General features: G+C 48.7%; 1 protein-coding gene across 2 annotated transcripts; it reads left to right on the top strand.

The window, feature by feature from the left end:
* Positions 1–24,077: 24,077 nt before the first annotated feature.
* On the top strand, positions 24,078–64,142 carry LOC111151570 (insulin like growth factor 2 mRNA binding protein 1). 2 transcript variants are annotated; one of them, XM_022509641.1, is made up of 15 exons: positions 24,078–24,252; positions 25,469–25,529; positions 49,376–49,424; positions 49,916–49,967; positions 52,599–52,662; positions 54,504–54,785; positions 55,876–56,010; positions 56,875–56,997; positions 57,751–57,886; positions 59,392–59,514; positions 59,865–59,984; positions 60,743–60,817; positions 62,073–62,204; positions 62,459–62,572; positions 64,050–64,142. In XM_022509641.1, exons 1-15 carry the CDS (start codon positions 24,078–24,080, stop codon positions 64,140–64,142), a joined length of 1,734 nt encoding a protein of 577 aa, XP_022365349.1. The 2 variants fall into 2 exon arrangements, with proteins under 2 accessions (XP_022365349.1, XP_022365351.1); XM_022509643.1 differs by lacking the exons at positions 54,504–54,785; positions 55,876–56,010.
* The last annotated feature ends 6,063 nt before the right edge of the window (positions 64,143–70,205 follow it).

Below are 70,205 nucleotides of genomic sequence, written 5' to 3'. Positions count from 1 at the left end.
AGGTGGAGATAGCTGGGGTGCGCGAGGGGTGTCTAGGATACATGGAAGCCAGGCCATCAGTGCAGGATGGGACGATGGACGTATGCTTGCCAGACACCCCAGGGTCCTGCTTTCCAGACCCTCCCTGACTTCTGGACCCAGGCCCCAGGAAGAGAACTGGAACCGCAGAAAAGCCTGTGGGGCTTGCTGGCTCTACCCTCTCCCCGTGGTGACTCACCACCCCCTCCGCAGCCCCAGGGCCACTGCAGACATTCCTGACCCAGCTCTGCAGCCAGGCCAGGGTGACTCAGAGGGCTGACTGCAGCCTCCCTGCCGGGGACTCTGCTTCAGACTTCTCTTGGTCTTCAAGCTCCCCGGCTGACTCAGAAGGCAGACATCCCTCTCCCAGCTCTCCTACACCAGGTGGCAGATTTATACTTCTTCTCCTGCAGAGGAGACAAAGGGACAAACTTTGCTGAGTCATCGGGTCTGTCTTGATCCCTAGAAGGGTCACCTCCAGCTTTCCTCAGCAGTCGTACCGCAAACCCAGTCGTGGTCCCAAACATTTTTGCCCACATCCAGCCTCAGTACCTCTCAGGCCAAGATAAACACTTTTCAGGGGGATCTTCGAGAAAGAATATATTTAGTCAAGAGGATTGTGCTAACTTCTTAGGTGACGGATGGTAACTACATGTATGGTGGTCTGCATTTTGTAATGTATACAGTTGTCAAATCACAATGCTACATCCCCCCAGCAAATATAATACATCAACAACACTTCAATTAAAATAAAGAAATAGGGGCACCTGGGTGGCTCAGTGGGTTAAAGCCTCTGCCTTCAGCTCAGATCATGATCCCGGGGTCCAGGGATCGAGCCCCGCATCCATCGGGCTCTCTGCTCAGCAGGGAGCCTGCTTCCCTCTCTCTCTGCCTGCCTCTCTGCCTACTTGTGATCTCTGTCTGTCAAATAATAAATAAAATCTTAAAAAAATAAAATAAATAAAACTCCCCATTAAAAACACGGAAGATACTATTTACAACTTCTCTTGGCCATCTGCTATACGGAATCAGTTTGGAAGTCCCCTCTCAGCTCTAACCCCAATCCTTCTTGCTGTTTTCAAAGGCCATATTTTGTCTGCTTTGGTTCGTCAAGAAAAGAGCTCAGCCCTTAGGAATCATGACCTAATCCATAGGAAGAGAACTGTGGGGCAGTGTTAGAACGGGGAGCGGTGGCCGCAGGGGCTCTCACTTCCAGAGAGGCAAGAGCTAGTGGAGCATTTAGGGTGAAAGGCCAAAGGGCAGGGCCTCCCAGGGAAAACAGCCTTCCTGACCCCTTCTCTGTCCCGTAGGAGTGCCTCCTACGGGACAGAGGTGAGGAGTGACAAGGAAGGGCTTCCCCTTCATTTTCCCTGCAGGGGGACAGTTTCCAGGGTCCCCAGTGAGGCCCCCCACCACATACCCATGCCTGCGGTGGATAAGGGGAGGGTCTCCTGCAACCTCAGCAACCACACTTTTCTTTAAGGAGATTAGCCTCTGGGGCGGAAGAGGAGGATTCAAACCCCAGCTCCGCCCACCAACCGCTCCCGGGTGAGGTTTGGACTTGGGCAGACCCCTGATCCACTCTGAGCTTGTAGTTTGCCCATCTCTGAATTGGAGATAAGAAAACACAATCTGGGGGCAACCCTGCCATGCTTGATCTCAGGGTAGTGAGTTCAAGCCCCACATTGGTATGGAGCCCACTTAAAGAACAAAGAAAGAACCTCCTCGTCCCCCCCCACCCCCCACAAAAGAAAACCAGAATCAGTCCTCCTTGCCTCATAGGTAAGTGTGGCATTAATATCTTGTTAACGTGAAGGCATCCTGCCAGTGTTGGCGGGTGGTTTTCTCTAGAATGATCTCCTCCATCTCACTCTATGGTGAGCAGGCAGATGAAAAAACAAAGCCAGGCCAGGAGACCCGGTGGCTTTTAGTTAAGCCGCTAAGTGTCTGCCTTAGGTTCAGGTCCTGATCTTCGGATCCTGGGACAGAACCCCAAGGCCCAAGCTACCTGCTTAGCAGGGAGTCTGCTTCTCCCTTGCCTCTGCCCCTCCCCCTACTCCTGCTTGGCTCAGGCCCACGCACTCTTTCAAATTAAAACCAAACAAACAAACAAAACAACAACAACCCAGGCTGACTCTGCCCCTCACCTAGCAAGGGGAAGGCTTATGAAATTCCCTGTTGGGGTGAGGGCCCTGTAGACTGACCCGCTGGTGCTACTAGCCGGGTGGGTGATTTAGAGCAACCCGCCCTTCCCGTGCTATGGTTTCCATTTCTGTAAAATGGGAGTATAAAGTTCCTACCTCAAATAATTGACTTGGGGTGGGGGGTGCCTGTGTGGTTCAGTCGGTTAATCTGCTGCCTTTGGCTCAGGTCATGATCTCAGGGTCCTAAGATCGAGTCCTGAATCAGGGTCCCTGAATCAGGGTCCCTGGTGCGCGCGGACTCTGCTTCCCCCTCTCCTTATCCCTCTGCCCCTCCCCGTGTTCATGGTCATGCTTTCTCTCTCTCTCTCTCTCTCTCTCTCAGATAAAGACAGAATTGGTTTGGGAAACAAGTATACTGAGCAGATACATTGTGTTTCCTCATATCTTGATACATTACTGATCTATTGCTGGGTAAGAAATCACTCGGAACTTCAGCAATGCAAAGCAACAGAACATTCGCTATCTCACACCGTTTTCTAGGGCTGGGAATCTGGCAGGGGCTTAGTGGGGTGCTTCTAGCTCAGGGTCTTCATGAAGCTGAAGTCAGCTGTCAGCCGAGTTGCAATCTCAGAAGCCTGGGGCTGTACATCACCGTCGGAGCTCGTTCCCACCGACTGTAGGCTGAAGGCTTCATTCAGTTCCTCACCATGTGGACCTCTCCACGCTTCTTCCCTTGGAGCAAAGTCATGCACCTAAGACGAGAGTCTAAGTGAGGGGTGCGTGGGTGGTTCAGTCATTGGGCGTCTGCCTTCAGCTCCACTCATGATCTCAGAGTCCTAAGATGGAGCCCCTGCTCAGTGGGAAGTCTGTTTCTCTCTCTCCCGCTCCCTCCGCTTGTGTTCCCTCTGTCACTGTATCTCTTTCTCTCTCTCTCTCTCTCTGTCAAATAAATAAATAAATAAATAAAAAGAAAAAGAAAGAAGAAAGAAAAAAAAGAAAAAGGAAAAGAAAAGAAAGAAAAGAAAGTCTAAGTGAAATTCACAAATGACCTATAACCCTTCAGCTTTATGCTACTGGTCACATAGACCAGCCCTGGTATGATGTGGGCGGGACTGCATAAGGCTGTGAACACCAGGAGGCAGTGATCATGGGGTCCCCCTTAGAGGTTGGCTCGCATATACCTAATACACCCTAAAAAATATTAACTATTATTGTTATTATTACAGAAGGCCCTAGACTCATGAAACATTTCTGTTCATCGCCATGAAATCTGGCCATTTAATGCCTACTTATACTTATCTCAGTCCCCTTCTCTCTGCAAGAATGAGAACTGAGATGATTTTGTACACAGAAGACAGATAAACAAGATATTTCTCTAATATTCCACAAAGACCAGCAGAATACAGATATCAAAATGAGTTGTATTCCAAGACAGACCTTGCTAGTCAGGCAGAAAATACTGCATGGTATATATTTATACTACAAAATGTTTTTAGGGGCATCTGGGTGGCTCAGTCAGTTAAGCGTCTGACTCAAGTGATGATCTGGACCCAGTCACCCACTCCTGTTGTCAGACTCCAAGCTCAGCAAAGTCTGCTTGTCCCCCTCCCTTCCCCTGCCTTGCCCCTCCCTCTCTCATTCTCTTTCTCATAAATAAAATCTTTTTATTTATTTATTTATTTATTTATTTGTCAGAGAGATCGAGAGCACACAAGTAGGCAGAGTGGCAGGCAGAGGGAGAGAGAGAAGCAGGCTCCCCACTGAGCAGGGAGCCCGATGTGGGACTCGATCCCAGGATACTGGGATCATGACCCAAGCCGAAGGCAGCAGCTTAACCAACTAAGCCATCCAGGCGTCCCCATAAATAAAATCTTTAAAAAATATATTTTTAACCTGTTGTTTATCTGAAATTCAAATTTAACTGCACATATTGTACTGTTATTTGCCAAATCTGGCACCCTGGCCCGAAAAGCTTTGTAAAATCCCATGGCATGGGGAGCCTGGTGGCTCAGTGGGTTAAAGCCTCTGCCTTCGGCTCGGGTCATTCATGATCCCAGGGTTCTGGGATCGAGCCCCCCATTGGGCTCTCTGCTCAGCAGGGAGCCTGCTTCCCTCTCTCTCTGCCTGCCTCTCTGCCTACTTGTGATCTCTGTCTGTCAAACAAATAAATAAAATTAAAAAAAAAAATCCCATGGCTTGGGGGACGCCTGGGTGGCTTAGTTGGTTAAGTCTGCCTTTCACTCAGGTCGTGGTCCTAGGGTCCTGGGATTGATCCCTGCATTTGGCTCCTTGCTCAGTGGGGAGTCTGCTTCTCGCTCTGCTTCTCGCTCTGCTTGCCAGCTCCTGCCACTTGTGCTCTCTCTCTTAAAAAAAAAAAAAAAAATGGGGCGCCTGGGTGGCTCAGTGGGTTAAAGCCTCTGCCTTCAGCTCAGGTCATGATCCCAGGGTTCTGGGATCAAGCCCCGCATCTGGCTCTCTGCTCGGCAGGGAGCCTGCTTCCTCCTCTCTCTCTGCCTGCCTCTCTGCTGCTTGTGATCTCTGTCTGTCAAATAAATGAATAAAATCTTTAAAAAAATTAATTAATTTAAAAAATAAATAAATGAAATCCCATGGCTTGGGGCACCTGGCTGGCTCAGTCGGTAGGGCATGCGACTCTTGTTCTCAGGGCTGTGGGTTTGAGCCCCACGTTGGGTGTGGTACAAATAAAATCCCAGTGCCTCAGTGATATTCCCAGAGACTCTGATGTCATTAGCCTGGAGATTTTTTTAAAGCTTTCATTTAAAATAATTTAAACTTACAGAGAACTTACAAAAATAATACAAAGAACTCCAATATACCCATAGAGATGCCAACTTTTAGCATTTTGCCACTTTGTTCTATCATTCCATTATTTATCTTATAAACATATGAAAGTCAATTACATACATTATGTTCCTTTACCACTTCACATTTCCATGCATATTTCTGTGTGTGTGTGTGTGTGTGCGCGCACGTGCAGAAAGGTGGTTTTATTAAAGCACAGGGATAGGACCAATGGGCAGAAAGAGCTGCTGCCCCATGTATATTTCCTGAGAACAGGGATATTCACACACATAACCACTATTAGTACAATGATGAAATTCAAGAAGTTTAACATTGATATAAAGTATATAGTCCATATTCCAAGTTTTTCAATTGTCCCATTAATGTCTTTTGGGGTATTTCCCTTACTGTATCAGATTCAGTCCAGGATCATGTATTGTGTTTGTCATGTCTCCTATTTTCCTTTAACAGTTTCTCTCTTAGCTTTCCTTTGTCTTTCATCATACTGACATTTTTTTAAAAAAGAGATTTTGTGGGGTGCCTGGGTGGCTCAGTGGGTTAAAGCCTCTGCTTTCGGCTTGGGTCGTGATCCCAGAGCCCTGGGATCAAGCCCCATATCGGGTTCTCTGCTCAGCGGGGAGCCTGCTTCCTCCTCCTCTCTCTCTGCCCGCCTCTCTGCCTACTTGTGGTCTCTGTCTGTCAAATAAATAAATAAAATCTTTTTAAAAAAGAGAGAGAGATTTTGTTTATTTATTTGAGAGAGAGAGAGAGAGAGGGCATGGGGGAGGTGGGGGGAGAACAGAGGGAGAGAAAGATGCAGACTCCCTGCTTAACAAGGAGTCCACCTACCAGGCTCAATCCCAGGACCCTGAGATCATGACCTGAGCTGAAGGCAGATGCTAAGCCGACCGAGTCACCCAAGTGCCCCTACACTGACATTTCTGAGGGTCCAGGCCAGTTATGTTATGGAATGTTTCTTAATTTGGCTTTGTCTGCTTTTTCTTCCATCTTAAATCAGGTTATACATGGTGGCTAGAATACTATAAAAATTAGTCTGTCCTTTTCAAGGTATTGCATTTAGAGGAACAAGATGTCTACCTGTCCATGACTGATGATAATTTGACCACCCAAAATTTTGTTCAATTTTCCCACTGTATAGTTACTATTTTTCTCCTTATAATTAATAAGCAACTGACAGGGAGACACTTTAAGATAATGTAAATATGGGACGCCTGGGTGGCTCAGTGGGTTAAAGCCTCTGCCTTCAGGTCAGATTATGATCCCAGGGTACTGGGATGGAGCCCCGCATCCAGCTCCCTGCTGAGCAGGGAGCCCGATGCGGGACTTGATCCCAGGACCCTGAGATCATGACGCGAGCCCAAGGCAGCGGCTTAACCCACTGAGCCACCCAGGCACCCCGCGTCCTTTTTTTTTTTTTTTTAAGATTTTATTTATTTATTTATTTGAGAGAGAGAGGGGTGGGGGAAAGAGAGCATGAGCAGGAGAATAGGGGGAGAGGCAGAGGGAGAGGGAGAAGCAGACTCCCGGCAGATCAGGGACCCCAATGTGGGGCTCAATCCCAGGACCCCGAGATCACAACCTGAGCCACCCAGGCGCCTCACAACTGTTGATTCTTCCTTGAACCCATCTTTACTACAATGATGGAAAATGGTTATTTTCCAATTCACCACTCCCTCCACAGTATTGGGGTTTCTAAAACAGCATTATCAAGGTATAACTGACACATAATTAATGGCACATATTGAATGTAAAGTGTACAGTTTCATGTTTTAATATACGTCTTCTCCCATTAAACCATCAATACTGTCAAAGGAGTGAATATTGGGGCACTTGGCCAGCTCAGTTGATAAAGTATGCAACTCTTGATCTTGGGGCAGTGAGTTTGAGTCACATGTTGGGCATAGAGCTTACTTTAAAAATATTGGGGCACCTGGATGGCTCAGTAGATTGAAGAACTGACTTTTTTTTTAAATAAAGATTTTATTTATTTACTTGACAAACAGAGATCACAAACAGGCAGAGAGACAGGCAGAGAGAGGGGAGGGAAGCAGGCTCCCTGCTGAGCAGAGAGCCCGTTGTGGGACTCGATCCTAGGACTCTGGGACCACGACCTGAGCCAAAGGCAGAGGCTTTAACGCACCGAGCCACCCAGGCACCCCTGAATGACTGACTCTTGATCTCCACTCAGGTCTTGATCTCAGGGTCACCATTTCAAGCTCCATGCCTACTTAAAATTTTTTTTTAAAAATAAAGTAGTGAACATATCCACCATCCCCTGAAATTTTCTTGAGCCCTTTCTCTCCTAATCACCTCTTCCAACTGCTGACTTGCTTTCTGTTACTATAGATTAGTTTTTTAAACTATTTTCTAAACTTTTATATAAATAGAATCATATAGTATGTATTCTTTTTTGTCTGGTTTCTTTCATTCAGCATACTGATTTTGAGTTTCAGTTGTCACGTGATCAATAGTGTACTCTTTTTCATTGCTGAGTAATATTCTTCATCTTATGGATAGGTCGTTTCAGGTTTGGGGCTATTACAAATAAAGCTGCTGTGAACGTTTGTGGAGAAGTTGTTTTATGGACATATGCTTTCCTTTTTCTTGGGTAAATACCGGGGATTGGGATATGTTTAACTTTTTTTTTTTTTAAGATTTTATTTATTTATTTGACAGAGAGATCACAAGTAGGCAGAGAGGCAGGCAGAGAGAGGGGGGAAGCAGGCTTCCAGCTGAGCAGAGAGCCTGATGCAGCGCCACTCAGGCGCCCCTAAACAGACATTTCACAGGTCAAATGTTACAACCACTTCAGAAAACGGCTTGGCAGTGCTTGTGTCAGCTGCACGTGTATTAAAATTGGAATGATACAGAAGAGATTAGCAAGGTTCCCGAGTGAAGGTGAGACACAAATTCGTGAAACGTTCTGTATTTTTGATGTAATTGACATTTGATAAAGTGGACTTGTGAACATGAACAGCGGACGTTCACTCTTGCACTGAACAAAGTCTCTGACGTATAATTAAAAGTTTTTATTGAGCTCCAGGGGAAAAAAAGAAAACAGTTTGGCAGCTTCTTAAAAAGTTAAACATAGGGGCGCCTGGGTGGCTCAGTGGGTTAAAGCCTCTGCCTTTGGCTCAGGTCATCTGCCTATGGCTTAAGTCATGATCCTGGGATCCTTGGATGAGCTTGTTGAGCTCCCTGCTTGGTGGAGAGCCTGCCTCTCCCTCTTCCTCTGCTGTTCCCCCTGCTGTGTTCGCTCTCTCTGTCAAATAAATAAATAAAATCGTCTTAAAAAAAATAAAAATCCTAGTGTAATCCATACATATATCACATTTTTTTTTTTTTACTTTTTAAAACTTTTTAAAAAAAGATTTTATTTATTTATGATTTAACAGAGAGGGAGCACAAGCAGGGGGAGCGGCAGGCAGAGGGAGAGAAAGAAGGCTCCCCGGCTGAGCAAGTAGACAGATGTGGGGCTCGATCCCAGGACCCTTGGGATCATGACCCCAGCTGAAGGCAGATGCTTAACCAACTGAGCCACCCCACAATTTTTTCTTTAAGATTTATTTATTTACTTATTTACTTGAGTGAGAGATAGCAGGGGGACGGGCAGAGCGGGAGGGAGAGAGAGAATCTTCAATCAGACTCCTTGCTCAGTGCAGAGCCCAGCACAGGGCTCAATCCCAAGACCCTGAAATCATAATCTGAGCCAAAATCAAGAGTTAGATGCTCAGCGAACTGAGCCACCCAGGCACCACTATCACAATTTATTTTATGCAGAGATGTAAAGACAACTCAGCAGAGAAAGGATAATCTTTCCAACAAATAGTGCTGGAACAATTGGATATTCGTATGCAAAAATACATTTCCTTCCACATCCCGTCCTGTATATAAAAATGAACTCAATCATGTAATTTAACCATTTAGGTCATATAACTAACTGTAAAGACAAAAACTACAAGGCTCCTAGGAGAAAACCTTTGTGACCCTGAGTTATGCAAAGATATCTTAGATATGCCACCAAAAGCAAAATTCAAAAAGCCAAATTGATAAATTGGAATTTTTAAAAAACAATCAAAGAAACAAAAACTCCTCTTGCCTCTAGGAGGTAACCGTTAAGGGAATGAAAAGACGAGCCACAGACTGGGAGAAAAACATTTTGTATATCATGCATCTCATTAAGGACTTGCATCCAAAATATGTAAAGAACTCTTAAAACTCAGTATCAAGAGCACAAATAACCCTCTCCCCCCAAAATGGGTAAAAAAATGTAAACAGACATTTAAAGATTTTATTTATTTATTTGACAGAGATCACAAGACTGAGCCACCCTAGTGCCCCTAGGATTTGTATTTACTTTTTTAATTAAAAAAAATTTTTTTTTAAAGATTTTATTGTAGGGGTGCCTGGGTACCTCAGTTGTTAGGCATCTGCTTTTGGCTGGGCTCATGAACCCAATGGATTCCTGGGTTGGGCTCCCTGCTCAGTGGGGAGCCTACTTCTCCCTCTCCCTCTCCCTCTGCCTGCTGCTTCCCCTGCTTGTGCTCTCTCTCTCTGTGTCAAATAAATACAATAAAATCTCTTTTAAAAAGTACTTATTGGGGCGTCTGGGTGGCTCAGTGGATTAAGCCTCTGCCTTCGGCTCAGGTCATGATCACAGGGTCCTGGGATCAAGCCCCGCATGGGACTCTCTACTCAGTGGGAAGCCTACTTCCCCACCCCCTCTCTGCCTGCCTCTCTGCCTACTTGTGATCTCTGTCAAAAAAATAAATAAAATCTTTAAAAAAAAATGGCTCCCTTCAATTAAAAAAAAAAAAAGTACTTATTGGGTGCCTGGGTGGCTCAGATGGTTAAGCAACTGCCTTTGGCCCCGGTCATGATCCTGGAGTCCAGAGATCGAGCCCTGTGTCGGGCTCCTAGCTCAGCGGGAAGTCTGCTTCTCCCTCTGACCCTCTCCCCTCTAATGCTCTCTCTCTCTCAAATAAATAAATAAAATCTTAAAAAAAAAAAGTATTTTACTGTATTTATTTTTTTTAGAATTTTTGTTTTTAAGTAATCTCTACATCTAACATGGGACTTACAACCCTGAAATCAAGAGTCAACATGCTCCGACTGAGCTAGCTAAGTGTCCCCAAAATATTTCATTTTATTATTTTTTAAAATTTTTATCTATTTATTTGACAGAGAGAGAGACAGCGAGAGAGGGAACACAAGCAGGGGGAGTGCGGGAGGGAAGAATCAGGCTTCCCACTGAGCAGGGAGCCTGATACTGGGCTGGATCCCAGGAACCTGGGATCATGACCTGAGCTGAGGGCAGATGCTTAACAACTGAGCCACCCAAGCGCCCCAATATTTCCTTTTATTTTTTTTTTTTAAAGATCTTATTTATTTATTAGAGAGTGAGCGAGAGTGCATGTGTGAAGTGGGGAAGGGGATGGGGGAGGGGAGGAGAAGCAGAAGGAGAGGGACAAGCAGGACAAGCACACTTCCTGCTAAGCACGGAGCCTGACACGGGGCTCAATCCCACACCCCTGAGATCATCACCTGAACCAAAACCAAGAGTCTGATGCCCAACTGACTGAGCCACCCGGGTGCCCCTAAAATATTTTATTTTATTTTTAAAGATTTTATTTATTTTTTTGACAGACAGAGATCACAAGTAGGCAGAGAGAGAGAGGAGGAAGCAGGCTCCCTGCTGAGCAGAGAGCCCCACTCGGGTCTGGATCCCAGGATCCTGGGATCATGACCTGAGCTGAAGGCAGAGGCTTTAACCCACTGAGCCACCCAGGCGCCCCTAAAATATTTTTTTTTTAAAGATTTTATTTATTTATTTGACAGAGAGAAATCACAAGTAAGCAGAGAGGCAGGCAGAGAGAGAGGAGGAAGCAGACTCCCCGCTGAGCAGAAAGCCCGACGCGGGGCTCGAACCCAGGACCTGGGATCATGACCCGAGCCGAAGGCAGCGGCTTAACCCACTGAGCCACCCAGGCGCCCCTAAAATATTTTATTTTTAAGTTAAGTCCCTAACAAGGGACTTGAACTTACAACTCCAAGATAAAGAGCTGGACGTTCCTGGACCGAGCCAGGCGCTCCATGCACGAGGATTTTTAAATGCGCTCTTATAAGGGCAAGAGCAAGGACACAGGATCCAGGACAACTAGGTTGGAATCCTGGTTTTGCTGCCTATCTGTAGCAGAGTTGACCTACAAAGTAGAAACCATGAAGCCACCCTGTTGGGGGGTTTACCGCATTTTACAACATCCTCTCTCTCTTCTTTTCTCTTTAGCTCTTCTCCCGGGCACAGCACAGGAACTGGGAAAGCTGGTCCTAAGGAATGTTTCTCTAATCCTAGGCTCGCCAGATGCAGGATCTAAGAAGGAAGGAAAGAAGGTGTAAGGAGCACAGTGGTATCCTTAAACTGTTTTCAGTCAGTTAGGATATCTCATGCAAATCAGACATTTGCTTCAGGCAAAGCTGGATGGACAAATTCCAGTTCCAAGTCCCTTTACTTTCGGTGGAAATAGTTTAACTTCTTGCCACTTGTGTAGAAAAGCTCTGCTTAGCCACTCAATCTATAAACAATTTATTACCTGGTCGTTGGAATTTTTTGATAGACAACATTTTTCAAAACATTGGGCTCATGGAAAAATAATAAAGGAGATCTTAGTTGATGGACATAATGGAAACCGCTCACTTAGAGAAAGGAAACAACATGGGTCCTGCCCTGAGGTTTCTAGTGTGCTGAGAGGCGTGATCTCACAAGAAACTCCCAGACGGATGAGGCAGAAATGGGCTTCAGCCTCAGAGGTTTCCAGTGAATGAAACAAACATGCATTGTGCATTGGGAGTTGAAAGGAACAGTGTATCTGCAAAAGGTCCAGGACAGACTGGACAGGTGTGAATCTGGGTGCTTGGTTCCTGTTCACCATGCCGGTCCTGAGTTTCAGTACGCACCATCTCAGTTTATTATGAATACATATATAATTAATCAGACCTTTAGCTAAAGTCAAGCCACATCCGTGATTGATCAGGGTGAATTTCAGTTAACCCTCAACCTTGGCTGCTAATGGAAGGAGATTTCTGGCTGCATCAAGAAGAGTGGATGATACAAAATTATTCCCTATTTGGTTTGTGAAAGTATTCTGGGGTGATTCGCTTGAATATCCATTTGACTTTTTTTTTTAACTTTGTTATAAAAACGTAATAGTCTTAGAAATCCTGAAAAAATACAGCAGAGTCAAGAGAGAGAAACAGGGAGAGAGAAAAGAGAGGGAGAGAGAAACAGACAGGAATAGAGAGAAATCCACTAATCCTAAAACCAGAGTCACTATTAACAGTGTTTTCCAGACTTTTTAGTATTTCAATTAATTTTTATTATGAAATATTTATATTTAACAAAGTAATGTAAACTGTACATGTACAGTTTCAAAGAATGATAAAGCACTTGTGTAGCTACCACTCAGTTGGAGAACTAGAACATTCATCCCCAGTATCTTTGAAGTGCCCCGTGAGCTCCTCCTCGATCATCCATCCCTATGCTACTTCCCAGAATTAACACATTCTGTTTTGTTTTGTTTTTTAAGATCTTATTTATTTATTTGACAGACAGAGATCACAGGCAGGCAGAGAGGCAGGCAGAGAGAGAGGAAGGGAAGCAGGCTCCCTGTCGAGCAGAGAGCCCGATGTGGGGCTTGATCCCAGAACCCTGGGATCATGACCTGAGCCAAAGGCAGAGGCTTTAACCCACTGAGCCACCCAGGCGCCCCAAGAATTAACACATTCTGGAATTTGTTTATCATGTTTGTTCTTTTCTTTTCCCTTCCTTTTTCTTTTCTTTTCCTTCCTTTTCTTTTCTTTTCACTTTGCTTTTCTCTTTTCTCTGCTTTCTTTTTTTCTGAAAAAAAACTTTATTGTTTCCATTTAGTCCACAGCTTGGGAGACGGCTCCAAAGTGGTTAAAAAGCTGCCCAGCAGTTAGTCGCAGAGCTCTTCATTTTCTTTAAAGTTCAACCTTTTCTGGATGCATCCCTAAACAACAAAGTGTTAGTTTTGGATATTCTAGAACTTCTGTGAATGGAACCATTATGTGCATATTCTTTAGTCTCTGGGTCTTTGTTTTTGTTTATTGATCAGAGTTGTGAAATTCACTCACATTGATAAACATTGCAGAAGTTCCTTTATTATGATTGCCCCCAAATTCCACTGTATGACTATACTCAGCTTTTTATTTATTTTTTTTAGTAACGACTTTATTTATTTATTTGACAGACAGAGATTACAAGTAGGCAGAGAGGCAGGCAGAGAGAGAGAGGGAGAAGCAGGCTCCCCGCTGAGCAGAGAGCCCCATGCGGGGGCTCGATCCTAGGACTCTGAGATCATGACCCGAGCTAAAGGCAGAGGCTTAACCCACTGAGCCACCCAGGCGCCCGTATACTCAGCTTCGTTTATCCATTCTTCTTGGAGATGGACATTTGTAAGGTTTCTAGGTTTTGTTATTGTAAGCAATGCTGCTATGAAATGTTCTTGTACACATTCTAGGTATCCATATGCAAGAGTTTTTCTAAGGTAATTTCTAGTCTTTTTTTTTTTTAAGATTTTATTTATTTATTTGACAGACAGATCACAAGTAGGCAGAGAGGCAGGCAGAGAGAGAGGAAGGGAAGCAGGCTCCCCGCTGAGCAGAGAGCCCGATGCGGGACTCGATCCCAGGACCCTGAGATCATGACCCGAGCCCAAGGCAGCGGCTTAACCCACTGAGCCACCCAGGCGCCCTAAGGTAATTTCTAGTCTTTAATGTACACATAGCTTTTGTCATTGTTGCTAAGATGGTTCCAATCATATAGACTATATGAGCACAAATACTAAATTTTGTGTTGTGATATGCATTTTTTAAATAAACTTCCCCTAAGTTTTTCTAAACCCCTTTCAGACACAATTTTTGTAAAAAGATCTTTACCTGGGGGCGCCTGGGTGGCTCACTTGGTTAAGCAGCTGCCTTTGGCTCAGGTCATGATCCCAAGGTCCTGAGATCGAGTTCCATAACAGGCTTCCTGCTCAATGGACAGCCTGCTTCTCCCCTCTACCTCTGCCTGCTGCTCTGCCTACTTGTGCTCTCTATCTCTCTGTCAAATAAATAAATAAAATATTAAAAAAGAAAAAAAAGATCTTTACCTGGGGCACCTGAGTGACTCAGTGGGTTAAAGCCTTTGCCTTTGGCTCAGGTCATGATCCCAGGGTTCTGGGATCGAGCCCCGCGTCCGGCTCTCTGCTCAGTGGGGAGACTGCTTCCCTTCCTCTCTCTCTGCCTGCCCCTCTGCCTACTTGTGATCTCTGTCTGTCAAATAAATAAATAAAATCTTTACAAAAAAAAATCTTTACCTATTTACTTATTTTTGCGAGAGAGAGAGCGAGCACGTACATGCACACAAGCAGGGTGGGGATACAGGGAGAGGGAGAAGTGGGGAGCCTGATGTGGGGCTCTTTCCCAGGACCCCGGGATCATGACCTGAGCCAAATGCAGACACTTAACCAACTAAACCTTGGACATAATTTTTAATGGCTGCATAATATTTTACCAACTGGCTATGTTTGAAGTTATTTGAAGATTTCCCTATTGGTAAGCATTTCTATTGCTATCAGTTTTTTTCCTTAAAAGTGATAAATACTATCTTTGTTTGTTTTTTTGTTGTTCTTGATATTTTGAAAAGGCTAAAATTTTTGCCTTTAAAAATCATGGTATTAAGGGGCGCCTGACTGGCTCAGTGGGTTAAGCCTCTGCCTTTGGCTCAGGTCATGATCTCAGGGTCCTGGGATTGAGTCCCGCATTGGGCTCTCTGCTCAGCAGGGGGCCTGCTTCCCCCTCTCTCTCTGCCTGCCTCTCTGCCTACTTGTGATCTCCCTCTCTCTGTCAAATAAATAAAAAAATAAAATCTTAAAAAAAAAACAAACATGGTATTAAAAAAAAAAAAATCATGGTAAAGGTCAGGCTCCCTGCTCAGGGAGGAGTCCTGCTTCTCCCTCTGCACCCCCTCTCACTTGCCAGCGGGCTCACTCTTTCTTTCTTTCTTTCTTTCTTTCTTTCTCTTTTTTTTAAAGATTTTATTTATTTATTTGACAGAGATCACAAGTAGGCAGAGAGGCAGGCAGAGAGAGGAGGAAGCAGGGTCCCCACTGAGCAGAGAGCCCGATGCAGGGCTCGATCCCAGCATCCTGGGATTATGACCCCAGCCGAAGGCAGAGGCTTTAACCCACTGAGCCACCAAGGTGCCCCTCTCTCTTTCTTTCTAATAAATAAATAAGATCTTTCAAAAAAAATGGTAAAATATACATAACATTGGCGTACCTGGGTGGCTTGGTTGGTTGACCCACCAACTCTTTGATTTTGTTCTCTTTCTCCCTCTCCCTCTGCCCCTCCCGTTTATTCTCTCTCTTTCAGATAAATAAATGTTTAAAAATACATACATAAAATTGTTAATTTTAGCCATTTTTAAGTGTCTTAAGATTCAGTAGCATAACAGTGTAAATGTTGTGTAACCATCCCAGTACCATCTCCAGAACTTTCCTCAACTCAAGTTGAAACTCCATACACTAACTCCCCACCTCACACATTCCTCCCAAGCCCTGGTAACCATTATTCTACTTTCTGCCTTTATGAATCTGACTATTCTAAGTATCTCATACATATTTATCCTTTGTGCCTGGCTTATTTTACTTAGCCTCATGTTTTCAAGGTTCATCTATATTGTAGCAGGTATCAGAATTTCCTTCTTTTTTTAAGGCTGAATAAAATGTTCTATATACCCGATTTTAGTTAGAAAAATTACTCAAAAGTGCAACTTCTGAGTCAAACCATATGAATTTTTAAAGGGTTTTGTTGCCTTAAAATTGTTCTCCCACACAGGCATATGGAATGTTTTATTTCACTATATTCTTGCTAGTAATGAGTATTATAAAGGTTTTTTTTTAATAAAGATTTTATTTATTTGTCAGAGAGAGAGGGAGAGAGAGCGAGCACAGGCAGACAGAATGGCAGGCAGAGGCAGAGGGAGAAGCAGGCTCCTCGCCGAGCAAGGAGCCCGATGTGGGACTCGATCCCAGGACGCTGGGATCATGACCTGAGCCGAAGGCAGCTGCTTAACCAACTGAGCCACCCAGGCGTCCCTAGTAATTATAAATTAAATTTTATTATATTATAAATTATAAATTGTAAATATTATAAATTAAAAACAAAACAAAGCACTTTGCTATTTTCATGACCTGCTTAAATTTGGCTTTTAGACTGCTATAAAAATTGGTTTGCCTTCTCCTTAGTGTTCACAGCGGTATTGATAGGTAGGTGTCCAGTAAACATCTCATATGGGAAGTGGCGGTAGCAGACATCCTGGGAATCACTGAGATGGAGGGCTGTCTAGGGGTGACACTCGTGCTTTGGATGACATGCAAAATAATAAATCTTTACGTGGTTAATGAGGTGCTGGCTATATTCCCAGAAAGAAGACCCTAAGAGACCTGTTGGCAGGAAACGCTTGGGGACTGTCCCTTGAGATTGTCATCCTGGTTGGATGGCATCAAGGGAGATAAGGATGGCAAAGGGTTGTGCCAACTAACACTGATGGTTGACTGTCTGAAGCCTTGAGTTGAGAACTCCAAGGCTACTTAACCAGACGCAAGGTGAAGAGATTGCTCATCCACGGACATCTGGAATAGGACAGTCATGGGTACAAGACTAGGGAGAGACAAGCTGAAAGATATCTTTTGGTTGCTGTTCTTGATGCAGACCTATCAGCCTTCAGAATGATGGAATTTATGTGTATTTAATCTGATGATTGTAGAGTATTATATTTACAAAAATAGAAATGGGGAAAAAAGAAGAAAGAGAAAGAAAAAGAGAGAGGAAGGAAGGAAGGAAGGAAGGAAGGAAGGAAGGAGAAAGGAAAAAAGAAAAAGCACCGCAGGCTGAACACAGCATTTTATTTGATCACACTGACCATGTTTTTCCAGATAGTATCAAAAGATACTTACTATATATTTTTGGACACCTGTCAGCACTGTGTTGGGACTCCTTGGGTGATAGGCTGTGCCCTCAAGGATTTGATACACAAAATTCTAATAACACAATCTGTTATAAGCAATGTAAGACACAGAAAAATGATACAAAGAAGTAAAAGTGTCTAGTGAATATTCAGACAATAAATGCTGGGAGAACAGGGAGCTTTGTCCTCTGAATGACATGGATGTTCATCTAAAAAATGTAACAAGCTTTTTATTTTGGTGTACAAAATTACTCAAGTATCTTTGTAGCCTTCCACTTCACCAGAAATAACAGTCTGAATGATAGCAAGTTAGTGATAGAGGGACAGGAAAAAGGAAAAGGGAAGGAGTGAAGAAAAGTATAGAAATTTGGGATAGGTTTATTGATTAAAAAGAGGAAAGACATGGGTTGAGGGGCAGAGGAGCCAGGGAATAATAAAAAGGGGAAGAGAAGTAACAAAGAAAAAAGAAAAATTAAAAAGAGGGTAAAGGTAAAGGGGGAGGAGGAGAGGAATTGACAGTGTCGGGAGTAGGAAGAAAAATGGAGGAACAAAGGGGGGGAGAGAGGGGAGGGGCGGGGAGAGGGGCGGGGAGGAAGAGGAAGATAGGGAAGGACTTCATGACCCTCATTTCAAAGCAGTTTAGAGATAACTCTAATATTTGTTTTCTACACACTTTGTGTAGAAACACATTTTAGAAGTGAAAAGAATAACATAAAAATATATTCAACAATTTAGCATATAAATGCTTACCAAATATTTTCAGGTTATGTTTAAGAATGGAAGTTAAGTTGTGTTGATAATTCTTAAAAACTTGAGAGTGTTTCTGGGAGAGGTGTGTGGACCAAAACTCTTTCTAGATCCTTAACCCATGAAAATCAGAAATCATTTTAAAACTATATCTCAGTTTAGTCAAACAACCAAAATAACATACAATTAGGCTGGGTCCCTTTTCTTTGTAAAACTTGTTTGTTTCACAAAGACAGAGGAAGTGTTTTTAATGAGTATTTTGGTAATGAGATATTAGTGAAATAGTATGTGCATACAATTTTTAACCTACATATAAAAAATCATAGCAGCATTCCCTCTTAAGCACTTTGAAATATTTGAGAGAGCTCCTTGGGGGGGGTGGGCGGAATCCTAACTAGCAACAGGAGTAACAGCAATTAATCTTATCATCAGGAATAAAATTTTAAACAAGCAAACAAAAACAACTTGCTTTCTAGATAGAAACATTCTTTTAGTCTTAAAAAGCATAGATGTTTTGTAGCTAAAACTGAATGAACTCCCTGCAGTTTGCTACTGTAACTGATGCATTTTGAATTAAAATCATTTGCATACTTAGAAGCTATGTGGATGTCAAGTATCAAATTGTCTTATTACTATTTCCACTTTAAATAATATTAAGGTGTGGGTTCTCTCTCTTTTGTTGCTTTTTACAATTTGTTTTATTTTGAAAAATAACATTTCATTTTCTTGAATTCTACAGTCTTCCCCCATATTAACCTGGGACTTATTTTGCATTTTGTGCCAAGTAGGGACTACACAAAATTGTTCACTATCTTTTAACCAAATGATTTTAGAGTCAAAAAAATGCAAAAAGGCAGTAGTCGTGTAGTGTGAGGAATGTTACTGACCATTTCTTGTACATGTGTCCATAGGGCTACTATGGTGTAGTTTAATTTACTCAAACTGAATTTGGAAACATCCATTTTTTAAAAGTTAACAAAATAAACGATTCCCTTCCTTATCTAAAGGTTTCTACATTGCCAACCTGAGCCAAAACAAAACACTGAGCAGTTTTGTCACACAAGCTGTGTGACCCATAGAAAAACAGATGATTGTTCTTAAAGTTCTTTTTTTCTCTTTGAATCTTTTCTATCTCTGGAATAAACACATTTCTTTTTTAAGGTCTTAAACATGGAACACTTTTCCATAATAATCTGAACGAGGAAATTTTCCTTTTCTGCTTACACTTCCCTTACATTTTATGAGTTATCTTAAACACATAATTATCCTTATTTATTTGACAGGAGAAAATACTTCATGTGCTTTTAAATTGGGACTAATTTACACTTTTTCAAAGTTTATGGGCATTTAAAAGAACCACACCAAGACTTCAAGTTGCTAGAAGAAACAAAATATCCCAAAGGCAGTAACAAGGGAAAAACAAGCAAACAACAGCAAAATAAATAAAACCCAAGCAAACAAAATACAAATTCCTCCAAGAACTGGGAATTCTCAGTAGTCCTGTGTCAGTAAATGTGAATTCTTTCTTTTTCTATATTTCATAGAAACCGTAATTCTACTTCAAAACTGAATAGGATTCATTAGAAAATAAAACACAGAAATGTTCTATTTTAATATATTTCCCTCCTAAGTACTTTCCAATTTTTTTGTGTCCTCTCTTTTGTAAAATGTGCTGAACTTTTAAAATAGAAAGTCATGGATAAATGTAAGATTAAATAAGAAGTATATATTCTGGGGATTTATTCAAATGAGCCAATTTAAGAGAAGAAAAAGTTATATGCCCCCAAATATCTATTCAGCATTACTTACAAAAGTTTAAAAGAATTTTGATGTAACTTATATATCTAAAAATAACGATTAATGATTAACTCACATGTACTGGACTGAATGTTATATGTTGGTGAAAAATGATAGTTATGAAAATTTTGAGGCAGCAATGGGAACTACTTCTGGTAAACAACAAGTGAAAAATGGAGATATACAAATAAGATGACAAAATCTCGAACTATTATCAATGGACAAATATTGGGAAGAAATATTTAAAAATAAAATTAAAATTGTATGATAAGGGAATTGCTGATTTTCTCATGTCATATTTCCTTTTTGCTAAAAAAAAAAAGTTGTTTTCTTGCCTTTGGGGTTTTTTTCTCCTCTCTAAATTTGTATGTCCACACTGAAGGAAAATAGATCAGAATCCCATCTTTAAAATGGAGTCAAGTTTCAGTGTTCCTAGATTCAGAGAATTGAATCCTGTTAACTAGACCAAACACTTCTCCAGGAAAAATGAAGAGGAAGGAGGGAGAGGAAGAGGAGAACAAACAAAACAAAACAACAACAAAATCTCACTGATAATAAATAAGTGGAATAAAATAATAAAAATAATGTTGTTAGAGAAGATAATTTATCCTGCAGCTATGTTTTTAATTTTTACAAACTAAGTTTGATAACTACACTGATGATTAATCTTTCTCAAAGCAGCTGTGTAGGAAAAAAAAAAAAAGGAAAACAAATACAATGTTTATTAGTTGTCTTTAATAACAAAAGAAAGAAAGGACAGAAAGGGGGAAATGATAAAATTGTGGCATTCCAAGTTGGCCCATTCCTATCCCTACCCTAGGAATGTGAGTCTTGACAAGAAATAACCCTACTCTCAGGTTAATTTTAGTGCTGGGCTCACTCAGAGGGGAGATGAAGCACCAGTCAGCATCATTCAGTGCCCCCAACTCCAGCCTAAAATAGCCAGATCAGTGAGGCAAAACTGATTTGGGGGCTAAAAAGGTCTGCATCTCACCCCAGCTGTCTCCGCTCTCTTGTGTTTCTTGCAGCCTCTGACTATACACAGAAGCCCTGGGTGGGGGCAGGGGGGAGGATTAGAATTCACTGAAACATCTGATTTCTAAAAAAGCACTAATCAGTTTCAATTTAGCAATAGTTGGTAAATTTTTATTTTCACAAATGTGTATTTTCTCCCCTGCTGTCATTGTAAAACATGTAAAAGAAACTAATTTCAGCTAACATTTAGACTTCTATTGTATTTTTTAAATGGAAAACAAATCTAAAAGTGAACTGAATTCAGTGATTACTTTTACAATTTTTGTTTCCCTTTGAATCTAGGATAGGAAAAGGTGGGCTGCATCTTACAGGAGTTTAGAGGTCTGCATGGAAATTTTTGTGGGGTGTAACTTGCTTTTGTTTTAGGAATAAAGAGATAGAGTAGTGGGCATGCTCCCCAGGGAGAAACCCTGAGAGGTGCTTCTATTAATTCTTAGAGATTTAAATTAAATGAAGGAAACAGCACTTAAAGTTTCTGGGAACTGCAGTGCCCTGCCTAGGACCCTCTTTCTTGTTCCCCAATATAAGAGAAAAGATTTCAGGAGATTGGGGCTCCTTTTTTAGGAAGAGGCCAAGGAATACAACAGCCTTTCTGAGACCATCTTTGAGCCCTTTCAAAAGTCCACACACATCACCAAGAAAAGTCCCCGGGCAACAGACACACATTCTAGCAAGATTTTTTTTTTTCCCCCCCCCCCCCCCCGGACTCTCAATTTTTCTCTGAATTCTCTTTGCCCTGCAGTTTGTTTTTCATTTTAAAAACGTTTATTGAATGCCTACTATGTGGCAGACACCGTTTCCAGCTCGTTGGTTTGTGTGAAAATTATGGCCAAAAAGCTGACTAAATATTGAGTCAGAAAGGGTGGGGGGGGGGAGGGCTGAAGGAGATGTGGGGAGGGGGTAGGGTACAGATGTCGCCTACTTCTTGCCTAGAAAACATTCTTTTTCTACTCAGCTACTAACAGCTCTTGGTATTTTCTGTCGCCCCATGCAAAGAAAAAAAAAAAATCACAAACCCCAAATCCGACAAACACGTGGCTGGCTAGAACAAAACGCGGATTTGGAGAGTGGGTTTTGAAGGTGGTGGAGATGGAGAAACCGAGTTGGAAGCCCTCCCCCCACGCCCAAGCCCCGTTTCTTTGCAGCGCGCGGGGAAAACCGGGAGGGGGACAAAGGTGCGGCGTGTGGTCTTTTAACTCCCGACTTTTTGAACGGCAATAAAATCGTCTGGCAGATGAGCGGGGCGCCCAAGTCGGGAGTCGCTCACTGACTCTGCAAACAAAAAATAATAACAAGAAAAAAAAAAAATCCAAGGCATTCGTATCAGTGCAGCCAACACGTGTTGCGGAGTCGGCCCGGGCCGCAGGCAACTGAGACAATGGGGTCGGGGACGGGGAAAGGGAGAGTGACCCCCTTCCTCACCTGCCCTCGCAGCACGCGTGCCCCCGACAGAATTGTTTCTCCCACCCGCAGAACCCGGTGCAAAACACGAGCTTCCGCCCAATTCAGGGAGAGTCTGGCATTAACTGGGGGTCCACCCCCTCTTTCCTCGGCCCCCGGGCGAGGGGGGGCTCCGGGGTCCCCGGGCCGCCCTCCCCGCCACCCCCCCCCTCCCCGGGCGCTATCCCAGCCCCCTCCGCTGGAAACTCGATGCCCTCGCCCGCCACTCGGCGCGGGATCCCGGTTGCGCGTGGACCGCGCGTCCCGCTCTCCGCCGCCTATCCTGGACTCCCAAACGCGCGGCGAACTGCCCCCTCCCCCACCGCCGAGACAGGGTGCGACCGCCCACGTGTCGCCCCTTGCCCAGTCGGGTCCGTCCCTCGGGCTCCCGGGGCCGGAGGATCCGGAGCGAGTTGGTCAAAGGCGAGGAAAAGGACCAGGGCGGATCCGCTTCCCCCCTCCCCAGGAACGGGCGGGGAAGGGGCCGCCGCCCCCTCCTCGAAGCTCCCGCCCCTCGCTTCCCTGAGCGCCGAGCGGAAATTACCCCCTCCCCCCGCGGGTCTGACCTGGGGACGTGGGCGGGGCTTCAGCACTAGGCCCCCCGCCCCCGGCCCCTCTCCCGCCTTCCCGCCGGGATCCGAACGCTGCACCCCAAAGTTCCGAGACCCGAACCCGGCTCTGGGAAAGCTGCGGTCGCCGGCCTGGGTGGGGCGGCCGGAGGGGACTCCACCTGTCCGCCCCCGCGTCAGGGAGGGAGAAGGGGAGCGTTCGGATCCCCACCCAGTCACTCCCTCCCTGAGACCTCCCCCTTCGGTTCGCTCGGGTCTGCTCACGCTACCACTCCTCTTCCTCCTCTCCACCCCTCCCTCTCTCCTGGGGTCAGCTTGGGCCGGAGCCGCGCGTTCCGCCCACCCCCCCAACCCAGGACCCCGAGACGGTCTCGTTCGGCGGCCGGAGCCGGGTGCGAGCCACCCTTCTCCCGTGGGAATCCCGAAACATGATTTCCTGCGGACCCCTCGTTCCCAGCCGCGGTCCCCCGTGTTCCTAGCTTCCCGGTCCCGCGCTCGCAGGGTCCCCGGGTCCTGGATTGCCGTAGGCGGGGGAGTTTCCTAAGGCTGGGGCCGGGAAGGCCGAGACCCCTCACTTAAAAATCTAGAAGAAAAGCGCCTTTCTTTTTAAAATCATCGGCTCGCGCGACCCCCGCCAGAAGACCCCAGAGTCCTCGGCTTCTCTTTGTCTATCTCGGCCGTCCCCTGCCTGTCAGTCGCTAGCAGTTAACCGGGGTAGGGTGGGCAAACTCTTCCCCCCCGCCCCAGACACCGCACGAATAAAAAATAACCGTACGTTTTACCCATAAAGAGGTGGGAGATTCTGGGCCCGACCACCCTCCCCCAGCCGGGGCCGGGGTAGGGGGATGGGTGGGGGCGGGGCGCCTCCCTAGGGGCCAGATTCTTGCCAAGGGGGAGGGGGCAAGGAGAGCTTCGGGAACGCACCCCCCCACCGCCCTGTTCCCCCCCCCCGGGGGTGAGTTGAATGTCTTTCCCCCCCACACCCCCAGGCTGGAGACTGGTGGGCTGGGCCGGGCCGGAGGGCCGATGGGCCCAGAGGCGTCGGGGGTCTTCCCGAGCAGGGTGGGTGGGGGTTTTCACCACGTGGCTTTGCCTTTTTTTTTTTTTTTTTTTTCCGCTCCATTTTTTTCAAGTCGATTTTATTTAGAGGCGGCGCCAGGGCGGCCGCGGAGAAACGTGACACACCAGCCCGCTCGGAGGGGTTTCGGACAGAAGGGAAGGAGTCGCGCCGCGTCGTCCGCCTCCCAGCGCGCCGCGGGCACTTCTCCCGGGCCTCCCCGAACTCTCCCGCGACCTCTGCGCGCCCTCAGGCCGCCCTCCCCGCCGCGGGCTCCGGACAACTTCAGGGGTGGGGTGCGAAGAAAGTTTGCGGCTGCTGCCTCCGGCCTCCCGCCTCTCGGCCTAGGAGGCTCGCCGCCCGCGCCCGCCCGCTCGGCCTTGCCAGGGACCGCGTCCCGCCCCGAGACCGCCACCATGAACAAGCTGTACATCGGCAACCTCAACGAGAGCGTGACCCCCGCGGACTTGGAGAAAGTGTTTGCGGAGCACAAGATCTCCTACAGCGGCCAGTTCTTGGTCAAATCCGGCTATGCCTTCGTGGACTGCCCCGATGAGCACTGGGCGATGAAGGCCATCGAAACTTTCTCCGGTAAGAGTGCACCCACCTCCCCGGAAAAGCCACAACGAAATCCCCGAACAACGGAGACCCGCTCCTCTTCTCTCCTTGCCCGCCAACTCGTCGCGCTCCGGCCTGCGGGGCTTTTGGCCTCGGCATCGACCCTCCGCCCACCTCCTTCGACGCCCCCTCCGTTCCCCCCCACTCGCCCCTCGCGCGGAAATATCCCGGATCCTTTCACCCCTTCCTCCCAGCCCCAGAGCAGAAGCTGGAGGCTTTAGTGGCCGCCCCTACCCCCCACCGACGGGGCGGGGGCCCCATTGGCAGTGTGTGTGTGTGGGGGGGGTCCCCACTCAGGCGGCCCCCAGTCTGTGGCCTTATTTCCACGCCCGCCCCTCCCTATCTGAGGCTGGACCCCCTCTTCCTCGGGCGACCCCCCCCCAGCGCGAACACCCCCCGGCTCCCCTTCCTCCGCCCTGGGCCTTTCCTGGCGGGGAAGAGGTCCCCCCGCTTCGTCCCCGATGTCCCGGGTGCCCAGGGGGGACTGCAGGCTTCGGGCAGGGCTGGAGAGGAAGGGGGTCCCGCCTCCCGCCCAGGGCCTGGGCTTGAGCCATTTTGATTTGAAAGTGGGGCGTGAGCGGGGTGGCGCGGCGGCGGCGGCGGCGCCGGGTCGCCATGCTGCTTCCCGAGACGCCCAGGCTGGGTCGAGAGGCGCGCGCCGCGGCCGCCGGGGACCCTCCCCGCGGGGCCCGGCTCCGCTCCCCCAGGGCCTCTGCTCGCCACCGGCCCCGACAGGTGAGCGCCCCGCCGCCCCGAGCCCTGCTCCGCGGCTCGGCAGAAAACTAAAGTTTCATTTTGCACCCCTCCCCCGCCACACACTTTGGGAGCAACGGGGAGCCCTTTCTCTCCCGGCCCAGCTCCCCACCTCTGGGAGCCGAGTAGGCAGCCCACACACCAGACGCTCTGGTCGCCCCATTCCCATTTCGGGCTCCCGGAGCGATCCACTACCCCACTAGCCTCAGTGAGAGAACGGAACAAAACGAAAATTAACAAAACACAATAACGAATTTATAGATTCCACCATTCCCAGAGCGACCGTTTCGCGTCTGGCCACGGAACCCACTGCCTGGATCCCTAGACAGATCTCCGATCCCAGTAACTCCTGAATTGCCCTCTTCGCCCTTTTCCCACCCCACACTCGTTCCAGTTCTTACATTGCCTCTTTTTTCTCTTTTCTTTTAATCTTTAGGGAAAGTCGAATTGCAAGGAAAACGCCTAGAGATTGAACACTCGGTCCCCAAAAAACAAAGGTAGGAAAGGGCTCTTTGAGAAGGGAGGCAACCTGGGGGCGCTTAGAGGCTGTGTGAAGGGGTCCATAGTGTCTCCAGTGGAAGAAACCCATTACTGGCCTTCCCACCCCCAACTCCGGATGTTGGGGGCAGGGAGGGAAGATTGGCTAAGATCTTGTAATGGGTGGTTTACAGCTTGTAAAAAATAAGCCGGGGCTGGGGTGGGCTGAGAGATGGTATTTGGAGAAGGAAAAGGGAAAAATCAATAGAAGAGAAACCTTGTGGAGTTTGTTCAAGGTGTGTGTGGGGCCATTTTTGTGGGGAAGCTAAAATCTTTGAAGAGTTCCAACTCCTGGACGTTTCTGCAACTTCTAGCAGGGCTCCTTTTCTCCCCCCACCTATTCTTTAGCATAATTCTTAAGTGGATGGGGGGGGGGGGGGCCCCCTTCGACTTCCTTGGGGAAGGGGAATGAGTTCCTGCCTCCAAAAGATTTCCCTTGGGTTTGTGTTTTTGGATTTTTCCCCAACGGGCAAGGGCCCCCCCCCCCCCCCACCCCTACCTCTGGTCCCTTACATTACAATCTTCCCTTCCCAACTGGATTTTGCAAAGAATATGCTTTGCCTGTGCTAACCCCCCCCCCCCACAACCCTCACTCCTTCGGTCCATTGTTACAAGGGGACCATCTGGGGTGAGAGCTTTGTGTTCAGGCTGTGAGCTGGGGCTCTTTGGAGGGTCTAGAACTCCCTGGATGAATAGTGAGAGAGACAGAGAGAGAGTGTGTGTGTGTGTGTGTGTGTGTGTGTGTGTGTGTCCCAATACTTTTTTATTCTTAATTAAGCAAAGTGGGGTACCTCTATCATGTTATCCCCAAATCTGATTCATGGTGGATTTCAGATCTTTCATTGAACTCTGGCTGGGAAGTATAGGGGCAGAGCCTTTCTGCTTTCTCAAATCTGACTTTAACCATATTGACAGTGTAGAATTTTCCCTACTGTTGCAGCCCCCAGGAACTCTTTGATCTTCTTGTTCCTCCCTCCCCTCCCTAGGTGTGTTCTCCCCCTCATCTCAACTGGAAACTTGCTGCATTTAGAATAATCCTGGCCTTTTCTGGGTAGGAAGGTGGAGGTGGGTGGCTCTGTATGGTTATTTTATTTTATTTTGTTGAGGCTGTGAAGTTTTAACTATAAAGTTTAAGTGAGATAAAAATCTGTTCAGTGGGTTCAGCTTAAGATATTTTAAGTTAACTTAGAACTATTGTATCTATAGATGATCAATATGGCTTGTAACTATGTTTATAGAGCCTGTGATTTAACGTCAAGTACTTCAAATACTCTTATTGGAAAGTCAATTAGAATTAGGAGTAAAGAGGCAATAAAATCAGAGGGAAGAAAAAAAGTCTTATTTATTATTTGGAAACATTTCCTGGAGATAGGACTCAGCGAAACATACTGACACCAGTAGATTTATTGAGGAGATTGTGGATATTTGAACTGAAAGCTGAGTGTTTGAAACATGTTGCTGAGAAATGTCCAGAATAACTGGAATTCTGACATCTGTGGGATTTTTTTTTTTCCTTTTGCTCTTATGGATGGTTTAAATTTTAAAGGGAATGAAGTGAAAGCAAGAGAAATAGTAAAATGTGATGAAATGGGACCCAAAACATTTATATTTTAATTTCCATGGTGTTCTGTATTTATGGATCTTTTCCCCTAAGCCATCTGCTTGCTTTCAAGTCATTTTCAGGCTCCTTCTTGTTCCCTCCAAAATGCATTACTTAGGGCGCTTTTGAGTTGGGAAGGGGATGGGATATGTGAGAAGAGGGGGGTACAAAATCTTCCTTTCCACATCCGTATTAAATTCCACCTTTTATGTGTGCTCCCCCTCCCTAAAATTTTTTTGCGCACTGAGTCAGTTGTGTGTGTTTGTGGGGTGGTTAAGAAGGCACTTCATTTTTCTAGACTGAATCAATTTTTGAAGTTTTAGGATTAAAAAAAAGTTTGTTTTCATGAAGTAAGTTTGCTCTATCATTTTGTGTTCTTTGAAGGAAGCATTTTGTGGTATGTGTTTTTAGTCTGTCTGAAAACTATTTTTTCACTTGGTCTGTTACTGGCTTTTTCAATCTCATGGATGTATAGAACAGGAACTAGTTGATTAACTATGACTGATATATTTTGAGCAAAATGAACGACTGTGCATATGTATTTTGTATGTATATACCCTTGTTTTCACTGTTTAAAAAAATAGAAAAGAAGTAACTTCTTGATACACTCAGTTCCACATGAGTTATGACTTTAAACATTTCTAAGAGATGCATAAAAATCTAACAAACTAAGTGTTCCTGTTTTTTTGTTTGGTTGTATTTTAGAGGGGGGAGGCAAACAAAAGGTAATATTAACAGCGGTTACCTTAGCATCCTCTGATTTTGAAGTATTCATTTATTTTGTTCTAACTTTGTATCTCTTTGATATAATTTGTACCTTTTTAAGAATACAAGAGACTGAGCAGTATGCATTTAAGCTGAAAACATTAATTTGAAATTTTAAAATGTATGATACTAAATTTCTCCCACCTTCCCAAACCCTCTCTTAGACAGTGTTGGAATTTGGGCCAGCAGTTTTGGCTTTTTATTGAGAACTTGTATATATTCACTGTCAATATTAGGACAATGGAGAAAAGCCAAAAGCATTTTTTGAATCAGTTGTGGAAGGGGTTTGTACTTATGTTTTGTTTTGAGAGGCACAAGAGTAGTTAAGGTAAGGGGGGGGGGGTCCCATTTTAGACTTGTTTATTTTAAGAATTGACTTGGTTTTTAAAGGAATTAAACTTTTGTTTCATTTGCCACTGTGTGTACCTTTTTCTAGAGGAATGTGACCTAAAGATAGCTTACCTACTGTCAACTGCTGTCATCAAAGTGAAAGGTGTTGCTGTTAAGAAAAAAATGCAAGAGTTGTACTGCATTTCTGTGCATGAAATGTGTTCGGCTTAAAAGACGAATTTTCTTAGGCAGGTTAATGGTTGTTCTTTTCTCTAAGCTGACTTAAAATGAGGTGGACTAAACACTTTAAGTTTTCCAGGTATAAAAAAAAAAAAAATTGGTGTCAGAGCCATAGAAGAGTGAGAACTCTCAGAAAGGGCTTAAAGTTTATTCTGATTTTACAGTTTAATTTCCTAAAGTTAACAGCTTTGAAAATCTGTGTGAAGGGATGTCTTGTAAGTGGCAAAAATACTATTTTAAATTTTAAGTGATTTGCTCTGAAGTAATTGGATCACTAAATGTTTTCAAAATAAGCAAAAAGATTCTGCCTTCGGAAATGGACTTGTCTTTAATGAAAACTGTTCTTAGGGGCTGAAGAAGGGGGTTAAGAAGCAAGGGAATGTCTTAAAAAAACAACAAAGGAATAAAAAGTACTAGAGTGGGAGAATTCTTAGGCACTTTTTCTTTAGTGGTTGTAGTTGAAAGATACATCTGACCTGTATTCAACCAGTAAGCGTAAAGTAGAAATAGTTTATGACACTTTGAGTAAAAGTTTTCGTATTAGGTTAGTTTTTTTTTGCCTTTCAATAAATTTAAAAATAGTTGCTTCTTACATTTTTCTGCACTGTTTGGAAGGAAGATGGAAATCAGTTCACTCATCTTCATTTCCACCTAGGAAGTAGATCTTACAAATTCATAAATTATGTTTTCTTCACTGCTAGAAAATCCCTTAACTTGTTGTCATTTAGTGCACAGTATTTCAAGATGCTTTCCTAAAGGACAGTGGTATTTGACTGTCCATTGGAAGAGTGGTAGGTTTCTAGAACCCTTTATTTTCTAACCCAAAGTAGAAAGATGAAAATTTTACGCCAATGCTTTCTCAGATGGAAAACTTTGGGGGAGAGAAGGGGAAGAAATTCATCCATCACTAATTCATTCAAAGTATAATTAACTGTCTAAATGTAAAGTTTTAATGGTACAGCTTTTGGTGGAAAAGGAGCAAAACATAATTATGTTTTAGAGATGAAATACATGACATTAGCCATTAGAAGAATCTTGATTCAAGGGTTTTGAAGCTTCTAATCTTTTTAAATTACCTTAATGTATGTGATTTGAATCTGTTTTATGGGTTTGGCTACTTTTAAGGCTTATTTTTTTTTTTTAAGGGTTTTGTCTAAACTTCAGTGTGTAATAGCGAGTTGATACCACTGAGATAGGCGAGTAAATACGACTTTAAAATCTTTTTTAAGATTTCAGATCTGGTGTAGTTGAGTGAAAAGGGGGAAGACCAGCAAGTGCTGTGTGAGACTTGGGGATGTTTTTGCTGAAGATAGACATTGGTTATCTTTCTGTTGGTGGTGACGGCAGTGGTGGTGGTGTTGTCATTAGAGTAAATGTATGAACCAAAGGCGTTTGAAGAACAGACATTTTGCCAGCTGTTAGGGTTTGAATTCCGTCTTGTTCGCTCCCCATCCTCTTGAAAGATTCTTAAAATGTAGCTTTTAATGCTTTCCAGAAAGTGCAGTTTAGAATTTGGGATGGGAGTGTTAGGGAGAGAAAAGAGGAGGAAAAAAGCAGCAGGGGAGACGGAAGAGATCAGACGAGTTAGTCCTGGGTTGGAAATTCCAGACGGGGGAGAAAAGAGAGAGATGGGGGTTGGGGTGGAATTCCCGCTTCCCTTTTAAAGAGAAGCGGCTGGAGGCGCACTGCGACCCGCGGGAGAGGGGGTCGCAGACAACAGCTTTGGAAGACTGGGTGGGAGACTGGGCGTAGGGCAAGGCTCCTGCTGCTGTCGGAGTTGCCCGCCTTGCCTTCCCCTTTTCAAAAAGCAGAGAAAGTCGCGGCGGCCCTGGAGGCTCTTCCTGTAGAGCCCTCGCCCGCCCGGCTGCCCTGCCCCTTCCCGGCCCGCTGTGGCCCCCCGCGGCCCCGCAGTCTTGGCCGGCTCCGCGCGCGCCCCCGCGCCCCCGGGTCCCCCGCAGGGCTGCCTTTCTCCGGGTCCCCGAGACCCCCGGCCGCGGCGCGCGGGCAGACAGCCTCGCCCCGGTCCGGTCCCGAGAGCCCCAGATTCCCGACCTCGCCCAGGGACCCCCAGATTCCCGACCTCGCCCACGTGGAGCGTTCCCCGGCTGCGAGCGCAGCCCCCTTGCAGCGCCCCGGCTGCCTAAAGACCTTTGCATTCGAAGGCAAAAGCTACAGGCCAAGGCGGAGTGGAGAGGGTTGGGGGGAAAGGAAGGGGTAAGGAGAAAAGAGGGCGAGAGGTAGAGAGAAAATGGAGGTGGCATAGTGGTCGCCTTCTCTCTCCCCGGATCCGAGGCCCCTTGGCAACGGGGCACAGAGCTGCAAGAGTTAACAGGGTCCAGTAATCTTTAGAGAATGGCTTCTCTCCACGTCCCGAAGGCGGACTGAAACAATAACAGGGGGAATCACAGCCAGAGGTTCTGGGGTGGGTTTCATTCGTGTTTTAAAAGAGACACAACAGGTCCTCCGGTGGGCCACTGACTGGGCTTGGAAGACTTCTCTCCGGGTCCCAGCCAGTGTTTGACTCCTTGTGAACATCAGATTTGCACACTAGTTACACCTGTCCCTAGCACACATTTCCTCTCCTTGCCCACACCTTTTAAGATGCCTGTCAAAACAAAAGAAAGGTCTCAAAAAACAGGCACTGGAGAGAGTGCATGCTTTTTGGTTACTGATAAAAGTGATATGGTTAGCAAAAGTTGGGGGGGGCGCGGCTGTGATAAGGTGCCATTGCAGGGAAGGCTCTGCGGTCAGGAAGCCGCTCAGCCCCCAGTGCGCTAACTCCATTCCATAGAAGAGCACAGATGTCCTCACAAATTTTGTTCAGAGGGGACTGTGGGGTTCCTTTTTTTTTTTTTTAGTGAGTGGGAGGGGTCATCCTGGTATGGAACAGGCTAAGCCAGCTTTGTAAGGCCTGTTTGCAGCTAGTAGGTTTGCAATAAATAGTGGAAGAATGAAGGCAGAACAGGCTGGAACAAGCTTTTACCCTAATCACAGACCACTGAAATACAATGTATGTGGGTTACAGGAGAAAAGTGGGTCCTCATTTTAATACAGTTGGAGAAAACCTGATTGGAAAACACTGAAATGTGACAGTATACAGAACATTCCCCGCGGCTCCTCCCTGCCGCCCAGGAATGCAGTCCTATCACAGAAGTCCAGTCTTCCAGGATTTGATGTTCGGGTTGTTCAGCAGGGAACACAGGGCCTGATGAACCAATGGTAAACTGCTTTTGAATGAAATACAGAGCAAAAACCTGGCTGACGAGATGAATTTTTGACTGGTATGTCAAGGTGTTCGGAGGACCTTTCCAGACAAGTGTGATTATCAGACAAGTGGCATTTTGGTGGCTAAAGGCACATGAGAGACCTGTTGGGATGGATGGGTGTGAATTTTGCTCATAGTTTAGGGGAGGGGTGTGGAACCTCTTTTTTGAGATGAGACGGGAGAAGTGGAGGATCTCGTTCCCACACCGTGTCTGTTCCGTGGATTCTCATCAGCCCTCTCGATAGTTCTGTAGGAAAAGAGGGTGAGGGAAATTCAGTTTTCATTCATTTTGAGTTAGTTTCAGTTGAAAAATTAGTCCTTCATCCAGATGTTTTGACCACTTGCAGTGGAAAATGTTAAGTCTGAGGGAAATTTGATTGGGTAGTTGAGTTGATTGGATGTAGTTAGAATCTCCAAGAGGAGAAATCAGGATTCAGGGAAAAACTGTTCTGTGTAAAGGTCGTTTTGTGGGGTCTGAGTTCTTTGGCAGCAGGAGCTGGGTGGACAGGAATCATTCTAAACTTCTGAGGCTCAAGGAGAGAGGAAGCCCCATGCGGTCAGGGTCTCCTGACCTACTCTCTGTGCCTCCTCCTACCCTATTCAGGACTATGGAGGAAGGGGCTCTCAGGATAGCTCAGTATTTAAAAATAGCAGCTTTGGAGCCCAGGCAGTGACTGAACCTGTAGAAGTTAATCTTCTTGAGCCTCGATTTCTGTAACTGTGAACTGGCATTATTACACATTAACTATTATTATTGCTATTATTTGTTGTAGATACGGACCTCGCTGCCTCCTGTCTTTGGACTGTGGCAGCTTGGGGCATGTATCTAAGGCAGTTGGCAGGCCGTCGATCTGTCTGTGCTTCTGGCATGTGTATGACATGGAACAGTGATGGACAGGCATACTGAAAGGGACTTATGTGTAGGGTCCTCGGGTAACCTGCATGCTGAAAGGAAGAGCCACCTTTTGGGAGAGGGAGATGAAGCTCACTAGGGCAGTGCCCCCAGGCCCCCTGCGCTATGGACCCCATCCCATCAGACAAGAGATTGCAAGCGTGCTGGAGAATGCTACTTCTGTTTCCTCGGGGAGGGGGCCATATACTCCGTTGTCACTGCCATGAACCCAAGCCAGAGGAGATTTCGTAACTGGGGGCTACCGTCAAAGGTGCATGTAGGGTAGGGACATTGGTGAGAGAGGAACCATCTTAATTCTGCAGATGAGGTAAGTATGATAAGGATCCTGGATGAAGGGGACTGTGAGTCCTTGCGGGTCAGAGGAAGGAAGAAATGAGAGCAGCTTCCCCCACCTGGTGGGAGATGGGCATGTTTGCCTTGATGTTCAGCTCTTGGTAAGCTCACAAAGAAGCCTTTCAGGAGTTGGGGCTCCCTGGATGCCCAGGAAGCGACTGCATACATTGTTCCTTTTCCTGTGCCCTTGTAGAGGGCACAGCCCCAGTGGCGTCACTTTCCCTGGCCCCCTGCACTGGAAAGAGAGCCCATGTGGCCGTCCACTTCTTCTCTTTGGGCCTCTCTGCTGAAAGGGTGTGCACACCCCCACTGACACAGACCGATTGCCCCCTTCAAAATCTCAGTCTAGGGACTGTGGATTGAACCTTCTCTCCGTGGGGTGGGGAGAGAAAGGGCTTCCAATCCGGATGTGGCTTTTGGCCATTTAACAGGCTTGTGACTTTAATCAGTTACTATAAAGGGTTTTACAATTAGTTTATGGGGAATGATGTGTGTTGCCTCTCTTCTGGAGTGGCATCTGGGATTGCTTGGGGCTCCTCAGCTTCCCATGAGGTATTCTGGAGATGAAGAGGACAAAATGAGGGGCGACAGGAACTAACGTGGGGGCTGGCGGGTGGAGTAAACTTGGTGAGGATGTCTGTTCCAGGCTAGAAATATTTATTCTCTACTTCCTCCTCCAGGTCTCTAAGTTTCTTGGGAGGAGAAGTCTGACTGTAATAGAGCAGTTGGCTTGGGCAGGATTTGGAGACGACCCTAAATTAAAGAGTAGAGATGCTCCTTCGCAGACCTGCCTTTTGGTGGCTGCAGGCAGTGTTCTCTGAGCAGGGAGTAGACAGAGGATGTTGGCTTGGAGGGGGACAGCAGTGTTCAGAAGATCTTTCCTTGACTCCTTATGTCGAGTGTCCACAGCAGCAACTTTCTGTTGATGTAAGAGAAGGGAAAATCTGGCTCACTGGGGTTATTTTATCTAGAGGGTTTTCCTGCCTGTGGTCATTACCATTTGATTCAAAGCTGCTGCTGCTGGCTTTTTAGAATCGGATAGAGGGATACCTGTCCGGAATAAGCCGGGGGCAGGCAGGTGGGATACGATGGCCTTCACAAACCTCCTGGGTCTCTGTGAGATAATCTTACTTTCGCTTTCATCCGCTTGTCCCTTGCTGACTACTATCTTGAATGAGTAGTTTGCTAAATTTAAACTTCTAACTAGAGGAAGAGTGGAGCCTGAGCCGAGACAGGCTCTCTTCAAAACATCCCATGGTCAGCAACTTTAGCGTGTGTGTGTGTGTGTGTGTGTGTGTGTGTGTGTGTGTGTGTGTGTGGTGGGGGGTTTGCCAGTCAGACATTAGCCATTTTTGCGGAGGGGGAGAGATTTTAAAAATAACATATTTACAACCAGTTTCCATGCAAGAAAATATTTAACAAGATGGTACAAATCGCTACAATCGTTAGCATTTTGCTGTGAATTTTGGTATCTCTCCGAGTGTGTCCACTCACTTAACGCACGTGGGCATTCATTCACCCGGTTGAACATGTCCAGAGTCTACGGCCTCTGCCAGGGTCAGAAATACAATGAGGGACAAGGGAAAGACTCGTCTTAGAGTGGAGATGGGAGGAAATACAACTTCTCAGTTCAGTTTCCTCTAGGAGCTTTTAGATTTTTCACTTGCTTCTTAGTATTTTAAGAGAATTTTAAGTTAAAAAAAGCTATTTGTTTATCTGTCTGCTTACTTATTTATAAGATTTTTAAATTTTTATATTTTAAAAAAGATTTTATTTATTTATTTATTTGACAGAGAGAGAGATCACAAGTAGGCAGAGAGGCAGGCAGAGAGAGAGAGAGAAAGAGGGAGGGAAGCAGGCTCCCCACCAAGCAGGGAGCCTGATGTGGGGCTTGACCCCAGGACCCCAGGATCATGACCTGAGCTGAAGGCAGAGGCTTAACCCACTGAGCCACCCAGGCACCCCTATAAGATTTTATTTTTAAGTAATCGCTACGCCCAACCTGGAGCTCGAACGGAACCCCAGGGTAGAGCTGCGTGCTCTTCCCAGTGAGCCAGCCAGGCACCCCTAAGTTAAAAACTTTAAGGATTTTAAAATTTCAGTTAATCAACGACCTCTTAAATATCTAAATAATTTTACGTGGTGAGGCGTACATACCATGACATTGACTGCTGTAAGCGTGAAGCGCTCTGCTCCATTATGGAGAACATTCATGCTGTCAGCCAGCCAGCACCTGCCTTCGTCTCTAGAACTCTCTCATCCTGAGGGACTGGCACTGTACCCAGTAAACTCTCCATCTCAAACCATTGCCAGTTTTGCTTTTTCCTCCATGGTGGTCACCTCTTCATCCTTCCATAAATATGGGAGTTTTTGCCTGACCCCTCGCCATTAACACTAATTATTTGCACTGTTGGGTCTTTTTCAGAGTGGGGGAGAGAGACAAGGGTTGAGAGAGGGAGCTGCACCAGAGAGGTGCGAGATAAAAATCTGTGCCTTCGGGCATTTTCACTTTAGATCCAGGAAGAGCTCTGTGGGACAGCAGAAGCCAAGAGACCATGTATTAAAATGGGAGGCACACAACCTCGGGGACTAAAATAGAGGAGGGACGCTTTGAGGGAGCTAGCTAAGCTGTGTTTTGGAGGATAGGCAGACAAAATAGGGGTGGATTAAGGAGAGCGTGATGGATTGACAGGAAGAGATGTTCATCTAGAAGAGCGGGGTGGCATTGTAGTGAGGCGGTCGGGCAGGTGGGGAGGATACCCCTGTTTATTTCCCTTATAGAGCGTCTTCTTGGCTCCAGAGCTCTGTTGGAGGTGACTCAGGTCTAAAGATGGGCACTTTCCAAGCATCTCGTCCCATCTAAGCACTGTTCCCCGAGTCCTCATAGAGAGTCCTGTGCAAGGGACTTTCTTCTGCAGAAGAAGCTGAAGCTGAGAGGGTTGAGTGACTTAGCTAGGGTCCGCACATGACTCGGTGGTGGTGCTGGGATTCAAACCCACGCCTTTCCACTTCTAAGGCTGAGCTCTCTTTGGAGGTGGGAACAGGTGATCCTCTAACGTTCAAAGGAATTGAATCTTATCTTGAGCTTTTCTGGGGGGAGAGCGTAAGTAAGGTTAGCAAATAAAAACACGCCCAACATGAATTTCAACCTGTTCTGAGCCTCCTCCTTTCCCAGGTGTTTCATACCTGCTTTAGCATTTTATTTTCCTCACACTGTTGGGATTTTCAGGCAATTTTCAGTGGTTAAAAAAAAACCTAGAAAATTCTCCTCTTGTCTGGGCAGCTAAGGTGGGAAATGGGGACGGCTGCTTTTAGAACGAAAAAGATCTCGGGACGCCTGGGTGGCTCAGTTGGTTGGACGACTGCCTTCGGCTCAGGTCATGATCCTGGAGTCCCGGGATTGAGTCCCGCATCCGGCTCCCAGCTCCACGGGGAGTCTGCTTCTCCCTCTTTCTCCTCGCTCATGCTCTCTCTCTCTCACTGCCTTTCTCTCAATAAATAAATAAAAATCTTAAAAAAAAAAAAAAAGAATTAGAACGAAAAAGACCTACAGAGAGCTGAGTGAAATGGAGAAGGACTTGAGTGGGGTTAAAGTTCGGGTATCAGCCTCAGCTTGCTGTTTCCCCGGATGGGTAAACTGTGGGATCCAGGGTCCCTATCTTTTCCTGGGCCTCGTTTCCTCATCTGCAACATCCCCTTCTCCAGAAACCCCATGAAATGAGCTAGGTATTTTGAGTTATAAGGGCCTCCTTCCTTTGGCATTCTGGTAGGCACCAGGGCTAGAGCCTTTGGCTGGTATCTCCCCCCACTCTGTTTGGGTCAACCCCATGAAACATGGGAGGCTGGGGGGAGGGGGTGAGATGCTTCTCTCCCCCCCACCTCCCAGCAGGAAGGAAGGGACAGAGAATTCACCTATGTTGCAAGCCTACGGAATCATAAGTCATAGCTTAGGTATGTTTTTGAGGATGAGGAACCCAGGTACCTTCTTCTCCCCATCCCTCCAAGCAGGAGGAGCAGGCAGGCTTCATGGTATAGCCACGTTTGCTGGCCAGTGTCACCTTGGGTTAGTCACTTAACTTCTCTGAGCCAGTTTTTGTTTTTGTTGTTGTTGTTTGTTTGTTTTTGAACTGCAGAATGGAAATAAATATTCTCATTCTTTGGCGATTCAGAGGCTCAAATCAACCGCTTGTCGCTGTTTTAGGTTCATGGAAGTTGGGGGTGTAAAGAACGACTTTGTAAACTCTAAAGTCCGTGCAAAATAAGATTATCATTAACTGATGACACCCGGAGAGGGCAGACAAAGAAGGTCCTCCTCACCCCCAGACAAATGCCCTACTGCGCATGGGGAGTGGAGATGAGTCTTCGATTGTAACTTTTCTGAGGAGGCTCCCAGAACGCCCCGGGAAGAGGGTCTTTTTTCTTCAGGCCTGGAAGGCCTTCGCAATCCGTGCCCCCAGCCCATTCCCGGGCCTCAGTTCCTGCCTTCTCAGTGGGAGGCCGCCCTGGCCGGGTCCTGCCTCCTCCCCGCAGCCCGGCCGAGGTCTCTAAGGAATGCCGCCTCCCGGGCCATTTTCTCCCCTCCAGCTTCTGCGGCCCCACTTCCAGCCCTCTCCTGGCCCCCTACCCCCAACCGGTTCCCACTTAAATGCTTGCAGGCCTGTTTGCAGGCGGGAAGCCCCCTCCCCCACAGGACCACCTCAGTCACAGCCCTGACCACAGGGAGGTCGGGTCTGGATTTACTAAAGGACCCCGGAGGGGGAGCCTGCTCCTCGCTGGCTGCCTGGCTCGCTCATGGGGTCGGGTTTCGGCCGGTGGCTCTGGAGAGAGAGACAAAGGGCAAAGTCCTGTCCCCACCCCCACCCGGCAGCCCGGGGGCGCTTCTCCCCTCCCCCTCTGGGCCCCGCGGGGGAGCCGAGGGCCCCCTGGGCCGGGCGGGACCGGCTCTCATCGAGCCGGGTACCGAGGGGGTTCTGGCGGCAGAACATTCTAGACTGCGGCGGGCGAGGGGGGTGGGGGGGGGGCATCGCATGCCCCCTCTCTGAGCTCTGCCGACGCGGCCCACCCAGCCGCTGGGGTGGGAGGCCGCGCGCTCAGCTTTCCCTGGGCGAGGTGAGGGGCTGGGGGAAGGGGCCGCCCGCGTGGGGCGCAGGCCCGGCGACGCCAGCGCGGCCGCTCAGCTGCTCAGGCCTTCTCAATTGCCCGTTCATGAGGGCTCCCCTCCTCCCCCCAGCTGCTGCCAGCCCTCCCCCACCCTCAGCTGCTGCCGCCCTTCCCAGGCACCTCTTTCTCCTCCGTTGCCCTGCCTGCCCCTGCTTTGGCGGTCCTCCGGGGCAGGGCCTGCCACCCTGGGGCTCCTGGCGGGTCTGAGACCTTGCTGGCTGCACCATCTTGGAAGGTGCTTGTGCAGCTCCTGGCCGCCATCCCTGAGCTGGGGCGAGAGACCTCCCATAAGGGCATCTGCGCCTGCCTCAAGGCTGGGCACAACGCGGGATGGGTGTTCACGTCGGAGAGTTGTTCTGATAACTGCCCACCCCGGTAGGAAGAGATAAACAGCAGCCTCCCGAAGTTTCTGACCCCCAGCAGGTCTGTGCCAGCAGCTCACGGGGAGACCTGCCTTGAGGAGGTTTAGCCTCATGCGGGAGGGACACAGCCAGCACTCCTTCCTACTGGTAGGATGATCAGTTATTGTTTTTAATGTACACTGGGGTACGTTGGCGGCCCTTCACAGGGCCCTGCCCATTCCAAGAATTATGCTAAGTCCCATAGGGGCTTTTTCTCTGTGGGGAATGGAGTTGCTGAAGCCTGATTTCTCTTGAGGCTGGTCTAGTTTCCTTATCCTTGCTTCTGAGTGCTCCACCGTAAAATCCTGTCTTGAACTGGGCTCTCCAAGCTTGCCATTCCCTCCTGAGGGAGAGACTCAGCCTTTCTGTTTTTGAGGTATGCCCACAATGCTTTCCACTGAGCACCAGCTCTGCCTTTCAGCCAGGTCTGCGGGTCCCAGAGGGCCAGACCTTTTGGTTCTCAACCTTTCTGGAGAAACGCTAATATCTCTATTGTTGGGGGGGGGGGTGAGAGTTCAGCCAACATCTCTGAAGAGCTTTGGACAGGAATACTCTTTCTAGCCCACTTCTGCCTTTTCCTCTCCGAGTATTTTACCCCCACCCCCCACAAATGAAGATGCTGGAAAGGCTTCTCACTGCCAGTCTGAGAAGGATGGCGAATAATGTCTGCAAGGGTTCATTTCTGATCCCACAGTGTTGCTGCCTCCACCGGGAAGGCTCTGCTGCTCACGCTGGGTCACCTCTTTATCACTTGTCTCCACAAATTAGGTTTATTCTGAAGGCTTTTCCACATGTCCCCATACTCAGATTCTCCTTCCTCCCACTTCACCCTGCAGAGCTCCCATGGCCAGGTCCCACTCTGAGGAGCCACTCAGGTGAAAGCACAGGTCGAGGGAGAGCAAGGTGGAGCGAGGGAGAGACCGTTGGCCCAGGCCAACTTGAGATTTGTCTGGAAAGAGCTGCACTGTCTCAGAGCTTCTGTTTTGGCTTCCTCCCTGGCGCTGCCCACATGGGCAAGGAAAAAAAAAAAGCGTGGGCTGTGTTGTCAATCCATTCATTTCCGAGGTGAGTGCACAGAATGAAGTATACATCGTCGAGGTTTGCTTGCTCACACCAGTGAGAGCCTTCCTGCTCCATGTCCCACCTTACCCTCCTTGCCTCTCCCGAAACTTACACGAAATCTTGCAAGAGTTGTTGGTGACTATCCTTTTACGCCCCTAACAGTTCTGACAATCATCCAGCCGTATTATAGTCTAGTTAGCTCTTGTGTGAGTTAAACCCTGTGCCCAAATTAGAGCCGCATGCAGTAAAAGCCAGTTGGCGCGCACTTAGCCGTACAGAATATGGGCATTTTTCCTGCTGCTGACATCGGGGCTCTACAAGCTTCTGCTGTGTTAACGCTTCTTGTCAGAGGGAAAGCAAGCTTTGGTGGAGAGATGAGCATGAGAGCTGGGTTCCGGTTGTACGTTAGCGTCGCCAAGGCTCTTTTCCTCTTTTCGGAGCCCTGTGTTTCTCCAGCCCTCAGACGAAGGTGACTGTTGGGGGACCTCTCAGGCTCGAGGGGCTTACCCCTTGCCAGCCTCAGTGTAGGAATCTGATTTCCTGCAACTGGAACTTGCTGGTGCTGGGTTCGTGTGTGTGGGCGCGCGCATGCGCGCCCGTCCATCCTTAGTCATGTAAGAAGCCGAGCAGCTCCCCCTCCCCCCCCGCCCCCCAACTGCTTCCCTGCTTCTAGGTAGGTATTCTAGGTAGTGTATTAAATATGATACAAAGCCTTCCAGAGGTGTGTGTGTCGGGGGGGGAGGGGTGGTTATATGCTTCATCCCGGAGTCTTTCCTGGAGATTTGATTTTCCTTTCTGCTTGTCCCCTGCATTAGCACAGGAGTCCAAGCACACGTGGGACAGTGCACGGGTGCTACATACATTTAAAAGACCATGTTCACGGGACCACAGATGTTTCGCAGCGGTGTCGCTGCCTTCCAGTCGCCCCTCCTAACACCCTAGCGTTCACCTGGGCGGTGGCGTTTGCGCTGCCTACTCCCGTACCTTTCAGTAGGTTCATGTTTTCCTTTCCAGCCCGTACCCTGCCCATCAGCCCACCCGACAGCCCGCCTGTCTGGCTGCCCTGCCTCTGGATCAGCCTGGCACAGAGCCCTGGGCATTGGGCCAGCTCCTCCTCCCCTCTCCGGCCCCGCCCCCTTTCTCAGCTCCTGCCATGCCCGGAGCGTGCCAGGTCCGCCCCCTTCGGAGGCTTCCCTGGACAGTTATTTTTTTCATCCTCTCCACCCTATAAGGGATAAGGATGCAGGGTGGGGTCGGGGGGAGGACTGGATTAGTGGTACTCTTAGGGAAAAGGCTGACGTTGATACTTCAGGGCATGTTAGATGCGTGACTTCCAGCTGGAAAAAACTGGGAGGAGGGCCAGGCTTGGGAGGGTGCTTCTCCTGCATCAGCCGCGGGGGACTCTCTTGTTGAAGAGTCAACAGGATCACCCACTTGTAAAGGGATGCAGTGGACAACCCCCCTCTACCCCCCAGTTAACCTTATCCAGTCCCTTCTCTCATCTCCAACCAAATGGGGTCCCCTACTGGACTGTCAGCTCCTTGAGAGCAGGAGGCACGCTTGTCTCCATCACTTTATGCTCTCCATTGTAGCGCAGTGGGCAGCCCTGTCCAGTAGGAGTACATTGACAGCTACATATGTAAGTTTCTTTTTTTTTTCTTAGATTCTTTTTTTTAATTTTTGAAATTTCCTAATAGCCATGTCAGAAAAGAATGAAAATAATGTAAAAGATTAATTCTAAAATTAACTTGGAAATTCAGAGTATTATTATTTTTTAAAAATTTTTGGAAGATTTTATTTATTTATTTATTTATGTGACAGAGAGAGAGAGAGAGAGAGAGAGAGATCACAAGTAGGCAGAGAGGCAGGCAGAGAAAGAGAGAGAGAGAGAAGCAGGCTCCCTGCTGAGCAGACAGCCCGATGCGGGACTCTATCCCAGGACCCTGAGATCATGACCTGAGCTGAAGACAGAGGCTTAACCCACTGAGCAACCCAGGCACCCTTACTTTTTTTTTTTTTTTAAGATTTATTTATTTATTTGACAGACAGAGATCACAAGTAGGCAGAGAGGCAGGCAGAGAGAGGAGGAGGAAGCAGGTTCCCCACTGAGCGGAGAGCCTGATGTGGGGCTCGATCCCAGAACCCTGATATCATGACCTGAGCTGAAGGCAGAGGCTTTATTAACCCACTGAGCCACCCAGGCGCCCCCCCCACTTTTTATAAAAAGGTTTTTATTTTATTTATTTGACAGACGGAGATCGCAAGTAGGCAGAGAGGCAGGCAGAGAGAGAGGAAGGGAAGCAGGCTCCCCGCCGAGCAGAGAGCCTGATGCCAGGGTTGATCCCAGGACCCTGGGATCATGACCTGAGCTGAAAGCAGAGACTTTTTTTTTTTTTTTTTTTTTAAAGATTTTATTCATTTTTTTGACAGCCAGAGATCACAAGCAGGCAGAGAGGCAGGCAGAGAGAGAGAGGAGGAAGCAGGCTCCCCGCCGAGCAGAGAGCCCGATGCGGGGCTCGATCCCAGGACCCTGAGATCATGACCTGAGCCGAAGGCAGAGGCTTAACCCACTGAGCCACCCAGGCGCCCCTGAAAGCAGAGACTTTAATCCACTGAGCCACTCAAGTGCCCCAATTCAGAGTATTATTAATTCAGCATGTAATCAGTGTAATGATGAGGTTTTATTTTTGGGGGGAGGGGGTACAAAGTCATAAGGAATCCGGTGTGCAGTATTTTATACTTAGAGCCTATTCCAGTTCAGATGCTAAGTTGTCATTGGAAGCATTCAACCAGCATTTTATAATTTATTTATTTATAAAGATTTTGTTTCTTTGGGAGAGACAGGTGTGCAAGTGTGTGCGCTGGAGCTGGGGAGGGGGTTGCAGAGGGAGAGGGAGAGAGAATCCCAAGCAGACTGCGCTGAGTGAGCATGGGGCCCAATCCCAAGACCCTGAGACTGTGACGTGAGCTGAGATGTAGAGTGAGACACTCTGCTGACCCAGCCAGCAGGGGCCCGCAAACAGCATTTAGATTTCACAAATTTTACAGAAGCCTTGATGCAAGTTACGGTCGTGAGTTTGTGGATGAGAAAGGAAAGTAACCTTTGTGGCTTGCTCTTGCCGGACATGCCAGTAACTGCAGTCTCTGGCCACCTCCCCAGCCAGGCTTGTGTTCTCATTGTTTCGGCTTAGTTTCTTCCCAGCTTTTTGAGGAGCTGTCTGCAGGCTTGAGCCAGGACTGGGGCATCCTTGGGATGAAGTTCCATGTGAAGATGTGCAGGAGGATGTCTTCACTGTGGACATATGGATGGATTCCAAAGTCTCCATGAACTCCTGAGATCTTGACATTGTGTGCGGAACGTTGGCACTTTTCTGGTGTAGAGTGTTCTTAGCTTTTATCACATTCCTGGGGGGATGGAGTATCGACAAAGGTGTATGTGTGTGAGAGGGTGTTAATTACCACTTATTTAAGGGGCAACTGGGTGGCTCCATTGGTTAAGCGTCTGCCTTTGGCTCAGATCATGGTCCTAGGGTCCTGGGATCGAGCCCCGTGTGGTGCTCCCTGTTCAGCGGAGAGCCTGCTTCTCTCTCTCCCTCTGTCTGCTGCTCCCCCTGCTTGTGTACTCTCTGTCCAATAAATAAATAAAATCTTAAAAAAAAAAAAAAAAAAGAACCACTTATTTAAGACCATTAGGCCATAGAAAATTCCTCAGATTAAGAAAGCCTTTTCCTATAGGTAGACAGGGTTGATCCCTGCTGGGAACACAAGCCCTTGTAAAACAGATCACTCCTGGTCCTTGTTTCCTACAAGTGAGAAACTGAGGTCCAGAGGGTTGAAGGTTGGACTTGTCCAAGGCCACACAGCCTGCTAGGCAGAAAATCACAGCCTGGGGGAGGGCTGGAGGTGAAGGATCTCATCTGGAAATCCCAGTTTAATCCTGGTTCTCTGCCGAGATGAAAGTCCAGGTTTGACTCTTGATCAGGGGCCCCAAGCTTGACAAGATTTCCAAAACTTGTTGCTGCTTCCCTCCCACTCCCCCCACTTTCTGCTGGTTTAGGCCACCTGGTTTAAAGGAACTTCTCCTTTTAGAGGGGGGTGAGATCCCTTCCTCTGGGGCTGTGGGGATGGAAAAAGGAATAGAACACTCCCTGGGGCAGGTTTCAGCCATTTTCCAGGAGACTTGGAGTCCTTATACCTCCTGTGCCTTCTGCCCTGTGGGGAGGCCCCATTCTGAAGGCTGTTGTTTGTGTATCCGCTCCTCTCAGCCCTGGACCCCAGGCCCCTGCCCCCTCCAGTCCCCAGCAGGCTCATCTCGGAGGCTTGCCTTCTTGGTCATACAACCCCAACTGGAAAACCTCGTTAGATCCATTAATTTATTTGGAACCTGCTATGACTTTAAAACTGGCTAACCTGGAGTAATATGAAAAAAGTTTTAGGGGCCCCTGGGTGGCTCAGTTGCTTAAGCATTTGACTCTTGGTCTTGGCCCAGGTATTGATCTCACGGTCCTGGGTTTGAGCCCCACTTAGAACAATTTTAATGATGGGAAAAAAGTACACAAGTGAAGAAGTATAAAAGATAATGTAATAAGTCTCCGATGTACCCATCACCTAGCTTTAGAAATACCAACATGTCGAGCCGGTTTATTTTTTCTTCACCCTCTGATTATTTTGCTCCAAATCCTGGGCACCTTATTATTTTTTAAAGATTTAATTAATTAATTTATTTGACAGATCACAAGGAGGCAGAGAGGCAGGCAGAGAGAGAGGAGGAAGCGGGTTCCTCGCTGAGCAGAGCGCCCTGGGCACCTTATTTTATCTGTAGTTGTTTGTCTCTCTTTTTAAAGTTTTTGTCTATTCGTGGGAGAGCGAGAGAGAGAGAGAGAGAGAGAGAGAGAGAGCCCTCGAGCATGTGTGAGTGCACAAGCAGGTGGAGTGAGGGAGCCTGATGCGGGATTCGATCCCAGGATCCTGGGATCATGGCCTGAGTTGAAGGCAGACACTTAACTGACTGAGCCACCCAGGCTCCCTATCTCTCTCTCTCTCTCTCTCTCTCTTTTTTTTTTTTTTAAATATAAGAACTTGAGGGACGCCTGGGTGGCTCAATCAGTTAGGCATCTGACTCTTGATCTCAGCTGAGCTCCTGATCTCAGGGTCGAGGGTTCAAGACCTGTGTTGGGCTCCACACTGGGCATGGAGCCTACTTAAAAAAATAAGAACTTACAAAATCACGGATTTTAATTAGCAGTGTTATCCGTATCTAATCAGTGTTCAGTATGCAGTAGAATCACTTCACCCACTTATGGGAGAAGTTAAGAGCTTATGGAATTACAGGTGGGACATTTTGATTTATTGGAGAATAGTACCCGCTTAGGCAGGCCCGCTGTTCACTATGTTGTATGAAATTTTTTTTTTTTTAAGATCTTATTTATTTATTGACAGGGAGTGGGGAGGGAGAAGCGGGCTTCCTGGTGATCAGAGGTCATGACCTGCGCCAAAGGCAAATAATGCTCAATGACTGAGCCACCCAGGCACCCCTGTTGTATGAATTCTGAATATTTTTTTCTTTAAAGATTTTTTAAAATTATTTTATTAGAGTTTATAAGTGAGAGAGCACAAGCAGGGGGAGCAGCAGAGAGAAAAGGGAGAAGCAGACTCCCCACTGAGCAGAGCCCAACTTGGGGTTCGATCCCAGGATCCTGAGATCATGACCTGAGCCGAAGGCAACTGCTTGACTGAGTGAGCCACCCAGGCGCCCCAAATTCTGAATATTTTTGGTTGTCCTTTGGCCAGACTTGGCTGAGTTTTGGCAAAGGCTTTTTGTCTTCTTTCTTCCATCAAAATAGCAGCACGGAACAGCACACAGAGTCTGGAATCAGACAAGGTTTGAGTTCCAAGCCTGACTAGGCTTTTAGTAGCTGTGTGCTTGGCAGAAATACTCAATCTCCATTCTCAGGGTCCTGGTCTGTAAAATGGAGCCTCGGACCCCACCCTCACGGGTAATGAGGGTCTTCTAGCAAGTGCTGAATTTCAGCCTCGCATCTTTTAAGCATTCCTCAAATGCTGGCCCTTCCCTAATTGACTTGTTTTCCTTCCCAGTCTAAGTCAGTGACACTTCTCTGAAAAGGTGAAAAGGATGAGAATTCCTTCCCAGGGAGAACTCCCAACCACGTCCTTTTCCGGTGTCCGGTTCCTGTGCTTCCGGAAATTCTTGGTTTTGCTCCTTAACTCCTTACGCTGTTGCATGGGTGCTCTCTCCCTCTGTTCTCTGCTGAAATCTTCCCTTGAGAAAGATGGTCTTTCTTGACCATCTTGAGATAGTCTTAAGAACGACTTGAGAAAGTCTTTGAGACTTGAGGCTTGAGAAAAATGGTCACTTGGTCTCTGTGGCCTTCATGGCCCCCCACCCTACCCTCACACCCTCCTCCCCCAGCATTGGAGAGGTGGGTCCCCTGTGGTTCCTCTGTCCTGGGAGCTGCCCCAGGGCTTGGTAACTTGCCCTTCAGGTCAAGGCAGGCAAAGAGGTCAGAAGCCACAGGGCGTTGGCACCCAGGGAAGGAATTAGGTTGGTGAAACCATTGCCTTCGTTGCCAGGGGCTATCACTCAACAGGTTTATCAGCTCCTGGGTGCTGAGGTGTGCTTCGTGAACCTCTAGGCATTCTCTTGCTTTTTCTGAACGAGGGGTATTGGGGTTTGGGCCCTCCAGGCTCCGCTCAGAGTAGAGGGCCCTATTACCTGTAGGGCAGAGGTACTGCTCAGCCGTAGTGGAGGCTGGTGCACTGGAGTGTGGAGTGGGGCCCTGGGACGTACCAGGACCCTTTAGTTGTTGGGGGAGGCAGGGGACTGGGACTGGAGGCGCTGGTATTTCCCACTGTTGCCCCAGCAGTGACGTCTAAATATTGTAACGACTGCATTACCATCGCCCAGTGAGAGTGCTCCTGGCCAGCCCTTCCTCCCTGTCTCCCTCCATGCTTGTCTGGATGCCTGTGGGCTCCTGAGGACCTGGCCAGGGATTGTGAGTCCACTCCCACAAAAGGAACCCCCATTCGCGCAGCTTATCTCTGGAAGTCTGCTCACAAAAGCCCTGTCCGATTCCACAGGAGGAAACCATGGTACGAGCCATCAAATGCCATGGCTTCTCTCTGGACCCCCAAGCCCTCCACATACCACTCTGGCCCAGCTTGCACCTGGCCTTCCATAGTTTGTGGGGCAGAGGAGTTCACCGGGGGTCCTGGGAGGGGAGGACTGGGTACAGTTCGCAACATCGCCCCACGTGCTTTGGGCCTGAAAGAAATTAGGTAGCACCATCAGTAATAGAAACCAGGCCAAGAGCTTAAAAGACAAAGGGTCTTCCGTGGCTTCTGTAGTGTGTGTGTCAGGGTTGGGGGCTTTCGGGAAGGAGGTTTGGGGGCCTGACGGGGTTCCCAGGATTGGGTGTGTGTGTCCTAGAGGGGTGGGTGAGTCTCTGCCTCTTGGGGGTGGGAGAGGGCTGCCGGGAGGTCTTTTCTTTCATTGGTTGTGTGGCCCTGCCCTCCTCCCCCTCCTTCTCCTGGAACATTCCAGACATTCCAAACTGCCATTGCTTTCAGGATATGGATTAAAACCCCAAACTGAGATTCGATTTCCTCACCCCATCCCCTCCCCAACTCTTCCCTACCTTGAAAAGAAAAGTCCCTAAACCTAGGAGTTTGAAGGAGGAGGAGGAGGAGGGTATTTCTGACCTTCTACCTGAGATTACACTAAGGGACCATCTTGAAAGAGCCATCTTCACACTGAGCTCCCGCACTGTGGTTGCTATAGGCCCTTACTGGTCTGAGCTCCCAGGCAGGCAGCCCCCGCCTTTTCATCTGCAAGAGTTTGCTAGAGGGAAGGACTCCTGTCGTGGGGCATCAAGCTAGACCCGTGTCTTCAGTCTTCAGTGGTGTAACCATCTCTTCCGTAATTCTCCCTACAGTTGGGACTTCTACTGTGAGGGTTTCTGCATTTTCTCTGTATGTTTGGGCACAAAATGAATGTTCTATGGGACATCATCCCTCACAAGGCCATACCTCAGGCCCCCTCTTTTGCCTATGAATGGAATCAAAGAAGGTGGCCTGGTGTGGGATCTGAGGACCCGGAACCGGACAGGAACTGGACGTGGTTCTTATCCTTGCTGTCTTGTTCTGCAGTGTAGTCTGATGACTTTAGATCGGGTTCATGAACCACCCTAGGTAAAGAGCCTTAAACATGTAGATTCCCTTCAACATGGATCCTCCTTTTCCCTACAGTCATTTTGTCCCAGGAAGAGATTTCCTTTGTGTATTTCATCAATAAAGACTTTTCCATGCTCAGAGCTGCACAGCCTAGAAGGGATCTTGGAGACCCTTCAGTTTCCATTTGACGCTTTAAGGTCCCAGGGATGGAGTGAGTGAGCGGACTTAGGTAGGACAGAGCCCAGAGGGAAGCTTTTATGGTGAGAGCTTAGCATCCCTTCGTCCTGTGTTTTCAACACCCGTCTCCTCTAGCTTGGCAGGAGCTGACAAGGGCCCGGTAGGAACGCTGAGGCCCGAAGCTTACTTGGCTTAGTCAGATGAAGACCCAGTCCGGTAGTTTAAGAGCTAGAACTGGATTTTCTGCTTCCCAGGTTCGTTTTCCCTCATGCCGTTAGAATTTCATTGGACCATGTCCCTGAACTAAGTTTGTGATCGAGGATATACCGAGACATAAATGACAATTGACCAGTGAAGATCAAGTCAATTGAAATGTTAGTTAAGCCCAGGGATTAGGACATCGATTTGGGTAGTGAGCAGTTAATTGCCCTGGGAATCAACCTTGAACCTGAAAGCCTTCCTGGGGAAGATTACACTTCTAAGAGGTATTTGAAACATGGGAAGGAGACAAGAGAAGGCATCTGGAAGGAGGGAAGGTGGCGGTCCTGATGCCCTTTCGGTGTGTTTCCGCCTTAGTATTTCAGGAGCGGCTGTTACTACACCTTAAGTACTTGAAGCCCTTTGCTAAGCTCTGATATTATCTAACATCACCTGAAACCACCCTGTGAATAGGTATTATCCCTGTTTTACAAAGAAAGGAAAGTGAGCCTCATAGAAGTGAAATAATTTTAAGATCAGTGCTCTTAAGTGGAACAGAGATTTAAATCCATACCTGCATCAGAAACACTGGGCTCTGCCGTACCACCAGCCTGCTGTCAGTTATTTGCATGTATGTCTCTCCCAATAAATTGTGAGCACCTTGAGGCCAGGTACCTTGTCTCTTTTGTTTGTCACTGTGTTGCCAGTATCTAGAACAAAGTACAGCTTGAACTAGGCACAGTTAAATGGGTATCAGATTAATGAATGATGTCTCTGTAGCAGCTTCGGATTCCTAGTCCCTGAAACGTTGACACCTCCGTAGGTGGTAAGAGGTGAAAATAGGTGGCTAGTGAAGGTAAGAGAGGGAGAGACCTGGGTGGAGGGACAAACAAAGCAGGTTCGGTTTGAGGGGGATTATGGTACCCTGGTACCTCGGGCCTCTGATCTCAGTCTTCCTGTCAGTGGTTGCACTGATCATTTACCCTGGGAAGTGAGGCGCCCTTCTCCTAGATCTTCATTCCCAAAGGTTATCGTTGTTGAATTCTCAGACTTTGGTGTTGAATAGGAGGTAGGGAGATAAAGACGCACACAGGGGTTAAACACTGCCAGGTCATAGGTCCCTAAAGCATCCAGAGCTTCATGACCATTAATCCTGTTCCCTCTTATTTCAGGAGTCGGAAAATTCAGATTCGAAATATCCCACCCCAGCTCCGTTGGGAAGTAAGTGATTGGGGGCAACGCAAGACATGGGGAAGTGGAGACGGGAAAGGAAGTCCAGGCCAGTCTGAGTTGGCAGAGATGACTGGGGAATCCCCCACCCCTGCCCCGCCCCGGTGGTGTGGGGGTCTGCCAGGAATGCTAGTGCTGAGGGAGGTTGGTTGGGTCTCCTCCGCAGCCTGGGACTACCCAGGTTAGCCCTTTGGGCTTGTCCCGAGACTTAGACCCCAGAGGCCCAAGTCTCCTTCCAGAAAGGCCCTTGGATGCCTTTTTGTTGTGCTCAAGTGCATTTGTGCACTTGATACCTCGACAAGTTACCAGCAGTATCAGTACCCTACAAAGAGTACGTCCAGCAAGGTATACTACTCAGTCCCCTCCTGAGGCTATGCCTGTGCCCTCGTGCTCTGGGGTGACGGTGTCCGGCGGCCGGCTTCGTGAACAGTTCCTGGGATGCTCAGAGTAGGCCTCCCCTCCTCTCTCCTCCATGCCCCTAGGTGCTGGACAGCCTGCTTGCTCAGTACGGTACAGTGGAGAACTGCGAGCAAGGTAAGGGTACAGAGGCCATGGGCAGTGGGGAGGTGGGGGATGCATGCTGGAGCAGTTTGGGGGATCTTCTCTGCTTCGTTTTCCATGACCACAACCACCTGGCATACCAAAAACAGACAGACAGACAGACAGAACATGGCATGAAGGGAGATAACACACACGGGGGAGGTAGGCACGTCGGCCTGGCTTTGGCTGTGCTGCTTCTCTCTGGAGCGGGTTTCCCTGTTTAATGAACAAAAGTCACCCATTTCCTGCATGGGGTCCCAGGCTCTTAGGGATCAGTCACGGTTGAAAGAGAGGTCTGAAGAGTTGAGCAGTAGGATGAGCATGGAAATTGGCACTCAGCCCGAGGAAGTCTGCAGCTCCTGCATTTTAAAAGCTTCATGATTCTTAATATTTGGCTGGAATAGTAATTGGTTATCTCTTTGCAGAAGCTCTGATGATCTGCTACATGTCTGGTCAATTAAAAAAAAAAGATTTTATTACTGGGTGCATGGCGATGGGCAGGGTGCGGTGTTTCAAGAGTGCGTTTAGTATTTCAGAAGAAATACTAAGAAGTCTGGGTCATACACTATTTGCTAAGATTTCTGAGGTTTCTCCATTGCTTCAAGTTATAAATAATTTTAAGAGGAAATGAGCGAAAATGATGATTTTGAATGAATGGATACAAGGTAGAGCTTGGCCGTTCCGAGAAGATACAGTTGGAGTTTGTAGTTCTCCGAGAAACGTAAAGAAATCACCCCGTCGAGATTTAATCGCTTATCTCCATTTTCTGTGAAAAGGCGCAATCTAGAAATCACTGTAGATTAAAATACCAGCCTGCGTTGAGGTAAAGTGCTGAGTCCATCAAGTGTGTTCTCCTGCTCTGATCCTGTAGGTTGCCTTTTTATCATAAATGCCGGGACACAGCTGGACACACGGATAACCATTGCCCCATCCGGCTTGCGCGTTGGACTAATGACTGAGTTACTCCTGGACAAACAGCCAGAATGAGTGCTGGCTGGGGACCTCAGCGTGAGCTGTGCTGGGAGGGAGGTCCCGAGGCCAAGCTAGTGTACATCTGTCCAGGGCTTACTGGGGAGCTCTAACACATCATATCAGGAGGGGAGACCTGCTCCCTGGAGAGAACAGAAATGGGAAATGTTTGATTTTGCTGGACAACAGAGAAAGTCTTCTGGTGTCACTTTCTAAGTGAGGTCCTTTCTGTCCACTCTGTTTATTTATTTTTTAAAAGATTTTATTTATTTATTTGACGGACAGAGATCACAAGTAGGTAGAGAGGCAGGCAGAGAGAGAGGGGGAAGCAGGCTCCCTGCCGAGCAGAGAGCCCGTTGTGGGGCTCGATGTGGGGCTCCATCCCAGGCCCCTGAGACCATGACCTGAGCCGAATTCAGAGGCTTAACCCACTGAGCCACCCAGGCTCCCCCTGTCCACTCTGTTTAAAACGCACCTCTTCCTACCACCTCCTTTAACCTTGATTGACATTTCTCCATGGCATTCATCAACTTCTGATAGGCTAGAGAATTTGCTTATTGTGCTTTGTGTTGTCTGCTCCCCCTAGAATGTAAGTTCCAGGAAGGCAGGGCCTTTGTCAGTTTCATTCATTATGGGGTTTCAGTTTAATGGGCAAGATTGTTCCTGCGGACTCTCCCTCACTCACCGCTGAGCTGGGGGAGCTCTGCGGATGAAGGCCAGAGGGGCTTAGAGTGGTCTGTGCTGAGCATTTGTTATCCTCAGGGTGAGGGGGGCAGAGGCTTGGTTTTTGTCACTGTCCTCCACGCCAGGGCTGAGCTGGCCCAGGGAACCCCGAATCAAAAGACAGACACAAGACAGGTTAATTTTACTAATTTAAAATAAGAAATGTGCCCTCAGACCGCCTGGAATTCTATCGTCCAGCCCAGTCTCTCCCTGTAGGAAAGAGTGTATGACAGAATCAAATGAATGAAGACCAAGAGGTTTCATGGTAAGAACAGAGGACTTGGATGGGATTCATGGCAGGCACCATGAATTTATGATGGATAGAATGTGCATTTTCACTGCCAAGAGGTGTGGAAGACCGAGTCAGGAAATTGCCACCCCTTGGTTCCCCAGTAGCTACTCCTCTTAGCCCGTTTAGCTTAGGTTATGATAGCTCACTTGTGGTCCATCTGTCCTTGAGGATGGTCTGCAGCAGAAGTGGGTCTCTTTGCCATATGCTTACAGACCATGTTTGGGATGTTTGCTTCCGTAAATTGCTGATCTTACTGTGTGTGGATTTTTGACAAAGTTTAACTTCCCAAGAATAAACGGGAAATCCCAGACCCGGTGTGTGTGCTCTCCTTGCTGCCTAACTGCTGTGCTGACCACGCTGTTTGGTTGCCCAGTGTGGGGTCGGGGGCTGGGAGGTGCTGGCCAGGGGGAAATTTAGAGGAAGACACGGATGGGAAAATGCAAAAAGGTTAATTTGAATTTTCTAGTTCTGGAGAGACTGGCCTCGAGGGTGGGTAGTTTGCCTTGTCATTCAGGTCTTTCCTTCTTCCAACACATTCAACGTCTTCTACCCTGGAAGGATGAGCTTTTGACACTTGGGGTTCATTGGTGGCATCTCCAGATTGTGTTGCTCTAACCTTGGCCTCTGTTTTGCTCCCCCAGTGAACACCGAGAGTGAGACGGCGGTGGTGAATGTCACCTATTCCAACCGGGAACAGACCAGGCAGTGAGTGGGCTGGAAAGCGGGGTGGGGAGGGTCTTCATGAGGCCCTGGAGGCAGGCAAGAGTGCCTGCTTGGGTTCTGTTACGGTGACAGCCATTCGCAGACTTTTTTTGGTTCAGGGGTCTCAAGGGTTCAGAAACTCATCAGGATTGATAGCAAATCATGGACAGGAAGGGACCCAGAGAAACCTTCCCAGGAAAGGTGGGAAATCCTCTAGGAGAAAAGGTGGGCTTTCTCTGGGATGTCTAGTTGCCCTGGCAGGGTCCTTTGCCGTGTTGACGGCGCCATCTAGTGTTAGTGAGGAGGAACTGCGAGATTCACAGAAGGGATTTGTTGGTGTTCTGATGTGGCGGGGGCAGACATTTTTTTGCGGATGATGCCGCGAGCCCAGTTTCTGCTCTTGTAGGGTCCTGTTCGTCCAGTCACACGCATGCTTTCTAGCTCCTTAAGCCCTTTGGTTGAGCAGTTACACTTCTCACCTGCTGGTACTGACAGACCTTGTATAGTCCATGCATGTATTCATTCATATCTGACCTGTTACGGGCTTTTTGCCACATTGGGCTTTTGAGAGCTTTCTTGTTCCTTCAGCATGCGGCCTCTAGCCTGCTGATGGTACAGGGATCCCACCGCTTCCTCAAATCCTATTTTCTTTTTTCTTTATTTTGTTTTAAAGTTTATTTTATTTATTTTATTTTTTATTTTTTTGAAGATTTTATTTATTTATTTGACACAAAGAGATCATAAGTAGGCAGAGAGGCAGGCAGAGAGGGGTGGGGGGGAAGCAGGCTCCCTGCTGAGCAGAGAGCCCGATTCGGGGCTCGATCCCAAGACCCTGAGATCATGACCCGAGCCGAAGGCAGAGGCTTAACTTAACCCACTGAGCCACCCAGGTGCCCCTTACAGTTTATTTTTAAGTTATTTCTACACCCAACGTGGTACTCGAACGCAGGGTCCCGAGATCAAGAGTTAGTATACTCTACTGACCGAACCTGCCAGGCGCCCTGCCCACAATTTTTTTTTTTTTTTAATTGAACAGACAGAGATCACAAGTAGGTGGCGGTGGGGGGGTGGCGGGAAGCAGGCTCCCTGCTGGGCAGAGAGCCCAACTCCGAGCTCGATCCCAGGACCCTGGGATCATGACCTGAGCCGAAGGCAGAGGCTTAACCCCCTGAGCCACCCAGGCGCCCCATGCCCGCACTTTTTTAAGTGGCTCTTGGGCTCAGGATTTTCTGGACGTCCCTGTTGCCCCTTCCTTAGCGTGGCTCTAAAGGTCATGTCAACACCGGCTTACTCCCCACGGCCTGTTGCTGCCTTGTTAACATTTCTGACCTGCATCGGCTGCTGTGGGATGGGAGGAAGCTTGCTTTTTCAGACATTCCAGATAGACTTAAACTCCAGCTTCCAAGCTGTAAGCAGGACATTCTGTCTCCAGCCTCTCCCTCTCCCCTCCCCCCTCAAACGGTTTCCTCAGATATGGAAGGTGCCAGGCTCAGACTCAGCAGGTGTAAAAACAAGTCTCTTCTTTCATCGTGTGTTTATTATATTTATTTACTTACTGCGAATCACATGTGGTTCTCAGAGTAACCTGTGATATGTAGTTCTGGCTGGAACTAATAAGCCAGTTCGAAATTCATTGAGAATAACTTATTTAGGTTTTCCTTTGATGTTTTCAGCCATTTAGACTGGACAGTTCTCTGAGGTGGAGGTGGGAGTGGTGGGTAGGTGGTCATCTCCGTTACTTTCAGTGTGTTCCAAGTTGTAACCCGGAGTGCTTCACACACAGAGGGCCTTTGGTGTGATTGGCGTGGACTGGAGGGACCAGTAGATTCTCCCTCTGTCCTCAGAGCCATCATGAAGCTGAATGGCCACCAGCTGGAGAACCACGCCTTGAAGGTCTCCTACATTCCTGACGAGCAGATAGCACAGGGTCCTGAGAACGGGCGTCGAGGCGGCTTTGGCTCTCGGGGTCAGCCCCGCCAGGGCTCCCCTGTGGCAGCGGGGGCCCCAGCCAAGCAGCAGCAAGTGGATATCCCCCTGCGGCTCCTGGTGCCCACCCAGTATGTGGGTGCCATCATCGGCAAGGAGGGGGCCACCATACGAAACATCACGAAACAGACCCAGTCCAAGTGAGTCTTGGCTGCGGGGCCGTTGGGAGCTGGGGTGCCTCCTGGTTGCACGCCGGGCGTGTCTCAGTATATACCTTTCAGGAAATGTTTCCTGGAATGTGTTCCCTTTTCTCTTCATTGGGGAAGGGGGATGGTCACTGTTCCAATCTCAGCCTCCTGGAAAGGTGGGGGCTGTTGGGGAGGTTGAATGGACCTGAGGCATGCCATTTGCTGGCCAGTGGCTGGGCCGCACCATTATTAGTAGGAGGCATTCTAGAATTTCTTGTAGGAAGTGTCCTCGGGCAGACCGAGTCTGGGTGAGTCAGCCACAGAGTCTGCTGGTGGCCCCTGGGATGGGCAGCCCGGCCAGAGCCAACCCTCAGTGATAGGTCACCATCCTGCCCCATCTCCTGTACCACCACTGCTACCCCTCTCATCTCTTTTTTTAAATTTGACTTTTTTTCTTTTTTAAAGATATTATTTATTTATTTGTCAGAGAGAGAGCACAAGTAGAGAAGCAAGCAGGCAGAGGCAGAGAGAGAAGCAGGCTCCCCGCTGAGCAAGGAGCCTGATGTAGGACTCGATTCCAGGACCCTGGGCTCATGACCCGAGCTGAAGGCAGCCACTCAACTGACTGAGCCACCGAGGCATCTCAGACTTTCTTTTTTTTAATTTGAATATAGTTGACCTCTCTTCTCTGATCTTTATAGCTGGTCAGGGTACTCTGGAAAAGAACAGGTCACATCATGTCCTTATTCCAAATGCATCCTTAATTATTTACTTTTAATTTGGAACAGTGTGCCTTCCCTTTATAGTTGTTTCACGGGGGCACCCAGTGTTGAAGGGGAAATGCAGCTTCAGAGCTGTGGGCTGCTGATTGCCAGCCCTGTGTTCCCATGCTAGACGCCACTGTTGTCCCCCACCACCTCCTCATTCAGTGGGCCGGCCTGGGTTCCCCTGGACCTTTCTCTGCCCTTCCCACTTCTGCACTTGAACTTGTTCTAAGAGCCGTTTCTGGACTTTGGGTTGAGGAGAGGTGGCCAGGAGGGTGAAGAAGACTCCGGGTTTCACCAGGGAGTGACCTAACCATCCTTGACCTTGTGGTCCTCAGGATAGACGTGCACAGGAAGGAGAACGCAGGTGCTGCGGAGAAGGCCATCAGCGTCCACTCGACCCCGGAGGGCTGCTCGTCTGCCTGTAAGATGATCTTGGAGATCATGCACAAGGAAGCCAAGGACACTAAAACGTAAGGCTTTCACTCAGCGTTTCTCAGGAGGAGGGGATGGCCGCCCTCCCCTGCTCTGACATGCTTTATTCGCAAGAATGTGGAGATAGAGAGGAGACAGGACGTAAACTGAAACGTGAGGTCCTTTTTTCCACAAGTTACACCCATGTACCCTTTTAGCGATTCTGTGCATTTACAGGTGTGTGTGCGCGCGTTGGTCCACGGACGTACGTATGCACAGGTGTGCTGCATGTTCCAGCACAAATAGGACCATAGTGAACGTGTTCTCTAGTTCGCTTTTTTCCCATTTATGGATCAGCAGTTAATCACCCGCCTCATTCTTTCTAACGCTGCATGGAATTCTATGGTGTGGCTGTTCTAAAGTAAACAGTTGAATGAGTATTAATATGCACGTGCCCGTGAAACGATCACCCCAGTTAGGATAATGAGCATGGCTGTTGCTCTGGTAGTCCCTGTGCCCCTTGGTGGCTCGTCCGTGCTTCCCCATTTCTCTAGCACTAAGCAACCACCGATTTGTTGATTTTCATAATGATTTCAAAAGTAGGTGTTTTTTTTTTTTTTTAAGATTTTATTTATTTATTTAACAGACAGAGATCACAAGTAGGCAGAGAGGCAGGCAGAGAGAGAGGAAGGGAAGCAGGCTCCCCACTGAGCAGAGAGCCTAATGTGGGGCTCGATCCCAGGACGCTGAGATCAGGACCTGAGCTGAAGGCAGAGGCTTAACCCACTGAGCCACCCAGGCGCCCCTCAAAAGTAGTTTTGTGCCATGGTTGGTCCCGGAAACCCCACGTCTGCAGTGGCGGGCTGACTGAGTCTCTGCGTGGCCCCCTGTTTAACAGCTCTTGTTTCTCCCTCCTTCCCAAGGGCTGACGAGGTTCCCCTGAAGATCCTGGCCCATAATAACTTTGTGGGGCGTCTCATTGGCAAGGAAGGGCGCAATCTGAAGAAGGTAGAGCAGGACACAGAGACGAAGATCACCATCTCCTCGTAAGGCTCCCAATTACCTCTCTGTGAGGGGGCTGCCCGGGGGCGGCGGTGTGTCAGTAGTGAGCCTTAATACTGGGGCCGTAAGTTGGATGCAGTTTCTGCCCTAGGGAAGCTTGATCAGTGAAGTGGCAAAGACTGGTTATCTCTGTGAGGGCTGGGGTTGCTGGAGCACATCCTTCCTTCCTCTGGGCTGCCCATCACGCCTGTCCCCTGTATCTCGGAGAGCCTGCAGCCGGGGTGGGGGTGGGGCAGGGAGGGGGATGGCAGTTTCAGGCGTGTTTGCCAGGCTGTGAGAAGCAGACTGACCGAGGCCCCGGTCTGAGGATTAAGTGTGTGCTCCCTTGTGTCGTGGCCCGCCCCTCCCGGTAGAACCGGAGCCAGGCAGACCAGTTACCTCTTCTGTGAGCACTGTGCCTCGGCATTTCATCCCAGACTCGCTCCGTTCTGAAAGCATAGGAGATGGGTCGCCTAGAACCACTGGAGAAACCTCCAGTCCTGAGCGTCCTCTTTGCTTTACCAGTGCTGAAAAGTGGTCTGTGATCGGACTCCTCGCAAATTGAGGGGTTTCAGTCGGGTGTTCTCCTCTCCCAGTACCTGGCTTGCCCCAGCCCTGCCCCGGTGACAGACTGAAGGCCAGAGACAGGGAGCTGTTTGCTGACAGGGACGCAGCCTACAGGAGCTGTGGCTGGGACTGGTGCCCAGCCGGGGGCCTCTCGCTGGTGGGAGGGTGACGCAGCCCTGCTGTCCTGCCAGGTTGCAGGACCTCACCCTCTATAATCCCGAGAGGACCATCACCGTGAAGGGGGCCATTGAGAACTGCTGCAGGGCCGAGCAGGAGATCATGAAGAAGGTTCGGGAGGCCTATGAGAACGACGTGGCCGCCATGAGTGTGAGTGCCCGGTGCCGCTGCTTCCCCTGATGCTCCGGGCCTGCGGCACCGAAGAAGGGGTCCTCCACGTGGGGTGGTCAGGCCACACGCCTTTGGATTTCCAGCCCTCCAGATCTTTGAGGTTTAATGAATAGAGATTCTTTTTTTTTTTTTAAGATTTTATTTATTTATTTGACAGAGAGAGATATCACAAGTAGGTGGAGAGGCAGGCAGAGAGAGAGAGGAGGAAGCAGGTTCTTCGCTGAGCAGAGAGCCCGATGTGGGGCTTGATCCCAGGACCCCGGGATCATGACCTGAGCCGAAGGCAGAGGCTTTTAACCCACAGAGCCACCCAGGCGCCCCATGAATAGAGATTCTTGATCTGATTCCTGAGGTGTGGGTCGGGTTTCATCAGGGGCTTTGAGGTCTGTGGTCTTCCTATAAAATTGGTGTTGTGGGTCCTTCAGTGAGGAGAGTGGCCATAATTTTTATCTCATTTGTTTTTTAAGATTATATTTATTTCAGAGATAAAAGAGAGCACGAGAGCCAGGGCAAGCAGGGGGAGAAGCAGAGGGAGAGGGGCAGGGACTAAGAAGATTCTGCATTGGGTGTGGATCCCAGTGTGGGGCTTGATCCCACAACCCTGAGATCATGACCTGAGCCACAGTCAAGAGTTGGACGCTTAACATCTGAGCCAGCCAGGCACCCCTCATCTGATTTTTTAACTTTTTTTTTTTTTAAGGATTTTATTTATTTTTTTGACAGACTGCAGTGAGAGAGAGGGAACGCAAGCAGGGGAGGTGGGAGAGGGAGAACAGGCCTCCTGCAGAGCAGAGAGCCCGATGTGGGGCTTGATCCCAGGACCCTGGGATCATGACCCAAGCCGAAGGCACCCCTGATTTTTTAAAATTAAGTTTTCATTCATTCGTTCATTTTTAAAGACTTTATTTTTGAGAATGAGGATGAGTGGCAGAGGCAGAGGGAGAAGCATGCTCCCCGCTGAGTAGAGAGCCTGATGAGGGACTTGATCCCAGGATCCCAGGATCATGACCCGAGCCAAAGGCAGACAGTCAACCGACTGAGCCACCCAGGTGTCCCTCAGCTGATTTTTTTAAAAGGAGAGTGAGAATGTGGGGTACAGGAAAACAGGTGAGCCCTGGAGGTCGAACGGAGATCTGTCCTTGCTGTGGCTTCTCATGGGAATTTTCCAGTGCAGGCAGGGTTAGTGGAATAAGCCACCGGGGAGATGGGACATCTGAGGGTCTGGTTGACCCTTCTGGTTGGTGTTGCTGGTTCTTGATCCAGCGGTCATGTCCCATTGCTCACAGCCCCACGCCTCGTGTGTGTGTGTGTGTGTGTGTGTGTGTGTGTGTGTGCGTTCAAGAGCCAGAAGGGCAGGAAGGCTTTGTGCAAAAGCACCCAGTTCTGCTGTGTTTGCAGCCCCCCCAACCCCAGCACTGCTCTCTGGGTTCATCCAGGCCCTGCAGCACGAGCTGACCTCTTCCCTCCTCACCTTCCTTCCCCAGCTGCAGTCACATCTCATACCCGGCCTGAACCTGGCGGCTGTAGGTCTTTTTCCAGCTTCGTCCAGTGCGGTCCCACCACCTCCCAGCAGTGTCACTGGGGCTGCTCCCTACAGCTCCTTTATGGTAGGTGCAAGATTTCCTGACCGGGGGGCCCTGGGCCCTTCCACGGCCTCCCTTAGGGTCAAGTCCCCTGCGGGATCCTGATGCTTAGGAATTTGCAGAGAGGGAGGAGGGACGGGAGGTCTGGGATGCCCCTCTTGTGCAGTGTTGCCAGCCGTGTGCATGGTGCTACAGAGGCCGCCTGGTGGCAGCACCGTCTCTCGTCCCTTTTGGCCCTGGGGAGAGCCCCGGCGCGGGTCGCCCATATTGGCCACCCAGTGTCTGGCTCCTTCTCTTCGAGGACGCTCGCCTGGGGGGTGGAAGGGTTCCAGGCCGCGCCCTGCCCCCGGTGGTAACGCGCCCTGCCCCGGTAGCAGGCCCCGGAGCAGGAGACGGTGCAGGTGTTCATCCCAGCGCAGGCGGTGGGGGCCATCATCGGGAAGAAGGGACAGCACATCAAACAGCTCTCGCGATTCGCCAGCGCCTCCATTAAGGTGACCTGCTCTGCCTCCTTCCAGGTCCTGGGAAGAGGGGAGCGCTCTGCTTCCACCCCGTCTGCCTTTCTTCCTGGATACCCCATGGGGCCGCTCTTGGGTGGCTTCTTTCTCTGCTAGTCCCCGTCCCCTTTGGGAGGAGAGCTTAGGTTTTGACACGGACTGATGCGGGTTCAGCCCCCAGCCCTGGAGCCTCAGCCCCTGATCCCTCGTGACTGCAGTCCCAGTCCGAGTGCCACAAAGTGAGGCAGTTGCCCCCCCCCACTCGGCCAGTGCCCAGCGCTCAGTGGTTGCGGCAGGTGCCAGCTGTCTTTTCGCCTTCCTTGGCCGGGGTCTGGTGCAGAGAGAAGAGACACGAACTAAACAGAGTTAATCTTCACAAGCCTAAATCCAGTAGTGTCGGCGGTCCTAAAGGAGTTGGTCAGACACAGGGATTCTTTTCTGCCGGTATGGTCCTTGCTCTCCTCACCGTGGGCATTTTGTCTGTGCCCCACTCCAAGCAGGACCCCACAGAAGCCTCCCCAGGAAGCTGGGAGGGTGCGCGGTGGGGAGGCCCTGCTTAGGGACTGTCCCTGGCATGCACACACACAACACGCACACGTCCTCATCACATTTTTGGTGCAGGGCAGTGCCCTTGGGGCTCAGGGTCTTTGTTGTTGCTTCTCCTGGCCCTCGGAAGTAGGTGGTGGAATTGGGATGGTGGTGGGGGGCTTGGTGGAGGTAGGGGACACCTCTTTGACCAGTTCTTTCCTTTCTAGATTGCTCCTCCTGAAACTCCTGACTCCAAAGTTCGTATGGTCATCATCACTGGACCCCCAGAAGCCCAATTTAAGGTTCTCATCTTTGTTTTTCCAAAGGAAGGAATTGAGGTTGGGTGGGAATGGAAATCTGCAGAACACCTTCGTCTTTTTATTTCATTTTTATTTTTATTTATTTAGTTCTTAAAGATTTTATTTATTTATTTGACGGGTAGAGATCACAAGTAGGCAGAGAGGCAGGCAGAGCGGGGGTGCGGGGGGGAAGCAGGCTCCATGCTGAGCAGAGAGCCCTATACAAGGCTCTATCCCAGGACCCTGGGATCATGACCTGAGCTGGAGGCAGAGGCTTAACCCACTGAGCCACCCAGGAGCAGCCCCCCCCCCTTTTCTAAAGATTTTATTTATTTATTTGACGGACAGAGATCACAAGTAGGCAGAGAGGCAGGCGGGGGGAGGGGGAGCGGGCTCCCTGCTGAGCAGAGAGCCTGATGCAGGGCTTGATCTCAGGACCCTGAGATCATGACCTGAGCTGAAGGCAGAGGCTTAACCCACTGAGCCACCCAGGCACCCCTACATAACACTTTCTTTTAAAAAGTTTTTATTTATTTAAGTAACTCCTACACCTAGCGTGGGGCTTGCAGCCACAACCCTGAGATGGAGAGTCGCATGCCCTGCTGACTGAGCCAGCTGGGGGCGCCCGAGGGCGGCATGGCAGTGCCGGCTGGCAGTGTGGCATCAGACTCCATTTCTGTTGACTTCTTCGCTTTTTATTTCTGAAGGTGAACAGAAATCTGGGACAGAAGGAAGGCTGAGGGCTTCTTTCTTGTGTCCTGTTTCCCTTAGTAGGAAGATCTTTGATGCCCAATTCCCTCCTCTCCTTTCTTTCTTTATGTCCTGCTGCATTGCTGGGTCCCTGAACTGGTGGTCACAGAGTCAGAGAGCGACCCGTTGGTTCCTCCTGACCTAGGCAGGGCTAGAGAATGGGGACGCTCCAGAGGCTGTGGGGCCTGTCCAGCAGCCTGTCCTCTGGCTGACTTGATGAGCTGCCTTGTTCACGATCATCCCAGAGCCCACAGGGGTTTGTAGCTTCTGAAGTGTCCCTGGAAGTATGTGTTCAGTTACTGCACCCGGGCTCTCCAGCATTACAAGGAAGCAGAAGGAATAGGTCGCTGCTCACGGGCCATTTTCGCATCCCCTGGTGTAAATGGTTTAGCTGGGCCTGTGGGGTGAAAGGGGATCGGGTGCACCTTGGGGGCTCCGGTCGGGCGGTTCCTTTGCTTCCCTTCTGTCGTGTGTGGCCCGCTGATGAACAAGGACCTCCTCCTCTCAGGCTCAGGGAAGAATTTATGGAAAACTCAAGGAGGAGAACTTCTTTGGTCCCAAGGAGGAAGTGAAGCTGGAGACCCACATCCGGGTGCCGGCGTCCGCTGCTGGCAGAGTCATTGGCAAAGGTGGCAAAACGGTGAGCCTGGAGGGCCAGGGATGGATGTGCTGGGTCGTAGTGCTCACACCGCACGGCTCTGCCCTGGCCTCCTACTCCCCTACCCTGTAGGACCTGAGGACCCCCACTTGCTCCTTTACCTAATTCTCCTCCCTGGCCCGGCTCCCGGGTTCTCCAGTTACCTGCTAGGGACATGCCTCCTGCCCCTCCCTCCAGCCCCTTCTGTGCTTTCCGGATAGCACCCTAAGCTGCCCTCTGCCCCCCACCCTGCCCAGGTAAATGAGTTGCAGAATTTGACAGCGGCTGAGGTGGTGGTGCCAAGAGACCAGACTCCGGATGAGAATGACCAGGTCATCGTCAAGATCATTGGGCATTTTTATGCCAGCCAGGTACACAGGGCACTCCCCCGCCTTGTGCCAGTGCAGTCCCTTTGGCTTTCTTACAGTGACTACCTCCATCCCTGCTTCCGGTTCTGCTATCCCATTCCGGAACTCACCATCCCCACACCACTTCGTGGGCCAGTCAGCACTGCCCGGCATTGGGACCGACCCCGGAGTCTGGAAAGAGGGTGGATATTAGGTTCAAATGCTCTGAATCTCAAAAAAGCAGGAAAAGGTTGATTGGAAGGTAGTGGGGTTGCCCTGAAATCCTCTGGCGGTGGAACGGGAAGGGATATGGGGACTCCTGGACATGAGCCCTTCTGTTGAGAGGATAGGCAGCTTCCTAAGCTAGTGGCTGCCTAAGCAGTCCAGGGTAGGACAGGAACCCAGAACCCCAGTTCCTGGCTCTCGGTTCCCAGTGTGGTGTGGCCATGCAGCACCAGGAGCTGGGGTTTGGAGGCAGAGGGCTTGGAGCTCAGACCCCATGTGGCCTTTCTGCTGTATGGCCTGGGCTGAGAAACTTCCCCTGACAGTCCTCAGAGAACAAGAGCCACGATAGTATCCTAGATTTCCGCGTGCGTCTGATACACCGAGCACCGTTCCGTGTGGCTCACATATATGAGCTCACTTAATCCCCGTGACAGCCTCATTGTACATCGTGGTCGCGTGAAGGATAGATCCAAGGACGCACTGGGCCAGGACATTCCCAGTGCCGACTTGGGCGGCGGGGGTGCGTGCGTTTTTCATGTGTTAGAATGAGAATCAGGGAAACCTTCTGTAAATCATCCGTGTGCGGCCGACTGCATGGGAAGTACGAGACTCCTGAGTCCACAGCCTTTTCCCCCACCTCCGCCACCTTTCTCTTGAACCAGGAAACCGAGCTCTCCGTTTATGGAAGGAAGCGATTCTGGTCAGTGGTTAGGGGCGCCCCCGTTCCAGTTGGCTTCCCTGGCAGAGCTCTGTTCTTAGCGAAGCACCTTTGAGAGGGAAAGACTCTAAGAGACAGATCCTTGGGTCTTTTGTCCATTGCTCAGGTTTCACCATTTGATTTGTAAATCCGTGTCTGGACATGACTTCATCCCCTTGGCTGGCGATGTTCGCACACGTAGCGGGGAGTCTGATTTGTGAGGTCTCCCGCATGATGACCCTCCGACCAGACATCCTCCTGGAAACCCCGGGAGTTCTGTTTGGGGTTCAGTAGCGTGTGTGGCAACTATTGTCAGTTTTTCAATTCTGGTGAATGAGTTTGTTTTCCGGCTCCCCCTCCCCCTCCCTCAGGTTCCCTGCCCCGCCCCGCAGGAGGTGTTCAGGGCCCACGGGGAGGCAGAGAAACTTCGGGTCCCGCTCACCCTAGCTCTTCCTGTTGTGCTTGTTGCCGGTGTCTAAGTCTTGGTGGCCTCTCTCCCCTGGGGTCAGGCTCTCTCATTACCTTTGGGGGATCCTCAAGGGGGTCTTCACTCTGGCCTCTTCTCTGGTTTTCCTGCAGATGGCACAGCGGAAGATACGAGACATCCTGGCCCAAGTTAAACAGCTGCACCAAAAGGGACAGAGTAACCAGGCCCAGGCACGGAGGAAGTGACCAGCCCCTCCCTGTCACATCGACTCAAGGACAACGGGCTGAAGTCGAGAGCACGTTCTCCCCAGCAGGCCTGAGAATGAGTGGGAATCAGGGACACTTGGGCCGGGATGTAGATCAGGTTTGCCCACTTGCTTGAGAAAAGACGTTCCAGTGAGGAACCCTGATCCCTCGGCCCCACACGCCCAACCAATTGGCCCAACATGCCTGCCCCTCAGGGTGTCACCATGGCGATTCTAGCTCAGGGTGCTTTTAAACGTGGATTGTTGAAGTAAGTTCTCCAGGTCCCACCGAGAGGGTGGGTCAGACCCCAGTGGGAAGAGAAATAAAATTTCCTTCAGGTTTTTCAATCACTCAGAGGGGTGTTTCAATCAGCCTCAAAGGATGGTTTGCTTCTTGACCTTAAAATCCTTCCAGCCTTCTCCTACTTGGTCCGTTGATTAAAATACCTCTATTCTCATGCCCTGACATAGCCTGTTCCTGTATAGCCTTTTTCTATAGTCACACGGATTGTTTTATCTGTACTGCTACCAGAAAAAGTGGGAACCAGTGCACTGCTTTGCTTACGTTACTGATTCAAAGGAGAAGACACACCAGCATCTGTAGTCTAATTCCACTCCTTCCCTAACCAACCGATAGGAACAGCAAGGAATAAAGAATGGGGGGGAAATCGATTAAAATATATAGTAATCCACGTTTAAAAGGAGTGCCCTTATGGCTGGTCTAGTCCAGATCACCGGGGTGAAAAATTGGCGTGATTAAAATTTTTTCCACTCGGTCGGGACGTCCCCACCAAGATTCCCTGCCCCATTCGTGTCCTTCTCCCCATCTAGGTGCACATGGGTGGTACGGAATGCTCAGCGGGATAGGGGCTGACCACTGTACTGTCCCTGATTCCCATCATTCTCAGGCAGATTTTATATTTTTTTAAAGTCTATTTTAATGATTGGATATGAGCACTGGGAAGGGGACATGACTCCCCTTGATAAAGTCTCAGTTCCATGGAGGACTTGAGTGGCCCCAAAGGCTGCCACTGTGCCCTCACTCCAGCCCATGTGCTCCTATAAGGGCTGGTTCCCAGAGGTAGGGGTTATGGGGCACTCCCCCTCCACGGCACTGTTCCCTTGGTGGTGGTGGGATGTGGAACCCAACCCTGAGCTCCCAGTAAAGCTAAAGCCCATCATCTGGCATGTATTATGAATATTCAGTACATTGGAGAGTATTTGCTTCTGTTTTTATCCTAGAGGCCTATTTAACCAATGGCTTCTGCCTCTGTGAATCATTGGCACAAGAGTTGTGCCTGAGAACAGAATTCAAAATACCAGCAGCGTTATGCACAAAGGGGTAAATAAGCTTAATTTATTAATTTACCAGGCTCAATAAGATTCCGTTGGAAGTTCAGCGCTTGTGGAAGACGGCAGCCATCAGTTAAATGAGGTTAGGCCTCCCCTCCGAATATACTGATTGTCAATGCATATTAGCCAGGTGGTGCACTTTAGCTGCCTTGGACAATGCTATCAAGTGTGCTGGGAAGGGAGGAAGGCCTCTCTGCATGTGGAAGAGCCCATGCATGGCCTCCCCTCCTTCCAACACTGCAACCACGACAGTAGTAATCACGAGACAACCATGACACGTGGGCGGAGTCAGTCAGGTAATGCTGTGCGCGAAGTAAACTACCTCAAGGTATGAAGTTACCTCAGCAATTACTTTCCTTTTTGTTCCCCCACCTTTTTTTTTTTAACCTTTTTTTTTTTCTTTGCGGCTTGCTGATATTTTATATAAAAAAAGAAGAGCAAAGCAAAAGAGAAGCTGATAGTCTTGAATATTTTATTTTTTTAATGAAAAGAAAAAAACGAGAAAGTTATGTTTCATAATTTCTTACAACATGAGCCAGTGTAAGCCTTTAGGATCTCTCTATGGAGAACAGGCCCTGTGGAAAGGCAGTGGGGGCTGGCTCTTGGGGAGGAGGCTGAGGCTGAGTGAGCCCTGGGGGGAGGCCCTGATCTAGGACTCCCAGATTCCTAAAAACCACTGTCCTCTCTCCTGGAAACTCCTTGCTTGCCAGGATCCAGAGACCTGGCCGAGCTGTGGGCCTCCGGGGGCCAGACAACAAACCCCAGCAGCCGGCCCCTGGCGTCCGCCCCCTTCTTTCCCTTTTTGGTTAAAGGGCATCCCAGCCAATTTTCCCCACCAGTGGTGCTGTTGAGATATTTTAAAATACTGCCTCCGTTTTATCGAGGAGTGAAATAATAACTAAAAAAATATACCCGTTTAAAAAAAAACTGTTTCTCTGTCTAGAAATATGGGAGCCAAGATTCCGTTGGTAGAAGAGACATAGCTGCTCTCACACCCTCAAGAGAGGTCCACCTGGTCTGTCATTGCCATCTTTTTCTTTTTCCTTTCTTTTTCTATTTTTTTCCCCCCATTATTTTCATCTCAGTCCCATCTTGCTGTTCTTTTTGGTCTATGTCAACAGACCAAGGAGCAGACCAACTCTTGGATGACTGCCCCCCCCCCGTCTCCTCTGTCTTCTTTAGATTGATCTGATTGATTTTAATAGTGGACCCAAACTAAAGGAATTCTTAATTTAGGGTGGTGGGTTGCCAGGAGGGGTAGGAGGTATGGAAATGTGATTGGGGACAGGTTCTTGCCTCGCTCATGTCTTATCCCTTTGTCCCCGTGACATTCTTTTATAACCTCCAGAATGGTCTGTTCCAAAGAGAGGAAGACGCAGGAGAGCATTTAGGGGTAATATCAGGCCAATGTAACCCGAGCTTCCCACCTGTCCTAACTACCCAAAAAAAAAAAAAAAAAAAGGGTCTCCCAACTTCCATCTCTGGCTCTCTGTGCTTTATCCCAAAATGAAGCAGATAACATTCAGACATCGGCCATTTGGTGATTTAAGGCAAATTTCCAGCAGCAAGCATGCTTTAAGATCTGGTTCAAACTACCAGCAGGAAAAACAAAAACAAAAACCACCCACAGTACCTGAAATGTGATTGTTGCAGTGTTCAGTTTCCTTGGGATCCTGCTCCCTTCACACCGTAAGCCCACGTCCTTTTCCTTTGGCTGATTCAGCTCCCAGAAGAGGTCAGGAAGTGTGGCGAGGGACTGTCCAACAGGAGTTGAATTAGGCACAGCTCCACTCATCGCTGACGTTTGCCCAGCAGGAAGGTTGTGAAAGTTACCTACCAGAAGCAGAAGGAATATGGTTTGGTGGTTAAAGTTTAGGGGAGATAAAGGACCTGTCTTGGTGGGCCTGCCTTTGACCCCTAGGCTAGGTCTTGGGACGGTCCCCTGTCCTCCCCCGCATCACCTCCATTTCCCCATCCCTGGCGAGATAAGTCAACGTGAAAAGCACTTGGGAGATTTGGATGATCTGAGAAAAGCGACTTTTAAAAAACCACTTCTTATACTCGAAGATTATATATATATATATATATATGTATGTGTGTGTGTGTGTGCGCTACATATATATTTTTAAGAAAGGACCATCTCTTGAGGATATATTTTTGAATTCTGTGGAACACACAAAAAACCCACAATGGTTTGATTCACTAACTTTGAACCTGCATCTGACAGTACACCCCGATGGCTTTAGTCCCCTCTAGGGTCTGGTTGCCTTTTGCGGTTTGGGTTTTGGACTTGGCTCCTCGGAGGGCCTGGGTAGGAGACAGCTGAGCAGAGGGACAGGGAATTTTCTCCCCTGCTGCCCTCTCCTGCCCACCCCCCCAGGTCCTTGTCAGTCTTTATTCCTTTCCCCGTGAGCTCTCCACTTGGGGGCGGGGGTAGTCGGGAGCTATTTTTAGGTATGCCTCACTCTTGGCAGCAAAGACCCCCTGTGAAACCCAGAGAACACTGGGGGGGGATACTCCAGGTGGCTCTGTGTCCGTTTTCCTCTGTGCCAAAGACAGACAGAGGCTGAGAGGCCGCTTTTGAATCAAAGCAGTAGCCATCTTTCGACGTAGACTTGGGCTGTCTGGGAGGGGCTCCCGGAGACAGTGTGAGCTAAAGACGCGTCCCTTCCCTTCTGAGCCTCCTGGGGGACTTGGGGCCAGGACTTGCCAAGGGGTAGGGAGCTGAGAAAGGGGTCCATGGGCTCCTGGTTGCACTTTGGGGTAGGAGGGGAAGTTCGGGGCTCCTCCGTGTGGGACTGCTCTCTGTTCCCTGCCCCCGCTGCAGAGATGGCACGGCGAGTTCCCTTCAGGCCTGGCAGACTGGCAGCGAGGAGGGGCCTCAGTTAGCTCTCAAGGGTGCCTTCCCCTCCTCCCACCCCAGACGTACCCTCTGCCAAACTGGGAACCAGCAGTGCGCTGTTAACTACCTCACAGAGCCCCAGAGGGACCGTCCGAGCTTCCGGTTCGTGGAGAAGCTGGCACCTCTTGTCCCCCCCCCTTCGTCCCACCTCCCAGCCAGGGGTGGGGGGAGAGCCTAGTGGCTTTGACATTCAAACCATGCAGCTGTTTTGCCTGTTGAAAACTGGTAGAAGGAAGACAGCACAGCCTAAGAAAAAGTAATCGCAGGAAGATGGAAGACAAATCCTCAGTGCCAGGGGACATAAAGCCATTTCCCTTCCGAACACTCGATGACTTAGATGCAGAACATTTCTCTTGTATTCAGACTTAGAGTAACACCAGCTGAAAGCTTCGGTTTCTTTCCTTTGGATACATAAGGCTTCTCTATCGGGGTCCAGGGCAGGGAGGAGGCCTGCTGACCGAAGGTGGAGGTAGAGGGTGAGGGCCAGATCCCAACCTTGACCCTTGGGCCCAGTGCACCTCCTTGGGGCACAGCCTGATGATGGCACCATTAGTAGGGTGCCTTAGTATAGTTGAATCCGGACTGACAAGACATGAAAGAATTGTGTTTTGTTTTGTTTTGTTGTTTTTTTTTCTGAAATGAACTAGCAGGAAGCTCCTCCGGAGCACGAGTTTTGAGTAACCACAGGTGATGGACGCTACGAGTAGAAATGGATTAACTACCTCAATCCTTAACAGTAAGATTGGAACCAAGGGCGGGGACTCGTGCATGGGGGTATGAATCCCAGCCAGGAGAAGTGAGTTGAGAGGCTTGTGCCACGAAAGGTTTGTTCTGGAGGGACAGGCAGCCTGCCAGGATTCCCCCCGTTCCTGTCGACGGGGCTGGGAGGTCTGGCAATGAGGTGCCCCCCTTTCTGCCTTACTTGCTCTGTCTTGTTAGACCAGAGAGGCCGGCTGGACGTGATGTAGGGGCTTAGGCCTGGAGCCCATCACTCAGCCCTCCAGTCAGGAGGCCTGGGAAAGCAGAGCTCAGACCTCTTCAGGCTTTTTCTGAGAGGTTCTGCCTCCACTGTACCCCCTTCTCCGTCGTCACGGGGACGGTTGGCTCTGGAAGAGGCGGTGCAGGATCCTTTGTCCTGAGAGAGTCCAAGGCCCCCCGTCCTCTGGTCGCTCAGGCGTCTTTGTAGTTGGGGAGCCCACCGGGCGGTCCCAGCCCCTCCCCACCCTCTAATGGACCTCCTCATAGAAGCCCCGTTTCACTTTTGTTTTATCTACCTCTTAGCAAGACAATAGAAATTAGGTAGTGGCAACTCCACTTGCTTAGGTTAGGGGGGGAAAAAGATTTCTTTTTCCAAAGGAAAAAAAAATATTACCTTAAAAATACTTTCCAAAAAATGGTAAAAAACCAAAAAAAAATTTTTAAAAATTAAAAAAAAAAAAAAAAAGAGGGAGACATTTTCCAGTGACCACTGGATTGTTTTAATCCCCCAAACTTTTCTCTTTTTTTCCCCCGTAAATAAGTTTCACTCTGGTGAGTTTCTCCACTTGCTTAAGATAACGTGCTAATCTAACAGGTACAGCTTTCACAGAACCCCCTGGCTTGCGGTCTCCCCCATTACTCCTCCCCCCCCCTCCCTTGGTGAGTCTACCTGTGCTCACCCCAGGACCCTCCCAGCCAGGTGACTTCAGCCCGCCCTCCCCAGCCAAGAATACAGACTTTGTGTGTGTTGGGGTGCTTCTCGACTCACCGTTTCCCCGCTGTGGGGGTTGGGGGGGTGCTTGTAACACTTGTAACGCTTCTGTGTAAATT

The sequence above is a fragment of the Enhydra lutris genome, unplaced genomic scaffold (genome assembly GCF_002288905.1).
Source record: "Enhydra lutris kenyoni isolate GAN:26980312 unplaced genomic scaffold, ASM228890v2 scaffoldscaffold26, whole genome shotgun sequence".
NCBI lineage: Eukaryota > Metazoa > Chordata > Mammalia > Carnivora > Mustelidae > Enhydra > Enhydra lutris.
The sequence above is the reverse complement of the archived record's forward strand: the minus strand, read 5'-3'. Positions and strand labels throughout refer to the sequence as shown.

Excerpts from the sequence above, each read along its gene's own strand:
- LOC111151570 (XM_022509641.1), top strand. The coding sequence starts at position 24,078 with ATGAACAAGCTGTACATCGGCAACCTCAACGAGAGCGTGACCCCCGCG. Across the intron at positions 49,968-52,598 it reads AGTGGAGAACTGCGAGCAAG|TGAACACCGAGAGTGAGACG; the intron begins GTAAGGGTACAG and ends TTGCTCCCCCAG. Across the intron at positions 62,573-64,049 it reads GGCATTTTTATGCCAGCCAG|ATGGCACAGCGGAAGATACG; the intron begins GTACACAGGGCA and ends GTTTTCCTGCAG.